The 72089-nt window shown below is 43.0% G+C and overlaps 2 protein-coding genes across 5 annotated transcripts in view; one reads left to right on the forward strand and one right to left on the reverse strand.

The window, feature by feature from the left end:
* Positions 1 to 3061, forward strand: part of BLOC1S4 (biogenesis of lysosomal organelles complex 1 subunit 4) — a 26378-nt gene extending 23317 nt beyond the window's left edge. Inside the window, exon 5 of the mRNA XM_073678876.1 lies at positions 2801 to 3061. Coding sequence (XP_073534977.1) covers positions 2801 to 2890 — 90 coding nt within the window. The 3' untranslated portion in view covers positions 2891 to 3061. The remainder of the gene's footprint in view (positions 1 to 2800) is intronic.
* Positions 3062 to 18466: 15405 nt separating this feature from the next.
* Positions 18467 to 45198, reverse strand: ADNP2 (ADNP homeobox 2). 4 transcript variants are annotated; one of them, XM_073678879.1, is made up of 4 exons: positions 45117 to 45198; positions 33667 to 33784; positions 26307 to 26396; positions 18467 to 22949 (listed from the first exon to the last, which is right to left on the reverse strand). In XM_073678879.1, exons 2-4 carry the CDS (start codon positions 33772 to 33774, stop codon positions 20196 to 20198), a joined length of 2952 nt encoding a protein of 983 aa, XP_073534980.1. In that variant the 5' UTR covers positions 33775 to 33784; positions 45117 to 45198; the 3' UTR covers positions 18467 to 20195. The 4 variants fall into 4 exon arrangements, with proteins under 4 accessions (XP_073534980.1, XP_073534979.1, XP_073534981.1 ...); XM_073678878.1 differs by lacking the exon at positions 45117 to 45198 and adding an exon at positions 44707 to 45099; XM_073678880.1 differs by lacking the exon at positions 45117 to 45198 and adding an exon at positions 44505 to 44651.
* Between the last annotated feature and the right edge of the window lie 26891 nt (positions 45199 to 72089).

Here is a 72089-nt window from a genome sequence, read left to right on the forward strand (position 1 = left end):
ATTTACACTTCCAGAGCACGGTTGTGAATTAATACCAGATATAATGTTATTATCCCGCATTGGAGAAAATGGGGATACGGTGGCTGGAACTGGGACAGTTAGGGAATCTACACCGCTGTTGGATATAGTAACATCAGTGGTATTTATCAGAGATCTCAAGTTTTTTTCCTAATTTATAAAAATTCTGACTGACCAGTAACTATAAAAAGGCCAGTTTTTGTAGAATGGCCTGATGGATGAAACAGATTCTGATGATTCTTCCCCTTCAGACTCCTGTCAGCGTGGTGTTGTCATAAGGACAGCGGGCCTCCTTTATCAAATCTGTCTACTATAAAAAATGATCTTCTTGCCCAAAGTTTAATTTCCTGAACTGCTCCATGATTGGCTGCCTTTGGCAGTAAGGAAACTTTGCATAACTGTGGCTCATTGTATAGAAACCACCAGTCACTGCAACTGAAACAAATCAGAACCAGAAGTGTCTGAACACCGGTCAGTTTTGCAAGAAGACATACAGTGAAGGAAATAAGTATTTGATCCCTTGCTGTTTTTGTACGTTTGCCCACTGACATAGACATGAACAGTCTATAATTTTAAGGGTAGGTTAATTTTAACATTGAGAGATAGAATATCAAGAAAATCACAATGTATAAATTAGATACATTTATTTGCATTTTGCAGTGAGAAATAAGTATTTGATCCCTCTGGAAACAACACTTAATACTTGGTGGCAAAACCCTTGTTGGCAAGCACAACAGTCAGATGTTTTTTGTAGTTGTTGATGAAGGTTGCGCACATGTCGAGGAATTTTGGTCCACTCCTCTTTGCAGATAATCTCTAAATCATTAAGATTTTGAGGCTGTCGCTTGGCAACTCGGAGCTTCAACTCCCTCCATAAGTTTTCTATGGGATTAAGGTCTGGAAACTGGCTAGGTCATTCCATGACCATTTTGTGCTTCTTTTTGAGCCACTCCTTTGTTGCCTTGGCTCTATGTTTTGGGTCATTGTCTTGCTGGAAGATCCAGCCACGACCCATCTTCAATGCTGTTATTGAGGGAAGGAGGTTGTTGGCCAAAATCTCGCAATACATGACCCCATCCATCTTCCCTTCAGTACTGTGCAGTCGTCATGTCCCCTTTGCAGAAAAGCACCCGCAAAGTATAATGTTTCCCCTACCATGCTTCACGGTTGGGACGATCTTCTTAGGGTTGTACTCCTCCTTCTTCCTCCAAACACGGCGAGTTGAGTTAATTGAGTTAAAAGAGCTCAATTTTTTGTCTCATCTGACCACAGTACCTTCTCCCAATAACTCACAGAATCATCCAGGTGTTCATTAGCAAACTTCAGACGGGCCTGCACATGTGCCTTCTTGAGCAGGGGGACCTTGTGGGCACTGCAGGATTTTAAACCTTTAAGGCGTAATGTGTTACCAATGGTTTTCTTGGTGACTGTGGTCCCAACTGCCTTGAGATCATTAACAAGTTCCCTCCGTGTAGTTTTAGGCTGATCTCTCACCTTCCTCATGATCAAGGATACCCCACGAGGTGAGATTTTTCATGGTGCTCCAGATCGATGTCGATTGACAGTCATTTTGTATTTCTTCCATTTTCTTACTATTGCACCAACAGTTGTCTCCTTCTCACCCAGCGTCTTACTTATGGTTTTGTAGCCCATTCCAGCCTTTGTGCAGGTCTATGATCTTGTCCCTGACATCCTTAGAAAGCTCTTCGGTCTTGCCTATGTTGTAGAGGTTAGAGTCTGACTGACTAATTGTGTCTGTGGACAGGAGTCTTTTATACAGGTGACTATGTACTGTCTTTAATGCAGGGAACAAGTTGATTAGGAGCGTCTAACTGGTCTGTAGGAGCCAGAACTCATAATGGTTTGTAGGGGATCAAATACTTATTTCTCCCTGCAAAATGCAAAAAAATGTATCTAATTTATACAATGTAATTTTCTTGATTTTTTTTTTTTGGATATTCCATCTCTCAATATTAAAATTAACTTACCCTTACAATTATAGACTGTTCATGTCTTTGTCAGTGGGCAAACTTACAAAAACAGCAAGGGATCAAATACTTATTTCCCCCACTCTATCTTCAGCTAACAGGGAGATAACGTCAAGAAACAAGTTAACATACATTAAAGTGAGTATATTACCTCCATACACAAATTAAGCTAAGCACACAGTCATATAGGGGACTTAGCCACTATAAAAATATACATTTAGCTTATTAAACCTTGCCTTTAATGTCCAGAAAACGCTGTTTGATTGCTCTACAAATTCCAGTGCTTGGTGCCCCCCTAGCGTGGTCCAGATTTCCAGGCACACTCCAACCCCCCCCCCCACACACACACACACACACACACACACACACACACACACACACACACACACACACACTCCGAATTAGCATAACCAAATCTTGATTGACCTCACTGGCTTGCCTAGGGCAAGCAATGCCAGAACCAAATTCTCCTGTATACGCATGCACACACTGAGAATTCAGGAGGTGGTGCATGCACACAGCTCTTTGATGTGGCTGCTCCCTTCAGCCATGCACTCAGAAGAATAGCGAGCGATCACAGCAGAGAAGCCTATGTGCACATGCTGTAGCTCATGAACTGAGCATACAGGAGTATTCTGTTCATGCAAGCGAGCATCGTTGGTCAGGATACACAGATGCTAATTTAAGGGGCAGAACCATGCACTCCTTTTTGATAACACAATTTTTTGTTAGGTCTCCTTTTTAAAAATCATATTTACTGGATTGTTACAAATTTTATGTTTGTGTTTTAATAGAAAGCGACATCTTCTCCGAGAAGTCAGCAAGCAAGATACGAGCCTCCCACAGTGTTCAGTACTGATGACTACTTCCCAAGCAGCAGCTGAGCAGAAGTGTCAGCTCAGATTCAGGGCATTGCCACAGACAATACAGCATTGCACTTTATACATCACAGACTGATCACTGCTACACACGATAGTCTTCCAGATTGAAAAGAAAAATCTTAATTTTGTATATACTGTAATACCGAAGTCTTCCATTAAAAATCAGTATTAGTAGTGGTTGTGGTTCATGTAGGTCATTACAACTTCAATATATGAAAACTGGGTTATTTTTAAACTAGGCGTTTGACACTGGGAGTATTTTTAAAACTCCATAGATTGTGTAATTAAATATATTTTTTAGTCAGATAACTTGCATACTTTATACATATCTGTTTGTTATAGTTAAGTACACATTGCGGTTGATAATTACCAAACGTGTGCATTGTATATGTGTACTGTTATGGCCAAAAGTGTTGCTAACCTTGATATGGTTCCAGATAATGAAGTATTTCTCCCAGAAAATTATTACAATTACACAAGTATTGTTATATACATATTTATTTCCTGTGTGTGTATTGGAACTACACAAAAAAAGAGAGACAAAGAAGGCAAATTAGACATATTTGGTTGCACACCTTTTGGAATAAATAACTGCACTAAATTGCTTCCTATAACAATCAACACCTCAACTGGGATTTTGGACCACAATTCTTCAGCAAACTTCTCCCAGGTCTTTTATATTTGAAGGTCTCCTTTACCCAACAGCAATTTTAAGATCTCTCCACAGGTGTTCAATGGGATTTAGAGCTGTACTCATTGCTGGCTACTTCAGAACTCTCCAGCTCTTTTGTTTCCATCCATTTCTGGGTGCTTCTTGAAGTATGTTTGCGGTCATTGTCCTGCTGGAAGACCCATGACCTAGGATGCAAACCCTGCTTTCTGACACTGGGCACTACATTGTGACCCAAAATCCTTTGGTAATCTTCAAATTTCATGAAGCCTTGCACACATTCAAGACACCCAGTGCCAGAGGCAGCATAACAACCCCTAAAACATTTTTGAACCTCCATTATATTTGACTGTAGGTACTGTTCTTTTCTTTGTAGGCCTCATTCCATTTTTGGTAAACAACAGAATGATGTGCTTTACCAAAAAGCTCTATCTTGGTCTCATCTGTCTACAAGATGCTTTTCCAGATTTATTTTGGCTTACTTGCATACATTTTGGCAAACTGTAGTCTACCTTTTTTATGTCTGTGTCAGCAGTGGGGTCCTCCTGGGTCTCCTGCCATAGCGTTTCATTTAGTTTAAATGTCGATGTTGAATTTGCGCTGACACTGCACCCTGAGCCTGCAGGATAGCTTGAATTTTTTTCGAACTTGATTGGAGCTGCCTTCCACTTCCAGGGAGATTAGCTGCAGTGCTATGGCTTGTAAACTTCTTGTGGACAAATATCAACAATCTCAAGGTTACAAGTCCTCACAGTTTTCTTCTCCTTTCTCTTCTTCTGCAAAGATTGAGTCACCGTCTCCCCTTTTTATCTGGTTTCAGGTGTGATCTTTATATTGCCCACACCTGTTAGTTTGATCGAGCATCACATGCTTGAAACAAATGTGTGTGTGCCAACAATTTTGTCCGGCCCATTTTTGGTGTTTTGTGTGAAATTATTAACAAATAAAGTAGCACTCTGCAACGCTAAGTATGTAAATATGAAGTATGAAATATGAATAGCATTACTGCTGTAGAAAATAGAAATAAATGAAAACATTCTCCTGACATTGAGAAACGCCTTATCGCGGCTGTCAGGTACACATGAATTGGCCAATTTATGCGCTAAGATTTCTAATTTATTTCTATTTTCTACAGCAGTAATGCTACTCATATTTCATACTTCATATTCACATACTTAGCGTTGCAGAGTGCTACTTTATTTGCTAATTGTACATGGAGGTAGCTTGTAGTAAGCACTTGTTCACACCTATTTCTTGTATTGGAAGTGCCGTCAGTTTTTTCTGTTTTTGTGTGAAATTATGTCCAATTTGCCTATTGTTTTCTCTTGTTCATGTTTCAGTACACACAAAGGAAAAAAATGTGTATAACAAAACATGTGTAATTGCAATGATTTTCTGGGAGAAATACTTCATTTTCTGGAACAATATCAAGGGTGCCATGACTGTATATGTATAATAAATTGTATGTATATGTACATATATATATATATTATACATACATATAAAATTATATATTCTAAAATTTCAAGCTATGCTCACATCTTTGACTGCATTGTACCATTTTAGTCAGTTTATTGGGTAATACATACTAATTGGATGATTTTTAGTAACTAATCTCCTGTGTTAAATTTCTTAATTTGTCCCTTATTGTTTCAACGATGGAACAATAATACCAAAAACTCTAATATCAATAATACGAAGCAACAATTTTCTGCTGACTTCTTCACTTTGAATGAGACACCATTACAAAAAATTAAACCACACAGATAAAATGCTGACTTTTCGTTTCTAATTCTTCAGAAAATGCAAAGTGCACAGATGAAAATTGAGACAATTCTTTGTATGCTAAAACACAATTCAAACAGAGGATAAAATGTAAACTCTTAGGCTATGTGCCCACGATACAGAAATGCTCCGGATTTTTCCTGAGCGTTTCGGCATCTCCCTGGCAGAAAAAAACACGTGCGGATTGTACATGCGGATTGTACATGCGTTTTCCTGCCAGGGACAAGCGGATGTGAAGCGTTCTTCACATGCATTTCCGCATGCGGGTGTCAAGCCCTTTCCAAGCGATTTTAGCATCACTTGGAAAGTGCTTGACAACTTGGTCACACTATATAATCCATGCAAACAGCATGGATTTATATAGTGTGACCCGAGAGAATGTCAAAAAATAAAGAATAAACCTATACTTACCTTCTGATGGCCCCCGCAGTCTTGCTGCGCTCCTGTGCTGGCTGCCGGCAGATCGCGGTACGCTGTACTGAAAGACCTGCCGTCACATGACTTTGACGTCACCGCAGGTCCTTCAGTCCTGCGCGATCTGTAGGCAAGCACAGGGAAGGAGTCATGGGGCCGTCGGAAGGTGAATATAATCTTTATTTATTTTATTCTTTTTTTTTTTTACAGCTTTTAGTGTACCTGGGTGTGGAGAAGAGTCTCCTGTCCTCCACACCCGGGTACCATCCGCACATTAGAACGCGCCAATTACGCAAATACAGATGCAGTCTTGCAGAATTGGCGCGTTCCAATGCAAGTCAATGGCGGCGAAAACGCAGCACTTCCGCAAAATAATTGGTAGTGCTGCGTTTTTTTCCGCAATGATAATCCGCAGCGGAAATTTCCGCAGCATGTGCGCAGCACATGCGGATTGTCATTGGGGGACATGGCAGGCCTTCTACCATGCGTTTTTTTAAGCGTTTCTGCAGCGTTTTTGCCGCTGCGGAAGCGCTTAAAAAACGCATCGTGAGCACACAGCCTTAGGCCCATAGTCATAATAGTTTTTGCACCTTTTTCTGGAGTAAATACTGTTCCAATGGTTACATTTTTATTTGTGCTTTTTTTTTTTTCTGGGCTCAAGGAGGGCTAGTAAAGAACAGTTTTATTTAAAGATAAAAAAAAAAACTAACTACATGGGGATGGATTTTCTTAAACCAGAAAACTTCTTTAGGCCCCCTAATACTGGTACCGGAAAAAAACAGTTCCGGTGTAATCAGTGTGCCCTACATCTTTTTCTGGTATGGCGTAAGACCAAACAATTCCAAAGCTTCTATACTTTGCAGTGTTAAACACATACAGTTCATGGACCCATAGACTTGTATTCGCCCTTGTCATTCGTGCTGCTGATTAAAACAGAGATGTTTCCGTGTGGTTTGCATGGACGCACGGTCCGTGCAAACACACGGACCTGTGTACAGCACCATAGGATATAATGGGTACTGGTGGTATCCGTGAAAAAAAATGGATGCCATACGTACCGGAATCTAAAGGGTAACATTTCTCCTTGTGGAGAGCGACATGTTAAGCATGTCACAGTGAGGAGACTCTTAAAGCCGCAATCCTCCTCTATGAAGTCAGCACGAGAAACTCAATTTGTTTCTAAGAACCATGCAGATTTACCGCATTCAGTACATTCTAGTGGTCAAATTTCTGTTGCGGAGACTAGCAACTCCGCAAGAGAATTTGACATGCTGCGGTCTTGTAAGACACGCCGCATGTCAGTTTCCACAGGTGATCCTCAGCCTCAAATGCACGCATAGTGGACAGGGGATTTCTAGAAATCCCATCCATTATGCTGTAACATCTGGACGCTGCAGGTTTGATGCTCCATAAATCCTGGGCAAGTACCCAAACTCACCCGCAGCATGTCAATTTCTGTTGCGGACACGTTAGTCTTCACTGCAGATTTTGATAGATTAAAATGTCATTATATGCGGTGAATCTGCATGTATTGACAACAAAAATGCATCTGGTTGCTGATCGTGGGGATGTAGCAGCTAAACAAACAGCTGAGAGCTGTTAATAGCCAGGGAACATGTTTGCCTAATGGCACCTTCCCAGGCTAAAAATAGCAGCTCTCAGCTGCCCCAGAAATTACATGAATGGGGATGCTAATGACATTGGGTTTATGGGATTAGCTGACACCTAACCCTTTTGTTTGGTGATGAAAAGTTGTCAATCAGACCCTTTCATTACTAAACCTAAAGTAAAGAGATAAACACACACACAGAGTAAAACACTCTATTTGAAATAAAACAGATGCGTTCTTTAATCATTTAAATTTACCTTCAGACCTAGGGTGAGTATATTGGTTATCCAAGGGTTAAAGCGATCTCCCATGTTTTTTTTTTCAAATATCTTTATTTAGCTCCAAAAAGCATTCATTGATGTACAAAAATGCATCAAAAAACGCATCAAAATTGTGGCAAAACACGTTTTTTCTGCAGTGGTTTTCCTGCCAAGAGATGCAGAAACCTTAAGGAATTTTCAGAATTCAAATCCTGAACGTGCGCACATAGCCTTAGCCCACTTTTTAAAGCCACAAACTGGAGCACACCTTTGTCATACACACTTTGTACCATATTTTTAGTAAATCTGTCCCATATTACTCAGATCAAGGACCAAATTTACTAAGACTGGGGGGAATTTATTGTCCCCTATACGTAGCAAAAATGTTGGCATTTTGCATCTACCGCCTCGCGACAAATTTACTATAATGTATGTCAGTAAACTGGTGTACATTGCTGTTTAATTGTACGCCCAGGGCAGGGCTAACATAGATTTAATTTCCTGGTGACAGTGCTATCAGAGGTGGAGATTTGATAGAACTGTTTTGCAATATGACACAGCTATATTCATCTGTTCAGCCCTTCCTCCCACACTGACTGCTGGGGTCTTGTCTGAACAGTGTTCTTCATCTGTGCTCTACTCCCTGCACTTCCTAATAATACAGTCGGTTAGACCAGGAAAGCAGGGCTGTCTGATATTATACATCTCATACACTTGGAAACATGCTCTAATCTATGATGGCATGTATTTTTATTTCTCCTGAGTGTTGCTGCTGGCTTATGATTCGGCACCATCATAAAGGGAAATAATACCTCCTTAGACTTAACGATAATTAACTCACTTACCAAATACTTTGATTGCTAACATCTCTGCAACAGAGAGGGAAAATACATTAAAACAACACTTATTCCACTAAGCAGCTATTACATTATGTGTCCAGTTCAACATGAAAAAAATAGTGAAAGGTTCTCTTTAAATCACACATCAGATCTTGAATTAAAAGTTCTAGTTATTCTTTATGGATATAAGTTATGCAGTTCATTATGAACAGTCAATGGAAACAAAAAAAAAAATCAACTCTGGGCTGGATTCCAAATTAGGCCACGGTCCCACTATCAGTATTTGGTCAGTATTTTTTCTCAGGAGTGGGAGCCAAAACCAGGAGTGGGTGATAAATGCAGAATTGGTGACTTGTTTCTATTCTACCTTCTCTCTGATTGTTCCTCACCTGGTTTTGGCTCCCACTCCTGAGAAAACATACTGACCAAATACTGATAGTGGGGCCGTGGCCTTGTCTCGTGTACAGAGCACAAGCACAAAGGCTCAGCACATATGCTACCAGCAAGTACAGTTGCACTGCACTGCCCGCCTCTCACCTTCAGGGGGAGACAGTGAGGCGTGTTCTTATTTCTGGCCCTGACCCTTCTACAAGATCAGTATTTTTTTTTTATCAGGAGTGGGAGCCAAAACCAGGAGTGGGTGATAAATGCTGAATTGGTGACTTGTTTCTATTATACCATTTCTCTCTGATTGTTCCTCACCTGGTTTTGTCTCCCACTCCTGAGAAAAAATACTGACCAAATACCGATAGTGGGGCCGTGGCCTTACACTGAAAATCAAAGTAAAAAGTTGAAATGACGGTCAGATCCAATTTGCATGAATTTCATCACAGTAACTGAATGTGACTCAGTAAGTTCGTGTCCCCACATGTTCGTTTGCACTTCAGATGTCTTCGCATGCTTCAGATGATACGTGGGCTGGAGTTCTGGGAATATCCTCTCAGACCATAATCAGGGCATCATCAAGGTTCTGGACGATATATAACACTTGGTGGTGTTAGAAGCGCTGATAAATGATATCCCAGAGATTCTCAGTTGGATTCATATCTGGGGAACGTGAAGGCCAGTTAAATTACTGCAATGCCTTTATCATGCAGAAACTGCCTACACACTCTTGCCACTTGACACCAGGCATTGACCTACATTAATTTACCAGCGTAAGGTTAGACAATTGCGCCGAGAATTTCATCCTGTTGATTGCAGTCAAGGTACAATTTGTCATCACCTTGAGTCCTGTGCAACCAGGATTAAACCTCGCTAGATCATCAGTGATCCACCATCAAACAGAACATGCTGGACAACTTTGCCAGCAAAACAGTCACCATAGTGTGTCAAGACTCTCACATACTCAGTGTTAACCTGCTCTAACTATGAAGAGCATAACAAGAGCGCCAATTCTGGTATTCTCTGGCAAATGCTAATCAATCTGCACAGTCCTGGGCAGTTCAGCACAGATTCCCCTATTGTACATCAGGTTTTCATGCCACCCGTATGGAGCCCGACAGTTCATCTAACAGTTGTTTTAGAAACATGCACTCCATTAGCCCACTACAGGTCATTTTTGTAAGACTAGCAGGGCTGAACTTGTTTCTCCTCACACAAAAGGAGCAGATATCAGTCCTCCTACTGGATTGCCGCCTTTCTAATGGTGTCTCATGTAATTGCATAAGTTCTGGTATTTGCTCCATGCTCTTGAGACTATGCTGAGAGACACAACTTACATGGCATTTTGAAGAATCTGGACTACCTGTGCAACATCAAGGAGCTTCAAGGACCACCTCATGCTAATAAGGACACTAGCAAAATGCAAAACAACAAAATAATCCCAAATTGATGGCGGAATTCCATACATACAGTGGTCCGTTTAATTTTAAAATTAACTTCTGTAAATATGAAGTTCTGAATATTAACACTTCTCTCTCTATTTCAGTACCTCTGAATGCGGCCTTCAGCTTTAAATGGGCTAATGTGGCTATAACATATTTAGGGAAATTGTTACAAAGAGACATTAGCTTGACATTCTCTTAACTTCCTTAAACTTCTACAATCCGTACAGGAGAACTGCTTAAGATGGGCGAGAAATGCTTTTACATGGTTTGGTAGAGGCGCAATCTTTAAAATAAACATCTTCCCACGGATTCTGTATGTCATTCAGGCTCTTCCGATTGGGTTTCCCTCGTCCTTCTTCAGGAGACTTGCTATGGTTCAAATCAAGTTCGTATGGATTGGTAAATCTTCCCGTATCAGGAGAAATCCATTATATCGTTGTAAGGGGGTATAGCCTTGCCCGATTTCATATCCTGTTATAGCTTCTCACCACTTTAAAATTCTGGATTGGTATAGGAATGGAAGTGAGAAAGCCTTGGCTGAGATCGAGCAAGGCATTACCAATATTCCCTTGACTGTTATTCCTTGGTTGGACTTGCCTTTTGGGAAATCCCTTAAATCTCATCCCACGATCGGAGCCACACTTCCTTGCTGTACTCTTCCTGCGGTTCCTTCTCATATTTTACCATTAATTTCCTCCATGTTCCCTATTTTGGGCAATCCACCCCCAAGTCTTTCATGATTGGCTAAAAGGGGCTGCTTCAGAGTGTCCCAATTTGGGGATGGTCGTACCTGGCTGTCAAAAGGAATGCCTTCTTAGCCTCTCTACTCCCTCTCCCCTAGAAGGCTGGAGAGTTGGTCAGCTTTCCTATTTACTTCCTCCTAGACCTTTTTTGATGACAACAGGACTCTTTTTAAGGTTGCGTGCTCGGATATAGGACCATTAAGACACACTTTATCCTTCTCATACTTCCTGGTGATCGAACCCCCAGGCCAACCTAACACCAATTTTCAAACCAAATGGAAACGACAATTGGGCCTCTCACGAAAGATCAGTGGAAACATTTTCACCATAACGCATAAATAATTTATCTGCTCCCGTTTTCATGAGACCGGGTATAAATTACTCTCCAGGTGGTAAACAGTACGGGCTCGCCAGTACTTTATCTTTTCAGAGGCGAGTCCTCTGTGTTGGAAATGTGGACTTCCTTTTGGGGGAAGGTGCAATAGGTGATATGTAAAATCACTCATTTGAGTTCAGACCTGGACCCGGCGCTTGTCCTTCTCCATCACGGTGACATTCCCTTAAAAACCTACAGGAATTCAATATTAAGACATCTTATCGTGACTGCATTCCCCTGCTTTGGAAGATACAAGTGCTTCTCACTAAATTAGAATATCATCAAAAAGTTTATTTATTTCAGTTCTTCAATACAAAAAGTGAAACTCATTATATAGAGTCATTACAAACAGAGTGATCTATTTCAAGTGTTTATTTCTGGTAATGTTGATGATTATGGCTTACAGCCAATGAAAACACAAAAGTCACTATCTCAGTAAATTAGAATACTTTATAACAACAGCTTGAAAAATGTTTTTAAAATCCGAAATGTTCAGTTCAGTAAATGCACTCAATACTTTGTCGGGGCTCCTTTTGCATCAATTACTGCATCAATGCAGCGTGGCATGGAGGCGATCAGCCTGTGGCACTGCTGAGGTGGTATGGAAGCCCAGGTTGTTTTGATAGCAGCCATCAGCTCGTCTGCATTGTTGGGTGTCATAGAAATATTGAAAATTTCTCCCTCTCTCTTTTCCTCCAAACCGCTCTTCCCTCTTCCCCTATCTACCATTTGCCAGAGTAGAAGAGATGTCAATCTAAGGAGCTGTCTATGCAAATTAGCACACACAGAAGTGGCTGATAGGCAAATGCTAGTACAAAGGGAGCTACTAACCCAATTAACATACGAGTGTATTTTCTAGGGATGCCGGCCTGTGACAAATATACACCTAGGTGAGAAGGATGTAGTTTCTGGCGTCAAAAGAATTCTCTCTCAGCCCCAGGGCATCCCCCATTTACTCAACAGAAATCTGCTGTCTCGCCGGCATTGATATAAAATATGGAAAATCGGAAGTTTTATACTTCCGATAATAATGTGACACATTTTTAGCGGCAGGGTCAGCTAAGGAACAATATGCATAGTTTTCCGTAGCCGTGAGCCCCTCGGTTAGGGGTGTCGCAAAAGTACCAGAATAACGGACCGCAGCTATGCCATGTGTACTCTCTTAGGAAAGGTAAATTCATAACAAAGAATATGGCGTCACTTGCAAGCTTCTGCAATCAACCAGCGAAAAGTTATCGCAGAAGTTAGATATTAAAAAAAATATGAAGGCTGGAGCCCAGCCCACTTGATGTCATCCCAGGGGATGTGTGGGCAGGTCCCCACTTCGACATAAAAGACCCAGCCGGGAGTATATATTTCATATGGCACAGGTCACATTCGATAACAGTCAATTGGAGAGCCTTCCCTCCAGCCAAACGGAATCGTCTCTGCGATCTATTTAGTAAGTTCTTCTTTAATCCTATTTTATTTGTGTAACTCTGTATTCTGTATTGTAATGTCTCCCTTTGTAAAACCTTTTGTATATTTTTCATAAACACTGCCTCCCTTTTGGATTAAATATAAAATTTAATAGTCCTGTTTCTTTTGTCCTGTAATCATTCCTCTCTCGAAGCTATATACGCTACCAGAAAGCAGGCATCTGATCAGGCCTGTATAATATTTTAAAATTGAACGGTGGTGGCAGCGAAAAATATTAAGTGGGTTATCAGTGATAGTACGAAGGCATATAAACTGCTCAAAAAAATAAAGGGAACACTCAACTAACACATCCTAGATCTGAATGAATGAAATATTCTCATTGAATACTTTGTTCTGTGCAAAGTTGAATGTGCTGACAACAAAATCACACAAAAATCATCAATGGAAATCAAATTTATTAACCAATGGAGGCCTGGATTTGGAGTCACCCCCAAAATTAAAGTGGAAAAACACCCTACAGGCTGATCCAACTTTGATGTAATATCCTTAAAACAAGTCAAAATGAGGCTCAGTATTGTGTGGCCTCCACGTGCCTGTATGATCTCCATACAACGTCTGGGCATGCTCCTGATGAGGTTGCACATGGTCTCTTGTGGAATCTCCTCCCAGACCTGGACTAAAGCATCCGCCAACTCCTGGACAGTCTGTGGTGCAACGTGACCTTGGTGGATGGAGCGAGACATGATGTCCCAGATGTGCTCAATCTGATTCAGGTCTGGGGAATGGGCCGGCCAGTCCATAGCTTCAATGCCTTCACCTTGCAGGAACTGCTGACATACTCCAGCCACATGAGGTCCGGCATTGTCCTGCATTAGGAGGAACCCAGGGCCAACCGCACCAGTATATGGTCTCACAAGGGGTCTGAGGATCTCATCTCGGTACCTAATGGCAGTCAGGCTACCTCTGGCGAGCACATGGAGGGCTGTGCGGCCCTCCAAAGAAATGCCACCCCACACCATTACTGACCCACTGCCAAACCGGTCATGCTGAAGGATGTTGCAGGCAGCAGATCGCTCTCCACAGCATCTCCAGACTCTGTCATGTCTGTCACATGTGCTCAGTGTGAACCTGCTTTCATCTGTGAAGAGCACAGGGCACCAGTGGCGACTTTGCCAATCCTGGTGTTCTGTGGCAAATGCCAAGCGTCCTGCACAGTGTTGGGCTGTGAGCACAACACTGTGGACGTCGGGCCCTCATACCACCCTCATGGAGTCGGTTTCTAACCGTTTGTGCAGACACATGCACATTTGTGGCCTGCTGGAGGTCATTTTGCAGGGCTCTGGCAGTGCTCCTCCTTTCACAAAGGTGGAGGTAGTGGTCCTGCTGCTGGGTTGTTGTCCTCCTACGGCCCCCTCCACGTCTCCTGGTGTCCTGGCCTGTCTCCTGGTAGCGCCTCCAGCCTCTGGACACTACGCTGACAGACACAGCAAACCTTCTTGCCACAGCTCGCATTGATGTGCCCTCCAGGATGAGCTGCACTACCAGAGCAACTTCTGTGGGTTGTAGAGTCCGTCTCATGCTACCACGAGTGTGAAAGCACAACCAACATTCAAAAGTGACCAAAACATCTGCCAGAAAGCATTGGTACTGAGATGTGGTCTGTGGTCCCCACCTGCAGAACCACTCCTTTATTGAGGGTGTCTTGAGAACTGCCAATAATTTCCATCTATTGTCTATTCTATTTTCACAACAGCATGTGAAATTGATTGTCAATCAGTGTTGCTTCCTAAGTGGACAGTTTGATTTCATAGAAGTTTGATTTACTTGGAGTTTTATTCTGTTGTTTAAGTGTTCCCTTTATTTTTTTGAGCAGGGTACATATATTCCATGCGTTGGAAGGTGGTGTGTATGCCGTACGCTCACTGCTAGCTTGCTGAGAAGTACTTAGTGAGAACAGCCTGCAGCCTCCTATATCGATAGTTGGCCCCAATCGTGCAATTGTCCGGACGATAGGGGGCAGCAGAGAGTTGTTTGCTCAAGAGATCACAGTTGGTGGTCTCTGTGACCGTGTGAATCCCTGACATTGGGTCTGGTGTCTCTCATCTTCCTCTTGACAATACCCCATGGATTCTCTATGGGGTAAAGGTCAGACGAATTTTCTGGCCAATCAAGCACAGTGATACTGTTGTTTTTAAACCAGGTATTGGTACTTTTGGTAGTGTGGACAGGTGCCAAGTCCTGCTGGAGAATGAAACTTCCATCTACAAAAAGCTTGTCGGCAGAGGGAAGCATGAAATGCTCTAACATTTCCTGGTAGACGGCTGCGCTGACTTTGGTCTTGATAAAACACAGTGGACCTACACCAGGAGATGACATGGCTCCCCAAACCATCACTGATTGTGGAAACGTCACACTAGACCTCCAGCAGCTTGGATTGTGTGCCTCTCCACTCTTCCTCCAGACTCTGGGACCTTGATTTCCAAGTGAAATGCCAAATTTACTTTAATCTGAAAACAACACCTTGAACCACTGAGCAACAGTCCAGGTCTTTTTCTCCTAGGCTCAGGTAAGACGCTTCTGGCGTTGTCTATTAGTTATGAGTGGCTTGACACAAGGAATGTGACACTTGTAGCCCATGTCCTGGATACGTCTGTGTGTGGTGGTTCTTGATGCAATGACCGCAGCAGCAGTCCACTCCTTGTGAATCTCCCCCAAATTTTTGAATGGCTTTTTTTTAATAATCCATTCAAGGCTGCGGTTATCTCCATTACTTGTGCACCCTTTTCTACCCTCACAGAGGATTCTCTCGGTGATTTAAAATATTTCCCTGCCTGTTTTTAAACAATATTTTACCTCACAAAATGAATCCTCTGCGATCCCCTGCTGTAATGTCTGTATTGTCTTTTGCCCCCCCCCCCTGCCCTGGAGCTGTGGTATGTTCCGTACACAGTCAGAAGCAGCCAATTTTTAAAATGAACTTTTGTTTGTGGGAGAACCCCTTTAAGCATTTTTTGCTATTTTTCCATACCCTGCTCTTTAATGCCCAAATTATGTTTTTAGTGACACAGCCATGTCAGGTGCAAGGCATTTAGAAGTAATTCAACACACTTTAAACAGCATTTTGTCACACAAACACACACAATGCCATATATAAAATTAGCAACAGCTCTTCTACAAAGCAGAAGGGACTAGGGACTATTTTCCCCAAGGTAGGCCTAGGTAGGATTTACCATAGTCCATCATTGAGAGGACTAGGAAAGAAAGGAGAGGAAGAATTTCAAAAAAAAAAAAAAAAAAAAAGGCAAAAACGCCTAGTGTCCGTACTGGACTCAGAGGTTCTGTCCATTTTTTTTTATGTAGGCCTCAGATTGGGAAGCATTAACTTAAATATAGGATTCCCTTTCAGCACCAGACCAGGAATGAGGACTTTACAGCTTGTTACACAAAAACCGTTTGTATATGTACAGTGCAGACCAAAAGTTTGGACACACCTTCTCATTTAAAGATTTTTCTGTATTTTCATGACTACGAAAATTGTACATTCACACTGAAGGCATCAAAACTATGAATTAACACATGTGGAATTATATACTTAACAAAAAAGTGTGAAACAACTGAAAATATGTCTTATATCCTAGGTTCTTCAAAGTAGCCACCTTTTGCTTTGATGACTGCTTTGCACATTCTTGCCATTCTCTTGATGAGCTTCAAGAGGTAGTCACCGGAAATGGTCTTCACTTCACAGGTGTGCCCCGTCAGGTTTAATAAGTGGGATTTCTTGCCTTATAAATGGGGTTGGGACCATCAGTTGTGTTGTGCAGAAGTCTGGTGGATACACAGCTGATAGTCCTACTGAATAGACTGTTAGAATTTGTATTATGGCAAGAAAAAAGCCGCTAAGTAAAGAAAAACGAGTGGCCATCATTACTTTAAGAAATTAAGGTCAGTCAGTCCGAAAAATTGGGCAAACTTTGAAAGTGTCCCCAAGTGCAGTTGCAAAAACCATTAAGCGCTACAAAAACTGGCTCACATGAGGACCGCCCCAGGAAAGGAAGACCAAGAGTCACCTCTGCTTCTGAGGATAAGTTTATCCGAGTCACCAGCCTCAGAAATCGCAGGTTAACAGCAGCTCAGATTAGAGACCAGGTCAATGCAACACAGAGTTCTAGCAGCAGACACATCTCTACAACAACTGTTAAGAGACTTTGTGCAGCAGGCCTTCATGGTAAAATAGCTGCTAGGAAACCACTGCTAAGGACAGGCAACAAGCAGAAGATACTTGTTTGGGCTAAAGAACACAAGGAATGGACATTAGACCAGTGGAAATCTGTGCTTTGGTCTGATGAGTCCAAATTGGAGATCTTTGGTTTCAACCACCGTGTCTTTGTGCGATGCAGAAAAGGTGAATGGATGGACTCTACATGCCTGGTTCCCACCGTGAAGCATGGAGGAGGAGGTGTGATGGTGTGGGGGTGCATTCCTGGCGACACTGTTGGGGATTTATTCAAAATTGAAGGCATACTGAACCAGCATGGCTACCACAGCATCTTGTAACGGCATGCCATTCCATCCGGTTTGCATTTAGTTGGACCATCATTTATTTTTCAACAGGACAATGACCCCAAACACACCTCCAGGCTGTGTAAGGGCTATTTGACCAAGAAGGAGAGTGATGGGGTGGTACGCCAGATGACCTGGCCTCCACAGTCACCAGACCTGAACCCAATCGAGATGGTTTGAGGTGAGCTGGACTGCAGAGTGAAGGCAAAAGGGCCAACAAGTGCTACGCATCTCTGGGAATTCCTTCAAGATTGTTGGAAGACCATTTCCAGTGACTACCTCTTGAAGCTCATCAAGAGAATGCCAAGAGTGTGCAAAGCAGTCATCAAAGCAAAAGGTGGCTACTTTGAAGAACTTAGAATATAAGACATATTTTCAGTTGTTTCACACTTTTTTTGTTAAGTATATAATTCCACATGTGTTAATTCATAGTTTTGATGCCTTCAGTGTGAATGTACAATTTTCATAGTCAAGAAAATACAGAAAAATCTTTAAATGAGAAGGTGTGTCCAAACTTTTGGTCTGTACTGTATGTTCTGATCCTGCAAGTTACAATTCACCAGAACGTACCGTAAATCTAAATTAATTTTGCATTAAGGGTTAAAAGGTGCATGTTCTAGTTTTGGTTTATTAACCTTTTTTTTGTTTTGTTCTCAAAAACCTAAACTTTTTCTTACTATTAAAAAAAAAAAATTATATATTATATATAATTTTTTTTTAGTATTATTATTATTATTACTATTTTTTTTTTACTGCAAAGACCACATGAAGAAAAAGTTTCATAAATATCCATCTTTCCAATACATTCACTAGAAGCATTTCTGGCTATTGCAGCATGTCTAAAGCGAAGGCGAAGGAGACTCATAGCACTATATTGTAAGTCTGCAACAGGAAGGAAGTTGTGGTTTTGAGTGACAAGGGACAGGCTTCTCAGAAATCCATGTAGAAAAAGGGTGTGTTAATCTTGCTAGACTGCAGTTTCTAGTATCGCCTACTAGTGCAAACTAAGTTATCAGTGAGAATTGTGCATAATTTATGAAAAAAGTAGTGTGCAATGAAATATCAAACTCGTGCAAAAGGTTTTTAAAGGTTTATTTTAAACAAAGGCAAATCCAAATTGGCCAAAGTAACATTTTCCTTGTACTACACATGATACAGAATAGTAGAAATGAGGGAGCCCAACTGGCACCATAGATGCATATCCTACAACTAGGGGTTCCTGATTTCCCAGTTCCTAATAAATTATATAATATTTATATATGTATATAAAAGTGTCCTATATCACAGATTAAAAACTAAAATTGCAGAAATCGGAATTAGAGTTTCCATACTGGAAAAAAAAATGGTCTCATTAAGTACACCCAAAATGATGCAGAAAATCATGCTCCACCCAGTATGTAGATGAATTTACTTATGATTCTAATGCCATTTATAGAGATGTTACAAGGCTTAGTCCAGGACATGTTCAACCAGCTAGTAATAATGTATATTCACAGGCAGAGGATGAGAGGAGAGGAGGGAGAAACACCACACAGCAGCACACTGAAATCTCTTAACATTGCTTCTATATCCAAACTGTCAGTTTCGTGCACAAGAAACTTAAAGGGCTGATCCAGCCAAAAAAAAAAGAAAATAGGACCATACTCACTTTATCAATCACCTACCACTTCGGTTCTTACACTTCTCTGCAGCGAATACCTGCCATCTATAGCAACTTGAACACTGTGGGGAAGTGTTGAAGTCTTATTTTTTTTTTATAACATTAAGTGGTTTTAAAAAAAAAAATCCATGGCAGGTCAACACCTATAAGCAATCACTGTGTGAAAAAGCCATGGACACACATGCTGCACTCCAGACTATTAATATGTGCTGTAGGCACTATATAGTATCCCAGTGATACTGCTTCTTTACCCTGAAATACCTACAATAGACATGTGCGGATCACGTGACTTACAGCACCTTACATCACTGTATAGCAAAAACCACTGAAGGTGTACACCAGAAGTCCCCAACCTGTGGCTTGAGAGCCATATGTGGCTCGCAGGATCATGATGGGTTGCTCACAACTGTCTGTCAGCTGGGTACATTAGCACCAGGTCTAGCAAACAGCTTTGAAGAAAAGGTTTCCATATGACTTGTGAGTAGCCCTGCACAGAAGAGCAGATCTGGATATCGCACATACTGGTGTAGATCAAGGATGGTAAGCTGTAGATGGGAGGCTTCTGCCAATTAATGAGGCGAGTGTGCTTGATGTGAGACTATTGATGGGGGGGGTGGAGTAAAGTATACTATCTACTAGGGAGGGTGGACAAGGTGCTTTCTGTGGGAAAAGGTGATTAGGCACTCTGCGTTTCACTATGGTGGGGTGGCTCTCAAGGTAAGAAAGGTTGGGGACCACTGGTGTACACCATGCATTTTAGCCATCATCTGGTCTCGGTTGTGTAGACATTGTGACAACTGTCAAAACAAGGTTTTATTCCAAACTTCACTTGATAAAAAATATGAAAAAAATATTCTTAAAATCAGAATGTACTGAAATGCACAAAATGGGAAACTAAAATATCCAGAGTATGGAACTTTCCTACAGACACTTACTTGTATAGTGGTCAACTAGAAAGTGCAAACCCAAAAGGGCTGATAAATGGGAGCACCAGAACAGGGGGAAAACAAATAGAAAACTGACAACAAAAGCCTCAACATAGAAACGGCTAGACTTCCCTCAAACTTTTTATGTGAAGTTATAAAAGACATAGGAATGCTAACCAGGTGTATGCCACTGCCATCTGTGTCAACTAATAGTGCCTTTAATAGTCTTCCTGCAATTCTACATCATGTTGCACTTGCTTGAGATCAGCCATTTTAAATCCGAGCAATACTCTCTGTTTGTGATTTCGGAGAAATTTTAGGCATATATAACGCTTTGAACCAAAAAACGAGGCCACATCACTTTTCCACATTTCAAGTAAAACAGCCAGCAGCTCGATTTCTTTCTTGCTGGGGTATGGCTTCTTGTGGAAATACTTTGACAAAAACGCTTTCTTCGATTCATGAGACGCCGTCGCGTTAGCGTCTGGAGTCAACTCAAGCATATCGAGAGATAACAAAGCTTCTAGAGACTCTGAAGGATCAGGTTTAATATCTTGCCTCCTCCTCTTAAAAGGCACCATGTCTTTCGAAGCGTTGGGACCAGTCTTGTAATGGATCCGATACTCGTTTGAGGCTCTTGAAGTATCACCTGTAGTACTGAATTTCGTTTTTGCATACTCGCTTCCCTTCTGCTTAGGCCCACCATTAGCTTCAGGAACCAACTCTGCTCCAGATGTACTATCTTTTGGTGCATTGCGACAACGCTGAAGATGAACAGAAATGGCCGACAGAGTCATAGTGCCAGTGTAAACACCACAGCAATGGATGCACTTATAAGCTGGAGTCTTTAGTATGGTATGCACGGTGGGCATTATATGATGCTTTTCTTTCAGATGGGTCTCATATACCTCAGACTTTGACAACGCACTGTTGCAGAATGAACATTTTGATTCTTTCTGACCTTCTGTGCCACTCTCTGGTTTACATTGAATTTTCATATAAAGTGGAGTAGCTGTGTTGGCGTTGGCTCCAGTAACCACAGCAAGGTGCATGTCTCGGTCACCAAGCTGTTCTTTAGATACATTAAAGGTAAAGTCAAAATGAGTAAACAGTACGTCATTGTTAGCGTCACGTGATATGTCGATACCTTTCTTGAGAAAATCATTATGCACTTTCTTTTTGTTTACATGTAAAATTTTCATATGATAGATGAAGTTTCTTAGTTCGTAGAAAATGGCCTTGCAGAACAGGCATACCATGCCATGCATAAGTAAGTGTTTTAACACCTCGTCTTCTTGAGCAAATGTCTTGCAGGTAACACATCTAATTGAATTGTCTTTCAGGACTTTCAAAAATGAGGCGTGAGCAGCTATGACTACAGGTACCTTTGCCTCATTTTCTGACACTATTTGTTGGTTGGTTGGTTTAGTTTCTGGTTTTATATGCGCGATCTGCATGTGCACCTCATACACATTAGAAGGAAAGAGTTCATTGCAAACAGGGCACGTCTTCCACTGTTTAGCCTCCTTGCCTAAAGCATTTGAGGCAACTGGCCTTTTTCCAACAGGCTTGGCAGGCTTCTGGGTTTTAGTTTGTGCAGGCTGCACAACAGGAGGAGATGGCGCACTAGCTGGAGAACTTGAAACCGGCATCACTTTATCAGGCTGAGACAATTGAACTGGCACTTTTGGTGGAGGAACGGTAGGCATAGCACAAGGAGCAACTGGTAGTGTTACCGAGATGGGAGCAAGTGTGTATGTTGGTATGCCATTTACTTGCTTTCCTGTTGGAATCAGCTGTCTAAGTAAGGGGGCAGTAAGGATTTGCGGAATGCCAGGTGGACTGCCTACAACATTGTTAGGCGTTACTGACTGATTATAGACTGTAGGACTCACACCTGGATTCATATTCAACAGAGCTGACTGCAAAGTCTGTGGACAGGTTAAAGCCAAAGTTTGGTTAATTGGCAGAACAGCATTTCTCACACCAGGCTGAGTACCCGTGATTACCTGACCACTTGAAGGAAGGACTGTAGCAGTAACTTGCTGGTTCAAAGGAAATCTTGGAGACAGGAAGACTGATTGAGGAAGGGATGCTTGAAGGGTAATGCTCTGGTTTTGTGGAAATTGAGCATTAACAAAACCAACCTGAGCAGAGGGAGCAACTGCAGTAGATATTTTCTGGCTCAAACCCCCAGCAGGATCAGAGACAGTAGTTACTGGTACAACTTTCTGGACGACGGGATTGGGTGTCCCCAATAAAGGCGGATTAGGACCATTTTGGGGAAGGGAAATTGCCTTTACACTTTGAGTGACTGGAGGGGTTACAGGTGTGGTATTTGGCACCTTCACTTGTGGTTTAGGGGAACGAGCTATGGAGGAACTTAGATACTTTTTGTATGGTCGTCTAGCATGTGGTCGGCTAACATCACAAATGTCAGTTCTAAGCTTAAGTTCCAGATCTCTGTGCTTATCAGATGTTAAAATGTGGTACATCAAAGCATCACGATTACCATTAACGCAAGTGCATTTTTTGCAATAGTATCTACTATCGGGACTGATCTTGAATGTAGAAGAGTGTTTGAGTTCTTCTTCAGACTTCTCCCCAAAATAATTTTGAAGTTCATCTTGATAATGGGTCAAAAGAACATGCTTTTTCAGACTATAATACAGCATGTCAGTATAGTTACATTTTCTACACGAAAACCTGACTGAACTTGTTATATTTGGACTTATTAGATTTGAACTCTCTTTCGCACCAGCAGACTGGACCTTACGAACACTAGAGTGAAATATTCGCATGTGCTTTAAAACGTTCTTTGTCTGTGACGTGAATGGGCAGCTTGGACAGGCAGACATAAGTTCCTGGTCCTTCTCATCTTCATGATAGCGCTGTAGATGACTTTTGAACGAAGAGACCAGTCTAGTCGAGAATTTGCAGAGACTACAGCAGAACGGCTTTGATCTGTAACCCTTAAAAGAAACAGAATAAAAACTGTTCAAATGGGCAAATAATGTTCCGGCATTTTATACTACTACATAATAAGAAACACTGAATTTGCATTATATGAAAAGCAATATATAAGTAATTACACCCCATGTGCCGATCTTGAGTTACAGCATGTCATGTATCATCAGCTACATTCACAAATCCTGAGAAATCCCATTAGTGTTTTTTCTGCTTGTTCAGAGTCTGCTGAATACATTGACTTTTAGTTGGACTGTGAATGCGGCACTAAGATATACCACACACCATAACTCAGGAAATGTAGAAGGTAATTGGAGCAAAATACGTGCAATGTTTTATACACAATAGTTTGCATAGTATAGGCAAATATACTTCGGGCTAAAGTCAGTGTGTTTTAGGTTCAAAACTCTTCTCATCCATGATTAAGGATTTTTATTTAGTCTTAAACGCATAGGAAACTACATCATGCTTGGATTTATTGTGAGCGCCAATTTTAATGACATGGAATAAAAGTTTTAGAAATATTTTAATCAAGAATCAGCTGGAAAATCTTCTATTTGTTGTGGCCAAAGACTGTATAAGGGGCAGGAATAGCATGTCAGTGCTGTGAATGAGCTGGACTACACCTGTTGGCATTCGTCACTCTGCTAACACACATGAACAATGAATTTCATGTTTTACACCACAAGGGCCGGCTGGTACACAATACAGCCTTCTTACATCTCCACTGTTGGGTAGCTTAGGTTATACTATTTTCTTATGTACTGTGCCCAAACATACGTTATACTGGAATTAACAAATGATGCTCTTCTATAATATAGAAAATCAGTTATACTGATCTTGCATTGTTCTTATATTCATTTATCTAGATTGTCCATAGTGCATCACACACTGCACATCACCCACATCCATAAGGTAAAATATATACACAGTAAATGTGGCCATACACATTAGACTAATGTCTAAACATACCTGCCAATTTCAGCAAAACTGGCCTACCATCTAATGTGCATTAGTCAATGCTTGCTCAGGAGTAGAGGGGAGGGATTGGGCATGTTGAATATGAACATGTCCAATCTCTTTCTCTTATAGGAGATGAGCTGCCATGCCATCAGGTGTCTTTCAGTGACTTATCCTCTGCTCCACATTGAGAACACTTATTTGGAGGGTGAGGAGAATGGGAAAGAATAGCAATCAGAGGAACAAACCAACAGCTATTTAAACATGTATGGCAACTAGTGTTGAGTTAACGTGCTCTGATAACACTCGAGCATGCTCGGATAGCCCGTTATCAGAGTATCTTCAGCATGCTCTGCTAATATGTTTGTCTCCCTGCCCGCTTTGCGGAGGTAGACAGATGCAACACATGCGGGAATTGCCTGTTCGTTAGGTAATCCCCACATGTGTTGCGTCTGTCTACCTCCACCAAACATGCAGCCGCAGGGAGACAAACATTAGCAGAGCATGCCGAAGATACTCTGCTAACACTCGAGCATGCTCGAATAACACATTATCTGAGCACTTTCGCTCAACACTAATGGCCACCTTGAAGGGAACCTGTCAGGTTCGCTGTGCCCCCAGAACCACCAGCAGTTGTGTCTACATATCTAAATACTCCACCTAACAGTTAAGTTTATCACATTAAAGCACAAACAGATCTTTAGAAAATGTATTTCTAATGTCCGTCTAGGATATGTAAATGAGGGCTTTGACTAGTAGATGGGACGTTAGTGTTTCCAGACTATACTATATATAGCCAGCGCTATACAAACTTTGCTCATGGCTTCTTTCCCTCACTACACTAAAGCCGGGTGTATGCATATACAGAAGACTTAGTCATGCGCAGTGCGCCTCTCTGAAGCCGGGATACTTACACCCAGCTTCAGAGGCTCAATGTAGTGAGGGAAAGAAGCCGCACACATGCGATGACGGCGACGCTTGTAAGTCATGTCATCATGCCCACAGGAGCCTGATAAGCTAAGTGGGCCAACGAGTCTGGGGACACCAACACCCCATCGTCTAGTCAAAGGCTTCATTTATATATCATAAATGGACTTTTTAAATACTTTTCCTAAAGATCTGTTTGTGTTTAGTGTAATGCATGGACTGTTAGGCTGGTGGCTCTGGTGGCACAGGGGATCTTACAGGCTCCCTTTAACAATTGTAACCACTAACTTATTTCTTATTGGGTGCTAATAAAGAGTGCCAGAACTAGATAATCCAATCCCCCATTTTCTGTAATCTGTGAAAGTAAGGGAGAACAGGGAAGCAATGGCTGCTTGTGTGTGTATTAAAGGGGTTGTCCGGTACTTTTAAAAAAATTCCAGTGTGTTTTAATGATGAATACAACCTTCTTTCTTGTTACCTTGCGCTGCTGATACTTCTTGTGAGCGGAGCCATTGGTGGCCGCTCACAGGCAGCACGTGATCCCCGGCTGCAGCAGTCTCTGACATCCACTGACGTCACAAGTTGCGGCTGCAGCAGGGGGTCTCTCTTCCGCGTTCCACCGGTAGCTGCTGGGTTGTGGGCGGGGTTATTCCTCTGCGTCACACCCGGCATCCACCGCGCACTCTCCCTGTCCTCATTCACTGGGAAAGCACGCGGTGGATGCTGGGTGTGACGCAGGGGAATAACCCCGCCCACAACCCAGCAGCCACCGCGGGGACCCCAGCGCTGAGTCACGCCTCACTTGTGACGTCAGCGAAAGGTCACGTGCTGCCTGTGAGCCGCCACCGATAGCGCTGCTCACAGGCAGTATCAGCAGCACAAGGTAATTAGAAAGAAGCTTCTATTTATCATTAAAACACACTGGCATTTTTTTTTTTTTTTTAAAGTACCAGACAACCCCTTTAAAAGACTAAGGCAGTTCCAGAAGGACATGCAACTGAAGCCAGAGAATGGATTAATGTATACAAAATTTGCTTTAATAAAGTCTTTCATTAAGATTAAGAAAAACAGAATAAGAGCAAATGTATTAAAGCTACACAAGGCAGTGACATCAAGGGAGGATACTAATCAAGATTTTTAGAAAAATTGCAATTTCAAGGTTTCCTTTTAAATGAAGCGTAAAGTACTAGTAATATACAGCTTGCATATGGAAGACCTTCTTAAAGGCAACATTACTGCTGCAATTATGACACAAAACAGACACTACCTTATACACAAATAGGATTTTTTTTTATGAAAATGTATGCTGTGTAACAGGTTTAAAAAAAAAAAATTATGCGCAGAAACCTTGCAGAAAATGAGAATATAGTCACAATTCTACCTCCAGCTAATCCTTATCTGTGCATACGAGACAGACCAGAATACTGATAGAAACCTGTTCTACTCTACTTTCCAACAGCTAATGTTAGACATACATTTCTGCGTCCAATAGCTTCCCAAAGCGAGACATCCTCCCATGATGTACTGGAAAAATGTGTGTCTCCTGGATTATAAGTGTTGATTTCCTAAAAAACAAACAAAAGAATATATGTTTTGATACTTAATGTATTGCAAGCGTTACTGCGGCTCCAGATAAATAACTCATGCACTTCTGGAAGAAGCCCACACAGCTAAGTAGTCATTTCTGCACAATCTTTCAGCCTTAGCCTTGCGTGTCCTTAGTGTTTCATGCTACATCAGGCACTTCTATGGTGGGCACCAGTACTAACCTAGTCTGTGATTCCACAGACTTAAAATGATAAAAAAAAACACTGTAGTGGTGCTTTTAAATTTATCTCATCCAAGTCCCCAGCCTCCGGTCTAATACTCACCTTCCGGTGTTTTCATCCGTTTTCGCCAATGATCCGGTCCGTCTCCTGCAGTTTGAGACTTGCTGGCTGCTCCAGTGTTTCATGGAGCGAGCCAGTCACTAATCAGTGTAAGTCTATGAAAGCCAGAATGAGGCTCTCATAACTTGCATTGAGAGCGTGTGATGTAGCACCTGACTTCCGGCCAGTCAGAAGCGGTGCTCACAAGATGGCACTGCCGAACTGGAGTGGTGAAGACACTAGACAGTGGAGTATATGACTGGACCAGGGGGTTTACTCTTAAGAGCACCACTCCAGGGCTGAAAGATTTTTTAAAAAAAACGCCCGCTAGAGTGGTGCTTTATGTAGAGTATATTTTAGGTGACTCAGCACATGGCACTTAGTATTGCAAGTTACAAGCCGAGCTACAAAACGTGTGGTAGAGTTAGTACAATACACGTGACAATAAGAAACTTTGTAATATATCTCATCAGGTAATCTGCTTTTTTTCCTCAGCCTGGATGGATCAAAATTCTCAGTTCACAAGTAAAATCTGTATTCATTGAAGACAAATTCTAACATTACTGAGATAGGAGATGGCAGTTGGTGCTGCTGAGATTTTATGTAGATGTGATGGAGGAGGAGCTCTGCCTCTAGCTCCTCACCCTTCCCCTCCACATAGAATCTCATCCATAGTAACTGCCATCTCCTCTCTCAGTAATGTAACATTCTGTCTTCATTGAATACAGAATTTTGATAATAAAGGATCAGTCCTGGTGGAAAAAGAAGCAGCTGTCTCCGATATGATATAGTACAACATTTCTTATTTTCATGTGTACTATTCATTTTGAAAATAAAAATTAGAACAATGGTTACTCATTAATCATTCAGTCACTATTGGGTTTTTGTTTAGATGGGTGCTTGACTGACGGTTTGAACCAGCAATATCTCTCCGATGCTACAGAGGCTGCTATTCCACCGGAGTTTCAGAGGAGCCAAATCCAACCAGCTTCAGAGCAACGCTTACAAGAGCTATTGGAAAGAGCTTGTAAGCACCGCTTGCCTTGCCTAGGTGACAGGTCACCACTGATGAACCACTGAAGTGGCGGGTAACCCAGGCAACAAGCAGTAAACTATCAAATCAAAAATCTAAGTGACATCACTGGAATCAGGGCCTCTTAAATACCGCACCTGCCGATAGATGCTACTGCACATGCTGGGGTCAAATTTTAGTTTTTTAAAGACCATGATATTAACTGCGCAGGAGCCGTATTTAAAATAGGAGGCAGGTCACTGAAGGTTCAGTGACATGTCATTTAAGACCAGAATGACGACGATGAGGCCAGAGCACCAAAAAAAAAAAAAAAAAGCCCCATCCATAGGCCCGCTCCTTATGCCGAGCATCTCATTAACGCAAAACTGCAAACACAGATTAACCAACAACCACAAGACAGATTTCTTCAACCCAGGTATCATTTTAAATCAGTGTAACAGCACCAACCTAACAATACCTGTAGTTTACTTAACAAAATCCTGATGACAGGTTTCCTTTAATACAGGATATAAAAATGTCAAAGCCTCTACTTTTTTATCATAGTCTTCGACCAGAACAGGACCGCCATGCCCTTTATGGTATCCTAAACTTTTCTATACAAAGGCCATTTGAGGCCGCCTAATGAAGAGATAACACAAAACATGTGCAGGGATACTGACAGCATAAGAACCTGAACAGGGGACCCTTGGGGCCTCCACCACAGACTCATTTTACTTCACACCAACATCGGCTACCAGCCGACACCAGATACCTTAGTGACCGCCCTATCAATTACCTCCAAGGGCCAGCATTGTTGGGATGTCTGTAAGTCAATTTACTTGCATACACTAGTATTCACACAACATCACAGGTCAGCATCATCTCTCAAAACAATTTTTCCCCAACAGGTACTAATTATTACCCAGCCACCACATACTCCTCTTTACCCTCTCCACTAACTCTTCAGGAGAATCCATGAATCTAACTACTCTTGGGTTCAGGTAATTAATTCTAAGCACTACAAATTGGACTTCATATACCACTCTTATATCAATATTGAATAGTTTGTCTTCTAAAACAGCTATTCCAGTTGCTCAGCCTTACAAAGCTGGAACACTTCACTATACCTACTTTGACCTACATGCGAAATTGAGGTACTGGAAACCAGCTCCAAAACATTACCTCCTTAATTACACATCCTAACCTAGTAATCCTACCCCTTCTCTTCTTCTCTTTAGGGGATACCTGTCACCTAACTCAAACTTGGATACTGTGCATTATTACACAAACAGTGTAACCCTCAAGCAGGACCTCGACTCCCAATATCAGGACCATATTTATTCTACCTGTTCCAACAGGACTTTTTGATTCTTATTTTAATCAAGTGTTTACCTCACCTTTCAGTCTAAATAAAATTATATATTTTTAATTTATTTCCTATTTTATTTATTTTGGCTTTTAGCCCAGCGCAAATTAGTATATCTTTTACCAGCATTTATTATTTGGTCAAAATTACCTGGCAGTATGATTATTTAGGTTAGGCCACAGCCCCACGATCAGTATTTAGGGAGTATCCGGTCAGTATTTTTTCTCAGGAGTGGGAGCTAAAACCAGGAGTGGGTGATAAATGCAGAATTGGTGACTTGTTTCTATTCTACCTTTTCTCTGATTGTTCCTCACCTGGTTTTGTCTCCCACTCCTGAGAAAAAATACTGACCAAATACCAATAGTGGGGCTGTGGCCTTGGTAGAAGTATGGTGACATCAAACTTAAGTTTTTTTGTTTTATATTTTAGTGTTAAAAAAAAAAAAAAAAAAAAAAAAAAAAAGGCCGGGAAATGTTTTGCCTCACAAAAATAATCAGCCGCAATCCCCTGCTGTGATGTCTGGATACTCTTTTGCTTCCTCCCCTGCCCAGGAGCTGTGGTATGATCACAGTACACAGCAGGGGCACATTTATAAGTATCTCTGCACACAAACATATTTTTTTTTCAAAAATTGTGGAACTTATTTTAATTCTGAGATCTATAATTTAAAATGTACTTTGTTTGTGGGAAAACCTCTTTCATCTACTGGTTGGGTCATGCCGTTTGTATTGACCCCACAGAAGTTAGCAAGGAGCGGAAATGCTCTCCTGATGCTGATGGCAGGGGTTATTCCATGCTTGTGACTTTACTGCTCCCTGCCTGTTCCTTTCATCGGAGTAGCCATCCTATAGTGCTTTCGCAAAGGACCTTTGAGCTCATCTCAATAAAGCACTCTGGTACAGTACAATGATCTCCCATTTTAAAGGGAACCTGCCATATTGAAAACGGTATCTGATCTGCAGGCAGGATTTTAGAATACAGAAGGAGAGGAACAGATCGATAAACATTTTTGTGGAAAAGTTTCAGTAAAATTTGTATTTTATTCATTCATTGAAATCCCAGGGGGTTTATATGCAAGAGTCCACTAGGAGATCCTATTCAGTAATTGACAGTCTTCCCCATATGATTGTGAATGCAGTGATAGCTGTCAATTACTAGTAGGACCGCTCACTGGACTCATACACATACAAACACAAGGGCTTTCAATGAATAAAATACAAATCATACTGAATCTTTTACATTAATAGTTAAAGGTGATATCCAGGACTTAAAAAAATAACCTGTTGTACCCGGCGCCGGTCATTGACCACTCCTGCCAGAGATTCAGCTGCTCCCTGTCAGAGCAGCAGTTTATTTTCCTGTTGACAGGATGGGACTACTGGTGTCATGCTGATTAGGCAGCAGAGAGATGGCGGTCAATTGGGTGAAAAATTTAACTTTTACAAGGGTAACAGGAGAAAATATGTGGGAGAAAACTACTGTTTGGGCGCACAGCAGGGCTCGGAAGGGATGACGCACCTTTTGACTTTTTCAACGCAAGAATGAGCGGATGCCATGTTGCGTTTGGAGAGCACCTGACGTGCCTAAACAATGGAAAGTTCCCCGCAAGTGACTCCATTTCAAAACCTACACCCCCTCAAGTATTACATCCGGGGAGGGAGGAGGAGGGGGAGGGGGGGGGGGGGGGGGGGGTCAGTGGCGCTGGTTCTCACGCTACTCCGTGTTCCGCCAGCCATGGTGAGAGGCAACTTTACGGATGTTACCGCTCAACACAACCTCCGGCTGTAGCAGAGTCCGGCACCGTCGTGAGACCTCCATATGGACTTCGGCGGACCACTGTGGATTATTATTTTTGGCAACCGGGTAAAAGAGGAAATAGGTCGGGGAGGGCTTTTTACAAATAAAGGACGTTTGTGTGTGTTTTTCTTTTGACTACGGGGTAAGTAATAGGGGTGTCTGACAGGCGCCTCTCCATTACTAACCCCTGGGCTTGATGTCAGCTGACAACCTCAAAACCATTACCCCTATTGCCACCGCACCAGGGAAATCAGGAAGAGCCGAGGCTAAGCGTCAGAATTGGAGCATCTAATGCATGCGCCATTTCTGGGGCGGCTGAGGGCTGGTCTTATTAGGCTGGGAAGGGGGCCAATATCCATGGACCTTCCCAGCCTATTAATATCAGCCCACAGTTGTCTACTTAGCCTTTGTTTTTTATTAAAAATAGAGATGACCCCACATCATTTTTTTAGGGCCCCCTATTTCTAATAACCCGTAAAGGCTAAGCAGACAGCAGTGAGCTGATATTAATAAGTTGGAAAGCTCCATGGTTATTGGCCCCTTCCCAGACTATTAAAGACCAGCTCATAGCTGTCTGCTTTCCCTTAGCTGGTTATTAAAAATAAGAGGGATTTTTTATTTATTTTTTTACCGAAATACATGTATAGTAAACTAAACACGCACTACACTAATTATATATCTCTTCTCTATCTCTACCTTTGCACATCTAACACAAACATCTGTCATTTCTATTCTGCATTCTATTCCAGTACATGGCACACTGATGGTGCACACGGACAGCACCGGTACTGTTTTTTCCAGTACTGGAAATATGAGGATGTGTGAAAGAGGCCTTATTGAAAGTCTCCTTCCCATTTGCCTTCTGTAGAGATCGAATCGACCTTGTGAGCAAAAAAGCATCTATGCAGATATCCCAGATGTGAGGCTCAACAAAACGAATAGCGTTTAAGATGAATGTACACAACTTGCAATAGACCCTTAAAATTGATGGCCTTCAACCCAAAATAATTTTTCAGATACTTTTGTATTTAAGGACCTACACAAAGCGTGAGCATATAGTATGCACTACTTTCATTGGTGTTATAGTAGTCAAACTATATCAATTGGATCCAGCACATTAGTACTTGATTGTTATAAATACCATGCCTACTTCACAACCAAACAAGCTACACCGCGTTCAAAATTAAAGTGTCATAAAAATGTAATTTTTTATTTTTCAAATAAACTCATGGATGGTATTGTCTCTCAGGGCATTTTGGATCACTGAAATCAATCTCAACCACCTGTGATAATTAATTTGCTAGGTGAGCCCAATTAAAGGAAAACTAATTAAGAAGGATGTTCCACATTATTAAGCAGGCCACGAGTTTAAAGTAATATGCAAACGAAAAGAATCTTTCTGCAGCTGAAAAGCGTCAAATAGTGCAATGACTTGGACAAGGTAGGAAAACATTAGATATTTCACAAAAACTTAAGCATGATCATCTTACTGTGAAGAGATTTGTGGCGGATACAGAGCACAGCTAGGTGTTTGCAGATAAAGGCATAACGAAGAAGGTTTCTGCCAGACAAATTCATCTGATTAAGATAGCAGTTGCTGAAATACCATTACAAAGCAGTTAACAGGTATTTGAAGCTGCTGGTGCCTCTGGAGTCACGCAAACCTCAAGGTGTATGATCATCCAGAGGCTTGCAGTTGTGCATAAACCTAATATTTGGCCAACCCTAAACAATGCTCCCAAGCAGAAATGATGATTGCAGTGGGTCCAGCCATACATGAAGACTAATTTTAAAACAGTCTTGTTTACTGATAGTGCCGTGAAACCCTGGATGGTCCAAGTGGATGGAGTAGTGGATGGTTTATGGCCACCATGTTCCAACAAGGCTGTGATATCAGCAAGTAGGTGGGAGTTGAGGTGTCATATTTTGGGCAGGAAACATGGAAAGAAAGCTTGAAGGACCCTTTAAGGTCCCTGAAGGTGTGAAAATGACCTCAGTAAAGTATATAGAGTTTCTGACTGACCAATCCCATCCATGGTACAAAAACAACAGTGACATTCGTAGCAAAATCAATGACAATGCACCATCTCATTGGCAGCTATGGGCATAAATGGTGAGAAATTCATTTTGTGGGCACCATCCTCCCCTGACCTCAACCCTACTGAGAACCTCTGGAGTGTATTCAAGCAAAAAAAAAAAGAAAAAAAAAACACAGCGAGGTTGGGAGGCAGTTCACATCAATAACGCAGCTCTGGGAGGCTATTCTGACATCCTGCAAAGAAATTCAAGCATAAACTATCCAAAAGCTCACAAGTTCAATGGATGCAAGAATTGTGATGAGGATATCAAAGAAGGGGGTCCTATGTTAACATGTAACTTGGCCTGTTAAGATGTTTTGGATTTCAGCAAATGTGACCTCTTAATGCTGCAAATTCAACAAATGACCATTTTTAGTTCTTTACAGCCTATAAAATGTTTGGAAACTCTGCTGAGCATAATAGTTTGGAACAGTGCAATTTGAAGGGTTATTTTTTTAGTTAACGGTTGAGGATTTGAGCATTGTTTTGACTCATTGGCCATTTAGAAAAATCTGAGAAATATAGCATTTTCATAATTTGGAATGCGGTGTAGTTATCTAAATGGACTTTTTTGAACTTTCAAATTAGGATATGAAATGAACACGTCACACTCGGTTCCAAAAAGTCCATTCTTGGGAGGCCTACATTTATAATTTCTGGAAGGGGAGCAGAGCTAGGTTCAGCAACCACATACATAAATGCTAGATTCCTTACCTCGAAAGCATCTCTGCAAGTTTCTAAACCAATCTGTAGCAACAACTGCTTCACCCTTTTTCGTGCCTTTCTTATTTTCTCAAAATTAGTGACAGGTGTTTGGAACATTTTGGCAGCACTAAACAGAGAAGGAAAAAAAAAATCATAAATTTAAAATTATGTAATACACTATGCATAATCATAGAACTTCCTTGTTACTTCACATCCCTCATGTTGCTCCTCGCTGTCATAGGCCTAGTTCCCATCTTGGTTCCAATTATGCATCTGGTCACCTTTTCCCATCGCAAAAGCTCCATCCCTCCCACATCTTCCCGTCCCCATTTTATCTTATTTTCTGTTTTGACCTATTTTCTTCACTGCAACAGTAGTAAAACCATCAACGTTAAATTTGAGGTCATTAGTATTGAAAAAAGGATAGATCAGATAGGAAAATATTTTTAAACCAGCTTAGGCCCCCCTTCACAAATCAGTAGAATACAGGTGTCATCCATTTTTTTCCTGGTATGGCGTAAAAAAAAAATCTATTTCAAACCTTCTCCGATATTTTGCAATGTTAAACACGTAAATAGCACAGACAGAACATGGATGACACAGATGCCATCCGTGTGCTGTACATGTTTTACACGGACCCATAAACTTGTATTGGCCTTTGTCATCAGTGCTGCTGGTAAAAAACAGACACGTCTCCATGTGGTTTACAGACACACTGTGTGTGCAACACCATATATCATAATGGGTACGCGTGGTATCAGTGATAAAAAAAAAAGGTTGCCAAACGTACCTGAAACACAAAAATGTGACGGGGACCTTAAAGTGATCTAAAACAATAGAAGCATACACTCTTTACCGATTCCGCCAAGCTCTGAGTATTATTGGCTGCCGTGGGTCACAAGTTCTTGTTGGGGTCATAATTGATGAAGAAGGAAGAGAAGACTATCAGGGCACTTGGGAAGTCATAGAACTGGAGGAGCAGGTATCAGTATGAGTTATTTTATGGATTGCGACCACTCAGAGGTTTTAAAAATATAACCATCTTTTACAATGTATTAAAGGAATTGTCCACTACCTATCTTGTGCTGTTATGCATTATAGATGACTGACATAAGCACTTATGTAAATACCTTTTATTTTGAAATGTGAGCGGCAAGATCACTCCCCATCATGTAGCACTGGTGCCGAGACGGTTATCACATCCTGTGGTGTCACGTCAATTTGAGCCGTTTCTTACATCAGAAACACGTGACCCAGTCTTACTCTAACCACATCACCTTGATTGATTTAGCTGTAGGTGGTGTTTCACCACACGTCACAGCCAGGTAGCGTGCATGTGCAAGAAAAGCCTAGTCTTTTGCGTGCCCTCTTTGATTAGCAGCGCCTCAGCAAATGTCACCCTAACTACAAATCATGAGTGGCACAGGCATAACGATTGTACGTTTGCGTGGTTTTCCTCCGGGTTCTCCGGTTTCCTCCCACACTCCAAAGATATACTGATAGGGAATTTACCGTATTTTTCGGACCATAAGACGCACTCCCCCCCCCCCCCCCCCCCCCAAATTTGGGAGGAAAATGGGGGGGGGGGGGTCTTATGGTCGGAACATAGCATACCTGCGGTGATGGTGGAGCGGGATCGCGCGGCCTCCCTCCTTCAAGCACCCGGCGGTGGTGGTGGCAGCAGCAAAGGAGGAGGTGAGATGCTGCGGGTGTCTGGCTACGGGCTGGTGAGCGGCGCAGGTTTCCGGTGTGCGCGGCCATCTTCCTGAAGCTGTGATCCACAGGAAAATGGTCGTCCGAGCCGGCGCATGCGCTGACTTGTAGGTCGGGCGGCCATTTTCCTGTAGATCACAGCTTCACCGGCCCGCAGCCAGACACTGCCCGCATCCAGTCCAACCCAGGCCAGCCTCCAGCCAGACACCTGCAGCATCTCACCTCCTCCTCCTTTGCTGCTGCTGCCACCACCACCACCGGTCCCCAGACGGGCCTCAACGGCACACAGCTAGACCCCAGTCCCGGCCCCCAGCCATGCACCAGGCCCCTAGCCAGGGCCCCGGCCCTCCCTTCTGCTGAGGCCAGGTTCCTGAGGGAGGGAACGGAGGGTCCTGCAATCCTGCTCCACCGCAACTCCCCGCTGCTGGAGAACCGGATTCCTGAAGGACACTGCCTCTTGTGACCCTCGCACCACTGCCCCCCAGGTAAGATACTGTACCAATCAAGACTAAGAAGCACCCCAATATTCTAAAAAAAAAAAAATTTCTATATTCCACCCCAAAATTTGGAGTTAGTCTTATAGTCTGAAAAATACTATAGATTGTGAGCCCCAATGGGGACAGTGCCCATAATGTCTGTAAAGCACTGTGGAATTAATGGCGCTACATAAATGAGTAAAATAAATGAAAAAAAAAGCTGGGCTCATATGGCTTGGAGGGGGAAATCACCCAGCACTTTCAGTGAAAAAAGGGCTGCACTGTTCATGCACTTGCAATAGAAAACGGCCAGGGCTGTGGAGTCGGAATCTGAGTCTGTATAAAATGGACCGACTCCTAAAATATATAATAAATTGGGTACAGTAGTTCAATGCAATTTATGGGGGAATATCTTTTTCATAAGAATTTGGTAAAGTTATGAAATGTCATAAATTTCTGTCCTATTCCTGATCTAAGGGTCTAGACCAGTGGTTCTCAACTCCAGTCCTCAAGACCTACCAACAGATCATGTTTTCAGGATTTCCATAGTATTGCACAGGTGATGGAATTATATTAACTGTGCAATACTAAGGAAATCCTGAAAACATGATCTGTTGGTGGGTCTTGAGGACTGGAGTTGAGAACCACTGGTCTAGACTTTTAGCTGAAATGAATCTGTGCTACAGTAAATGTATCACTTAAATAAGAGCCACGTATGAGGGAGTCGGAGTCGTTGAGTCGGTGTCATGGAAATTGAGGAGTCGGAGGTTTGGCTTACCGACTCCACAGCCATGGAAGCGGCCTGGCAGTGCTGCACTCCACACCCTCTGAACTCAGTATCTGACTGTAAGGCCACGGATCCACTATCAGTATTTGGTCAGTATTTTTTCCTCAGGAGTGGGAGCTAAAACCAGGTGAGGAACAAATCAGAGAAAAGGTATAATAGAAACAAGTGCACCAATTCTGCATTTATCACCCACTCGAGAAAAAAATACTGACTGAATACGGATAGTGGGGCCGTGGCCTTACATCACAGAAAGTCAATGTATACAGCATAAATCAAGTACATATACAAGTGTTAGGCAAAAGTGTGCCATCTCCAAGCCCTGCAGCCTTTGCATGTACCCTCTGGGTCCGAGCTCAGGGTCAGTGAGCTTATTTATGGCTTTGTGATGCTGCTGTGGACAGCAAGATAGATTACTCAAAAGCACAGCTGTCTGCCTTCAGTAATATACCAAAGCTTGATGTCAATCCACTGAGCAGGAAGACTTTGGTACCCACTATTTGGTTATTAATTTGTTTCGCTCTCTGTCTCTCAAAATTATAGAGAAATGTCAGAAAAAAGGAAAATAAAAAGCTTTATTACCATGATTGAGTGTACAGTGCTTGGTGCTGTACTGTTTGAGCTTGTGACACTTATAAGATCTCTCACTCTCCTCATCAGAAGTAAGACTATCCGCATCTGCAGATCCAGTGATGCGGATTACATGCGTTCCGATGTAAGTCAATGGCGGCGAAAACACCGCAATTCCACAAAATAATTAGTAGTGCTGCGCATTGTTCCGCAATGATAATAAGCAGCAGAAATTTCCGCAGCATGTGCACAGCACATGTGGATTATCATTGGGGAACATGGCAGGCCTTCTACCAAGCGTTTAAGTGTTTCTGCAGCGGAATTGCCTAAAAAACGCATAGTGAGCACAAAGCCCGAGTCACAATAAGATGCTGCAGACTTAAGAGGAGAGAAGTTAGGTGGCGTTTTGAGTGGGTGTGTTAATTCCTGGCTTAAAGGCCACTGCAATGCATGATGGAACTTGTAGTAATAGAACACAGGAAGCCAGGGGAGAGGAAGTAAATAATTAAATTTATATAGCGCCAACATATTCCGCAGCAGTTTACAATAAGGCCAAGTGCCCACGTTGCGGAACTGAAGCATATTTTTTACGCTTCTTCCTGGCGGGAAAATCGCATGCAGATTTTACATGCGTTTTTCCCGCCAGGTAGAAGCGTTTGTGAGGCGTCTTTGCATGCATTTCCGCATGCGGGTTATCAAGCACTTCTCCAAGTGATTTAAGCATCACTTGGAAAAGTGCTTGACAACTTGTTCACACTATATAAATCCATGCAACCGGCATGGATTTATATAGTGTGACCAAGTAATAGTTAAAAAAAAAGAATCAGAATGGTAAAAAATAAAGTTTATACTCACCTACCGATGCATTCTCTGCCCCGTCCAGAGTCTTGAGCGGCTCACGCTGTTGTGTGCAGGACCTGCGGTGAAGTCATTGAGTCATGTGATGGGTCACATGACTCAATGACGTGGCAGGTCCTTCACACAACAGCGCGACGGAGGGAAAACATCAGAAGATAAGTATAAACTTTTATTCTTTTTTTTACAGGTTCTTTGGTACCCAGGTCTGGATGAGAGTCTCCTCTCATCCAGACTTGGGTACCATCCGCACATTGATTCCGCTGCGCTTCCGCAAAATTAATGAACATGCTGCGGATTTTTGACCGCAGCATATACGCTGCGGAAAAATCCGCGGCATGGGCATTGACATTGCGGAATGTCATTGGGGACCATGGGGTGCGGATATACATGCGTTTTACAAGCGTTTACGCTGCGGAAATTCCGCAGCATATACTCTTGTAATACGCAACGTGGGCACGCAGCCTTAGTATCGCTGTACCCATCAGAGCTGCAGCCATCAATGAGGAACAGCTGCTAAAACATGATAAAAGGTAAATATTGCTAAAATAACTTTATTTATACATCAAGAGGCATATAATAGCAAGATTTATTAAAAAAACAACAAAAACACAACATTTTGCCTAGCCGGCTAACCGCTTTAAAAACTGTACCTTTGTAGCTCAGTCACACGTTAATCCATATTTTGGAAAAATGTTTTCTTATCTAGCTTCAGATGTCTAAGTCTTCTCTTAACCCCTTCACCCTCAGGCCATTTTCCATTTTTTTTTGGTCAATATGGCCATATGAGGGCTTATTTTTTGCAGGACAAGTTGTAATTTTGAACGTCACCATTGGTTTTACTATATAGTGTACTGGAAAACGGGGAAAAAATTTCAAGTGCGGTGAAATTGCAAAAAAAAGTGCAATTCCACAGTGTGTGTTTTTTTTGTTTTTTTTTTTTTACCATGTTTACTAAATGCTAGAACTGACCCGCCATTATGATTCTCCAGGTCAGTACGAGTTCGTAGATACAGGTGCATCTCACTAAATTAGAATATCATCAAAAAGTTAATTTATTTCAGTTTTTCAATACAAAAAGTGAAACTCCTATATTATAGAATCATTACAAACAGAGTGATTTATTTCAAGTGTTTATTTCTGTTAATGTTGATGATTATGGCTTACAGCCAATGAAAACACAAAAGTCATTATCTCAGTAAATTGGATTAACAAAAAACACCAGCAAAGGCTTCCTAAGCGTTTAAAAAGGTCCCTTAGTCTGTTTCAGTAGACTCTATAATCATGGGGAAGACTGCTGACTCGACAGATGTCCAGAAGGCAGTCATTGACACACTCCACAAGGTCCTAGAGTGCCAATTTTCATTTGGAAATCAAGGTCCCAGAGTCTGGAGGAAGAGTGGAGAGGCACACAATCCAAGCTGCTTGAGGTCTAGTGTGAAGTTTCTACAATCAGTGATGGTTTGGGGAGCAATGTCATCTGCTGGTGTAGGTCCACTGTGATTCATCAAGACCAAAGTCAGTGCAGCCGTCTACCAGGACATTTTACAGCACTTCATGCTGCCCTCTGCTGACAAGCTTTTTAGAGATGGAAATTTCATTCTCCAGCAGGACTTGGCACCTGTCCACACTGCCAAAAGTACCAGTACCTGGTTTAAAAACAACAGTATCACTGTGCTTGATTGGCCAGCAAACTCGCCTGACCTTAACCGCATAGAGAATATATGGGGTATTGTCAAGAAGATGAGAGACGCCAGACCCAACAATGCAGATGAGCTGAAGGCTGCCATCAAAGCAACCTGGGCTTCCATAACACCTCAGCAGTGCCACAGGCTGATTGCCTCCATGCCACGCCTTATTGATGCAGTAATTGATGCAAAAGGAGCCCCGACCAAGTATTGAGTGCATTTACTGAACATACATTTCAGTAGGCCAACATTTTGGATTTTAAAAACATTTTTCAAGCTGTTGTTATGAAGTATTCTAATTTACTGAGATAGTGACTTTTGTGTTTTCATTGGCTGTAAGCCATAATCATCAACATTAACGGAAATAAACATTTGAAATAGATCACTCTGTTTGTAATGACTCTATATAATATATGAGTTTCACTTTTTGTATTGAAGAACTGAAATAAATTAACTTTTTGATGATATTCTAATTTAGTGAGATGCACTTGTATCAAACATGTATAGTTTTTTTGTTTTTTTTTATTTAAGCCTGTGTGTAGACTTACTATTAGTGCCGACCGCTGGGTGGCGCTCATAGCATCCTGGCAATGACAACCGCAGGGGTCTACTGTAGACCCCGGGTTGTCATGCCAACCCAGCAGCGACCCGCGATCATGTGACACGGGCGCCAATGGGCGGCACTAGTGACATCCTTCCGCTGCGGCCATGTTAAATGCCCCTGTTAGAGATTGACAGCGGCATTTAACATGGTAACAGTCGCGAGTGGATCACGATTGCACCCGCAGCTGTTCGGGGCACATGACAGCTTATCAGATCAGCTGTCATGTCCCCAGAAAGGTGTGGGAGCCTGCGCCAAAAGGGAGAGACACCATGTGCCATACATATAAGGCACATGTTGCTAAGAGGTTAAAGGGGTATTCCCATCTCCAAGACCCTATCCCAATATGTAGTAGGTGTAATCATAATATCAAATACCTCCAATTAGAAATTAGAACAGCATTTAGAGATATGCTTTACTGCAGCCAATGAATCATAGGAAACTGTAGACTGGGGATGAATCATCGACTTCTATGGGAAAGTGATCTGAGCATACTCTTATCTGTGCACAGAGGTCCTTGTGCAGGGAGAATGCAAGCTTTTATCAATTATTGTGAATAAGTGGATTTCGTGTTATCTGTTTCCAGCTTTATAATAAAAGGTATTACTCGTGCAAGTAATCATAAGGTCACTACAGAACAGAAGTATTATTACTGTGAAACTGACCAGTAAGAAAACTACATGGCTTAAAAAGCAGATTCCGCCTGACTAACATTCATGGCATATTAATTTGATAAGCCACAAATGCCCAATCAATTAACCTCAGTCCCCACATTTTACAAGTAACATGTTTATATATTCCTCGTCCATGAATGCAGAACATCAGATCTGTTAATAAGTTACAATTATGGCCTATTCTTTTAACAAATCAAATGTAGGCAACACTCTACTGCCAATGCCCTCACATGAGAGATGGGAGACTGCTATACTCGCAGCTGCTTTGCAGATAGACTGTGCTGGAAGGAGAGGCAGAGCAATAGTGCGGCCACTCCTACTTGTGCAGAGGCCCCACCTGCCATATCTAATTAGGTGCTCTGTGCATTACAGCCTCATTCACTCCCATTCAGGCCAGGGATTATTCTACTGCCTGCACTGAATAGTCCATTATTGTAGATACTGTGCAGGATGAAGTGATGAGAGACCCGATGAGGCTACAAGTTTTGCTCTAGTGACTGTAGAGACATTACACATACTTTATATAGCTGATGAAACTATTTCAAGTAAAGAATCAACCTCTAATCAGCTGAGTGCAGTTTTTACTATAGTACATTACCATACATTTCTGGATGGATAGGTAGGAATCTACAACAATATTTCAATACAAGGCTGCCTTTCTCAATAAAGAAATATGACAAGACATGTTGAGCAGACATACAGTGGGTACGGAAAGTATTCAGACCCCTTTAAATTTTTCACTCTGTTTCATTGCAGCCATTTGGTAAATTCTAAGTTCATTTTTTTCTCATTGAAGTACACTCTGCACCCCATCTTGACTGAAAAAAAAAAAACAAATGTAGAAATTTTTGCAAATGTATTAAAAAAAAAATGAAATATCACATGGTCATAAGTATTCAGACCCTTTCCTCAGTATTGAATAGAAGCACCCTTTTCAGCTAGTGCAGCCATGAGTCTGATTGGACATGATGCAACAAGTTTTTCACACCTGGATTTGGGGATGGTATTGGGCAAGTGATGAGCAGTGCCTGGTTTTCTACTACACATACCGCTTAGAAATTTTTGTTCATAATTCTATCTTCCTTTCATCAGACCACAGACTCTTATTACTCATAGGATGGGAGTTCTTCATGTGTTTTTGAGCAAACTCTATGCGGGCTTTCATATGTCTTGCACTGAGGAGAGGCTTCCGTTGGGCCACTCTGCCATAAAGGCCCGACTGGTGGAGGGCTGCAGTGATAGTTGACTTTGTGGAACTTTCTCCCATCTCCCTACTGCATCTCTGGAGCTCAGCCACAGTGATCTTGGGGGTTCTTCTTTACCTCTCTCACGATTGCTCAGTTTGGCTGGACAGCCAGGTCTAGGAAGACTTCTGGTGGTCCCAAACTTCTTCTATTTAAGGATTATGGAGGCCACCTGTGCTCTTAGGAACCTTGAGTAATGCAGAATTTATTTTGTAACCTTGGCCAGATCTGTGCCTTGCCACAATTCTGTCTCTGAGCTCCTTGGGCAGTTCCTTTGAGCTCATGATTCTCATTTGGTCTGACACTGTGAGCTGTGAGGTCTTACATAGACAGGTGTGTGCCTTTCCAAATCAAGTCCTATCAGTTTAATTAAACACAGCTGGACTCCAATGAAGGAGTAGAACCATCTCAAGGAGGATCACAAGTAAATGGACAGCATTTGACTTAAATATGAATGTCTGAGCAAAGGGTCTGAATACTTATGACCATGTGATATTTCAGTTTTTCTTTTTTAATACATTAGCAAAAACTTCTACATTTCAGGGTTTTTTTTTCAGTCCGGATGGGGTGCAGAGTGTACTTTAATGAGAACAAAAAAAATGAACTTTTTAGAATTTACCATATGGCTGCAATGAAACAGAGTGGAAAATTTAAAGGGGTCTGAATACTTTCCATACCCACTGTACATTGCTCAGCTACTAATCCTGCAGAAATTGTGATTAGTGTAGACGAGATCCTGAAACCTCCTCCCCCCACAAATTGTTAAAGGACTATGGCGCACACATGCACTTTGCTGCAACAGTCAAAGGACTGATCAGACGTTCCAGTATGTGGTGGAATATACAGTGCACCAGCTTTTCCCAGTGTTTACTGTAATGTCGCCATAAACCCCATTCACCAGACAAAGGCCAAGTTTGCTTTCGGCCTCCATATTGTTTGTTTCACTGTATAGGAAACCACAGACTGTGCTTTCCGATACAGAGGACCTCTGCCTGGACACCGTCAGAAGTTGTGGCCTACAGTGAAGAGGCCGGAGATGCGGCACACAATGGCGTAAAGAGGAGGCCCGGATGGTGAGCAACGAGCAGCTAGAGAGGGAAGCAAAGTGCATATTAGGTTGTTTTTTTTTTTTGCTGGCCCAGTTTCAAATTTGGGTAGAAGCAAACTTACAGAACCCATCTAGTCGGTAACCTGGAGACTGCCTGTATTTTATGTTTCTACAATGGGCAACTATGGTGAACAGATGCCTGGATATCTAACCAGAGTGATATGGCCACTTCTGGGCACTATCCTCCAGTGAGCCACCAAACTGGTAGGGGATTTACCAATTGGGAAGTCATTTTACAATGGTTCTCGCTTTTAAGCAATCCAAGTACACACCGTAAACGTGTATTCCTGTCACACACCGTACACTATACATACAGCAGTGAGGGCACTGCCCGCGTACACTATATATCTACACAGCAGTGAGGGCACTGCCCACGTACACTATATATATATAGCAGTGAGGGCACTGCCCGCGTACACTATATATATAGCAGTGAGGGCACTGCCCGCGTACACTATATATATATAGCAGAGAGGGCACTGCCCGCGTACACTATATATATATAGCAGAGAGGGCACTGCCCGCGTACACTATATATATATATAGCAGAGAGGGCACTGCCCGCGTACACTATATATATATAGCAGTGAGGGCACTGCCCGCGTACACTATATATATAGCAGTGAGGGCACTGCCCGCGTACACTATATATATATATATATATATATATATATATATATATATATATATATATATATATATATATATATATATAGCAGTGAGGGCACTGCCCGCGTACACTATATATATATAGCAGAGAGGGCACTGCCCGCGTACACTATATATATATAGCAGTGAGGGCACTGCCCGCGTACACTATATATATAGCAGTGAGGGCACTGCCCGCGTACACTATATATATATAGCAGTGAGGGCACTGCTCGCGTACACTATATATATATATATATATATATATATATATATATATATATATATATATATATATATATATATATAGCAGTGAGGGCACTGCCCGCGTACACTATATATATAGCAGTGAGGGCACTGCCCGCGTACACTATATATATAGCAGTGAGGGCAGTAGCCGCGTATTATAGCACATGACCCAGGCACGGCCCATAGTACAGGCGCACATAGGCGGCCGTCTCCCTCACACGTAGGTCCCCAGCCTACCTAGTACTCGGCACAACCCCCTAGGGGGCTGCGGGTCCTCCGTGTAGCTTATTAGCCCCGGCAGCCACCGACAAACATGGCGCTCCGGTCGGGGGTGGAGTCAGCGGCAGAGCCGTGCACGGAGAGGCCCGCGCTCCCCGCCTTGTTATTGGGTGTAATGCCCGGGCGCCGCGCACACAATGGCCGCACGTGTTGCACTTACCTGCAGGGCTCCTCCGAGTATTACCGCCCCGGCCGGGGTTCCGCCTATCGCCGCCGCTCTGCCCTCCCCCTGGATAGAGCCGGTATCAGTCACCGTGTGGGTGGGTGTGCTGTCCAGGAAACTGCGTCCGCTCCTCTCCCGCCACCGGTGCGCCGTCCCCCCACCTGTCTCACCGCCAGAAAATGGCGGCCGGGTATATGGGTGGGAAGTGACGTCAGAGACCCTAGAATTTGCATGCACTTAGTGCCCAAAAAGCCACGCCCCTTTACATTTGAAAATTTAGGGTTCCCCTCTAGTTACTCTTTTAGGGTGTAATGGAACAATGAGGGGGTTCACAAACTTTGGGGGGCTCCATAAGACTCCAATGTGCCCCCCTAAATCACCATCACCCACCCCTCTATTGTGCTTACCCACAAAACTCTCGCGTTACTTCCTCAAACCTAGGGACGTCAGGTGGGCGGGGCTTAACGACATCAGTGTGACGATGGCAAGTCATGTGACTTACATCCATACCCGCCTTTTTTATGCAAATTTAATGGGTGGTGTGATCTAACTCCGCCCACAGCCATTCAGCCAATAGGAATATGCTTCTATAGATAGTGTGGGTGGGATTTTTTCTAATTGGAGGGAACCACTCTGGATTGTTGGCAAATCCCAGTAGCCAATAGAAATGAAGTTCTCATGAGGAGCAGGATGTGTGCCATATGTGTGACTGATGGCTCAGTATGAGTAGTAGCCACTGCTCAGTAAGAGACAAACACTGCACTTAGTCACTAACTTCAGTGTAAGAGGATAATTTACCACAGAAAATTATTTAAAAATTGTAATTTTTTTCAAAAGTATTACCTCATGATAGAGCTGACAGAAATAAGTAGTAAAGTGGCACAACAGCCCCAATACCTCACCTTGGCTCAGGCTCCATATGACGCCCCAATATCTGATAGCATGGCGTATTTTACTATTAATGGGCTGTCACCAGAGTCCTTGTATCCAGCCCCTCTGCCTCCAATCTCTGGCGGCCATCCTCCCAGCGCACACAAGTCCCCTGTCCTCTCAGACTCGCTCCAGACATTTCTTTGCTCCACCCTTTCTGAGGACGCAAAGTGACCACCATTATAAAAGGAAACCGAAGCAAAATTGTGACGGCCATCTTCTTGGATGTTACCCAGCTTTCCCAGAAACAGACACCAATCAGTCATAACGTTAAAACCACTGAGTGGTGATATGAATAGCCCTGATGTCCTGGGGTCCTGGGGGGGGATAATGTTATGGAGCGAGTGGACAGCCAGTTCTTCATCTTGGAAGCTGGAGAAATGGGCAAGTGTAATGTGGCAAGAGTTAAATTGTAAAGGCTAGGTGACTGGCTCAGAGCATCTGTAAATGGCGCAGCTTGTGGGATCGTCTTCCTGTACACCGTGGTCAGCGCCTACCAAAAGTGCTCAAAGAAAAGGCAACTGACCTTGAGTGGCCACCATGGAGGAACCACCTCACAAGTTACAGGACTAGAAGGATCCACTGCAAATATCCCACAGATCCCACAGGACACCACTATAGATCTTGCGGAGTCCATGCATTGACAACACAGCGCTGGTTAGGCAACACAATGGGACAGGCAGTTTTAATGTTAAGGCCGATCAGTGTCTACTAAGACATGGCCGATATGTAACAGCTTGACACAAAAGTATGATGCCTTTCTGTGTTATCATTACCTGCTGTTATACATTTCCTCTCCTGGGAAACTGGCTTAAAGTAAAAAATTTAATTTTGATAAATTTTGAAGGAAAATGTGTTGAAATTCATGTACATTTTTTTCCGCAATCTTATACCGTGATTCGGAAATTCCACCAAAATCATTTTCTCCTCATTTAATCTGCACTGAAGAGAACGTCTATTCATAATCCAAATCAAAATGACTTCCAGGATTCAGTCTCTGTCCTACATGCCAAGACGTGTGAGGAACATTAGTTGTAATCTTTAGTTTTTGCTTCCAACTTTTCTGCCAGTCTATGGGAATGGGGCAGTAGGGGAGGAGGGAGCCATGATGTACCTAATGTATAACTTCCTTGGTATTATTTATAACGAGCCTCCGCCATGATGGAAGATTTGCTCCTCAGTTTGTGGCTAATGTGAGACGTCACCTAGCCATACACTGTGTTCCAAATTATTATGCAAATAATATTTTCTCAGATTTTCCCAAATTACCTATATGAATTGCAGTCATTGTAATTTTCCAGTCAAATAACTATTAGAGTACAATTGAAAGGTTTTTGTACAAACTGCCTATGATAACAGTATATTTTAAAAAAAATTAAAAACTCAAACTGCACTCAAAATGCATGTTCCAAATTATTATGCACAGCAGAGTTTTCAACCTTTTCATTTGAGTAAAGAACAAAAAAATTGACATTTTTTAAATTATAAACATTAGCAGGTTATTACAAACTGAAATCAAACAGTTTTCAACTCAAAACTTTATTCTAGGTGTTGTTACATTTGCACATAGGACCGCTTGTTCGACAGGAGCTTCTGAACTCTCTCGTCCATTGAATTTGTCAGGTTTTGGATGGTTTCTGCTTCAATTGTTTTGCATGAGGACAGAATACCCTCCCAGAGCTTTTGCTTAGATGTGAACTGCCTCCCGCCATCATAGACACTCCTTTTGATGATGCTCCAAAGGTTCTCAATGGGGTTGAGGTCAGGGGAGCATGGGTGCCACACCATAAGTTTGTCCCCTTTTATGCCCATAGCAGCCAGAGATGCAGATGTGTTATGTGCAGCATGAGACGGGGCATTATCATGCATGAAATGATCTCGATGGTCCAGATGGGTGGAGTGGAGGATGGCTGGTTGATGGACACTCCATGCAAACACAGCTGCGGCACTAACAAGGAGGAGGTGGAGTAATGTTTTGGGCTGGAATCAATGGGACATAGATTGTCGGCCCTTTTAGGATCCCTGAAGGGGTAAAGATGAACTCCATAATGTATGTTGAGTTTTTCAAACAGCACTTCCTTCCATGGTTCAAGAAGAAGAACTGTGCATTCCGCAGCAAGATCATTTTCATGCATGATAATGCCCCTTCACATGCTGCACATAACACATCTGCATCTCTGGCTGCTATGGGCATTAAAGGGGACAAACTTATGGTGTGGCACCCATGCTCCCCTGACCTCAACCCCATTGAGAACCTCTAGAGCATCATCAAAAGGAGTGTCTATGATGGCGGGAGGCAGTTCACATCTAAGCAACAGCTCTGGGAGGGTATTCTGTCCTCATGCAAAACAATTGAAGCAGAAACCATCCAAAACCTGACAAATTCAATGAATGAGAGAGTTCAGAAGCTCCTTTCGAACAAGGGGTCCTATGTGCAAATGTAACATCACCTAGAATAAAGTTTTGAGTTGAAAACTGTTTGATTTCAGTTTGTAATAACCTGCTAATGCTTATAATTTCAAGAATGACCATTTTTTTGTTCTTTATTCAAATGAAAAGGTTGAAACTCTGCTGTGCATAATAATTTGGAACATGCATTTTGAGTGCAGTTTGAGTTTTTTATTTTTTAAAAAATATACGGTTATCATAGGCAGTTTGTACAAAAACCTTTCAATTGTACTCTAATAGTTATTTGACTGGAAAATTACAATGACTGCAATTCATATAGGTAATTTTGGGAAAATCTGAGAAAATATTATTTGCATAATAATTTGGAACACAGTGTATAGACACATTTTATTGTACATGAAATATTATTGCATTTCTGATTAATCAAAATTGTAGAGGGATCAGGTCTCTATTGTTGGTTTCTATTAGGATTAGAGGACCTGGTGGATTTCTATCAGCCTGTATGCAGACAATGTTTTCTGAGGTGTTAAAAAATGATAAGTGTTTCAAGCAGAAACCGCTTTATGTAATGCTCCTTTTTTCTACAGTTTTTGGTGGGGTTTCTCGTTTCCTGATGAGTGTCCTGAAGCAGTTTTGAAGAGTTTTGGAAGACTCTTTTTCCTGAAGCATTGCTTGCAGCCTTTTACATCAACAGCGCCTAGTTTGGATTGGTTTCAAAGATGTAACGTGCTTTCTTACTTCCACCATGTATTTTTGTAAACCCTCTACAGATAAAAAAAAAAGCTAAAAAAACTCCTCATATGAACAGCAAAAGTGAATTTAACCATAGAATTGTATGGATAGAGTTCTCCAAGAGTATTTAAAGCATTTTTTTAAGAATATATTGATGAAGATGTACTCCCCCCCAAAAAAAAAAAATTCACAAAAAACTATGTGTGCCCATTTGTTGAGGGGATGGACCTGGTGACTGATTCTTACATCTTTATCTTTATTTGCTTTAGCAATACATGAAGCTGGTCCTCTGGACAAAATTAGTGACTTTCTGACATTCCACATTGATTGTGAGCTCTTGTAAACAGAGACTCCTGTCATTCTGCTCTACCACTCGTTCATTTAATTTGATTACTTGTCATTTTACAAGTCTTACTTTCTAATGTGCAGCGGAATATAATGAGCAGTGCATTATTAATTTTATGTTCTCCTTAAAAAAGAACAGAAACCTCGAAGCTAATACAAAAAGTGAGTTGTTTATGTTACATTATGCCACCAACGCATTGCTTTCTACATTTGTTTCTGAAAGATTATTATGGGTGGCACTGGTAGCATCACGACTGCCACTAGTCTATTTCAATATGTTTAATATCTAAGGGGTAACATTTCTCCTTGCTGAGAGCGAAATGTTAAGCATGTCAGAGTGAGGAGACTTTTAAAGCCGCAATGCTCCTCTGGGAAATATGCAAATTGTCTCTTCAGAGAGGAAGAGGACCAGAACTCTAGTTCCACCTACAGGACTTAGGATATAAGCCAGAAACTCAATTTGCAGACACTGTGTTTCGGGGTACTGCCCCTCGTCAATGCAAAGTGTGTGTTCTGGTTTGGCTGGGTGAGAGGTGTCAGACCGGTATCTAAAGGGTAACATTTCTCCTTGCGGAGAATGACATGTTAAGCATGTCACAGTGAGGAGACTTTTAAAGCCGCATTGCTCCTCTGAGAAATATGCAAATTGTCTCTTCAGAGAGGAATAGGACCTGAACTCTAGTGCCACCTACAGGAGAAATGTTACCCCTTAGATACCGATCTGACGCCTTTCACCCAGCCAAACCAGAACTCACACTTTGCACTAACGAGGGGCAGTACCCAAAAACACAGTGTCTGCAAATTGAGTTTCTGGTTCTCGCTTATATCTTAAGTCATGTGATAAGGCTTGTTAAAGGGTCACTATTGACTTTTAGGATTGCTACTTCCTGTAGGTGGCACTAGAGTTCTGGTCCTCTTCCTCTCTGAAGAGACAATTTGCAATATGTTTAATGAAACAGCTATGACTAAGACCTTCTATCTGAAATATGTCAGTGGTATCTGATGTGAGCTAGCTTTTTATTCCTGCTTTTATTTTCACAATCAATTTTACTCATTACAGGGAAAAAATGTTGTGAAGAACTTTTTCTATATTATTGCTTAAAGGAGTTTTCCGCGCTGAGAAGACAAATCTGCAGTCACTCATTGTTGTGACTGTGTACATATCATATTCAACAGGATATGCCATAAATGTCTGATAGGTATGGTTGGCTATATTCTACTACATTTATAGGAGTGCTAGATGGGGTTCCATTCTCTTAAGTAGGTGAGGTTTTTGGGTGGGACCCATAGCTATTACACTTTTATGGGGCAAACAGTGAAGTTCTCTGTATTCATGTGCCGCATGTTTACCCTGTCCACCCCAGCTTTCTCCCAATGCGCAGTAATAGAGAACAAGCAGTCAATCAGTGATGTGAGGGCATAACTAGCCACAGGTCATGACTTCTGCGGCAGCACAGCATTTGAAAAGGTGTAAGTTTCTCCAAAACTACAGGGCACAGAGATGCAACAGATGGAACACTAAATACCAACATTTCTGCCGCTACCTTCTGCTTTCCTCTATGTGTGACAATCATCCTTTAAATCTTTTTAGAACTTGTGCTGGTGCTTTGCAATCTAGTTTGTTTTCTTTACACCAAGCAATGTGAAAAGGCTTTCCTGTCTGCTTGCTTTATACAATTTCAACTGTCACTGCTGTGAATGTCCACATACTTGTTGTTCACAACAAATTTAAAGAATTGTAAATAAGTACCGTAATATCATTAATTTACAAAGATTATATACTTTACATGTTTTTATTTTTAACTTTTCTTAAAAATCAGAAAGCGACCCATGAATTAGGTTTTGATGTTAAATGTGTTTTTATTTCTTTATTTTTTTCAATTTTCCCTATCACTCTCTGTATGAAAAAATAATCAGAAAAATCTTGTGTTTTGTGAATTTCGAAAGAAACCCCATTGTAGTCCTTAGTGGGGAGCACTTTATGTGTGTACAAAGCCCGTAGATAAAAAATGGTGTTCAAGGATGAGCATAATAAACAAGTTTCTTGTAAATTAAGATTCACAATCTTCCCCTTGTATCTAAATAACTAATCTTTTTTATTATTAGCACTGATAAGTAAATATATTCATCTACAGTAGTGTTCAAAATAATAACAGTGTGTTCAAAAACATGAGTTAAGCACAAAATCTTTATACTAGTTTTTATTTCCATGTTTCCATGCATTGGGAACATTACACACTGTTTTCTAATTCAAAACATGAAGATAAATGTATATTATTTTTAACTACTTTACAGAAAATAACAAAAAATGAACATTGACCTGTTCTAAAAAATAACAGTGTCTGCATTTGTCTTTACAAACTCACAATATGTACTATGGTTTTTTTTGAGGATTTAGTATTCCTGTGAATCACTAACCTAATATTTAGTTGTATACCTACAGTTTTTTAGAACTGCTTTACATCTATGTTGCATAGAGTCAACCAACTTCTGACACCTGTCAGCTGTTATTCCAGCCCAGGATGCTTTGACTACATCCCACAATTTTTTGGCATTTGTTGGCTTTGCATAAGAAACGGCATTTTTGATGTCACCCTACAAGTGTTCTATCAGATTAAGGTCGGGGGATTTGGCTGGCCACTCCATAACCTCAATTTTGTTGGACTGGAACCAAGATTTTGCTCATTTACTGGTGTGTTTAGGGTCGTTGTCTTGTTGAAAAACCAATTTGAATGGCATATCCTCTTCAGCGTAAGGCAACATGACCTCTTAAAGTATTTTAATATATGCAAACTTGTCCCTGGTATGCAGTAAATAGGTCTGGCACCAAAGTAAGAGAAACTTGCCCATATCATGATGCTTGCACCACTATGCTTCATGTCTTCAGAGTGTACTGTGGCTTGAATGCAGAGTTTGGGGGTCGTCTGACGAACTGTCTGCGGCCCTTAAACTCAAAAAGAACAATTTTACTTTCATCAGTTCACAAAATGTTTCTCCATTTATCTGTAGGCCTGTTGATGTGTTCTTTGGCAAATTGTATCCGCTTCAGTACATGTCTTTTTTTTAACAGTGGGACTTTGTGGGGACTTCTTGCTAAGAGATTAGCTTCACACAGGCGTCTTCTAACTGTCACAGTACTCACAGTTAACTTGAGACTGTCTTTGATCATCCTGCAGCTGATCATTGGCTGAGCCTTTGCCATTCTGGCTATTCTTTGCTCCATTTGAATGGTAGTCTTCTGTTTTCTTCCACGTCTCTCTGGTTTTGCTTTCCATTTTAAAGCATTGGGAGATCATTTTAGCTGAACAGCCTATCATTGTCTACACTTCATTATATGTTCTCGAACGACTCATATTTCTCAGGCTTTCAAGCAGAAATGCATGTTCTGGCTTCACCCTTAAATAAGGGCCACCTTATTCACACTTGTTTCTCCACAGAATGATTGACCTCACTAATTGAACTCCACACTGCTATTATTTTAAATACACCCCCTTTCAATTAGTTATTCAAATACACAGACTCAAAAACATGCAGATCATGAATGCTGAGTGTTGGTTTTCTTAGAATCTACTGCAAATACAAAAAGCAAAGCCGCAATAAGAAGAATTAAAATTCCCCAAAAATTCAAGAAAAAAACACAGCAAAATAATCAGCAGTATTTACCTGCTCAAATCTTCATACCAAAATGCACTACCAGGGTGCAGCAGACCCAAATAAAGATGGTGGCTACACAGGTGCAAAATACTGATGAGACCACCACTCTCAACCTACCATTTCATGGAGGGGGTGACTGCTTAGCATTTGAATTGCACATAAAAAGGCTTGTATAGGGAGCTGTTCACACTTGGGTAGTGCACAGTATCCGGCTTACAGCCTATTAGTTACGCCCATACTATTAGATTAGGCGGGCTGCCCGGTACTATCCAAGTGCACCCCATGGGAACAGGCACCCCAGTTTACAATGCCAGCGCTGATGGGCCCGGCTTCACCCCGGAATAAAAAAGTGCAAAAATGAATATATATAATATATGAGATATTAGTCGATATTTTGGCCAAAATACGTAAGCTCATAACCCGCGTCAAGAGTCCACATGCTTACAAGTCCCTACACTAAATACAAAAAGCAAAGCCACAATAAGAAGAATTAAAATTCCCCAAAAATTCAAGAAAAAAACACAGCAAAATAATCAGCAGTATTTACCTGCTCAAATCTTCAGACCAAAATGCACTACCAGTGTGCAGCAGGCCCAAATAAAGATGGCGGCTACACAGGTGCAAAATACTGATGAAACAATCACTCACAACCTACCATTTCATGGAGTGGGTGACTGCTTAACATTTGAATTGCACATAAAAAGGCTTGTATAGGGTGCTGTTCACACTTGGGTAGTGCATAGTATCCAGCTTACAGCCTATTAGTTACGCCCATACTATTAGATTAGGAGGGCTGCCCGGTACTATCCAAGTGCTCCCCATGGGAACTGACACCACAGTTTACAATGCCAGCGCTGATGGGCCCGGCTGCACCCCGGAATAAAAAAGTGCAAAAATGCATATATACTATCCAAGTGCACCCCATGGGAACTAGAATCTATTGCACCAACTGGTAAATTGTTTGACATGTGGTAATATAATTTATATATGCAAATTAGTGTATGGATTCAGTAATACTTCTAGAAATCATTGTGAGTACAATTTACCGTGCAATCCACAAATGCAAGTGAAATTTCTATCATGCAAAGAAGCCATATATCAAAATATATCCCAAAAAATGTGCCATGGGGATGGAGTAAGCAAATATTTGGACTACATTATAGGTAGGGGCGAGATCAAGCCCCAAGTTAACAAGATGGAAGCGATACAGAGCAGGACACGCCCCCTCATGGAAAAAAGAAAACAGGTCAGAGCATTCCTGGGAATTTTGGGCTATTACAGGAGGTTTGTCCCTAATTTTGTCATAATAACGTCTCTACCCGATCTCCTAAAGGGCACAAAATCATTTAAGAGTAAGCGGTCTCCAGAGCCTGGGAGGGCATTTCAGGAGTTAAAACTGGCCCTCTGTAGACAACCAGTGTTTGTAGTTTAGAACTTCTTCAAAGCATTCATAGTCCAGACGAATGCGTTGTATGTTGGTGTAGGGGCTGTCAAGAAAAGGCGGAGCAATGGCCTAAGGCAGTGGGGCGGAAGCCGCCATAATGGGAATGCGGCATAGGTGGGAACAGGTATAGGGAGGGGTGGGGGCTGCTTATAAGGTCACTGGAGGAGTGGACTGGTCTCTTTCACCATTTTCAGGGGACAACACAAGATCCCTCCGCTCCCTGGACACAGATAAGATTGCCTCTTCTCTTCTCTCTTCCCTCGCCTCTCCCTGCTCCTGCCTCTCAGCCCCACCATCGCAGAAGCCTTTGTGCCCCTCTGTCTCTGATGTGGCTACATGCTCCATTCCCGACCCATATACACTCTTTACTATATGAGAGTAATCGGTATACAAGTTCCATCTCTGTGATGTATATTTATGTGTACAGAGCCAGTATATCAAGGGTATTGTCACTATCAAGGGTATTATCACGGTACACTATACTGTATGCTTATGGATACAGAGCCAGTATATCAAGGGCATTATCACTGTATACTATATGTGTAATATATACCATGTGTAATATGGGGACAGGCTCCATTCCTGTGCTGTATGCTTATGGATACAGAGCCAGTATATCAAGGGCATTATCACTATATACTATATGTGCAATATATACCATGTGTAATATGGGAGGCTCCATTCCAGGGCAGTATACGTATCATGTTTACAGATCCGGTGAATCCAGTTTGTCACTTCTCACTATATAGGTGGCATATTTTGTGTATACAGATCCGATGGTACAGGTTATTTTCCTTTATATATAATCTGTTTCTGTATGTTGCCCCCCGCACAGGTTGGCAGGAGCGGTGTATACCCACAAAGGGATTATTTTACATTATCTAGGGTTGTAGTGAGCACAAGACTGAGTGGATTACCTGGAGCCTTGTCATAAGTGTTTTCTCATATAGGCATAATTAAATATTTTGGTAATAACCCTGAACATGGTTTTTCTGTGATCTGGGTTGTTGTGGACCGGTTTAGTAAAATGTGTAATCTGGTTCCGTTCAACAAGTTACCTTGCACCAAGACTCTTGCTAAGGCTTTTGTGAAGGAGATTGTCAGGCTCCATGGTGTTCCCACAGACATTGTTTCCGATAGAGGACTACAGTTTGTATCTCGCTTTTGACGTGCTTTTTGTGACAGATTGAAAATTCATTTGTCAATCTCGTTGGGGTATCATCCAGAGTCCAATGGACAGACTGAAAGGAAGAACCAGGATGTCGAGCAGTTTTTGAGATGTTTTGTGGCAGACAATCAGGAAATGTGGTCAGAATTTCTACCACTTGCAGAGTTTGCCCTTAATAATCATACTTTTTCCTTGGCTGGTTGTTCTCCTTTTTTTTGTTGTACTGGCAGGTATCCATCTTTTGGTCCATTTTCCAAAGTTGGGGCTGCTGTACCGGAGGAGGACAATTTTTCTGGTGATTTGGAGAGGGTTTGGACCAGTGTACGCCTGAATCTTAAAGAGGCTAACAGGAGATCAAAAAGGTATTTTGACAAAAAAAGAAAGGAGTCCTTGTTTGCTGTTGGGGATATGGTTTGGTTGTCCTCTAGGAATCTTCGTTTGAAAATTCCTTCTAAAAAACTGGGGCCTAAATTTGTGGGTCCTTTCAGAGTGGTTCAGATTGTCAACTTGGCAGCTGTGAGGTTGGGCATTCCCTCGTCCTGGAGGATTAATTCTATATTTCATGTGTCTTTACTTAAGAAGGCTCACACTCCTGATAAGCAGGCGAAGCCTACTGTTCCTCCTGTTGATGAGGACGGTGAATTTGAGATTTCTCGCATTTTGGATTCCAGGTGGCATAGAGGAAGATTACAGTATCTTGTGTCCTGAAGAGGTTTCGGCCCCGAGGATAATTCCTGGGTGAAGGCCCAAGGACGTCTCGGCCTCAAGGCTAATTAAGGCTTTTCACAGGAGATTACCTGGTAAGGCTCAGCCTAGAGGATGTGGAGGATCCTCGTAAAAGGGGAGGTACTGTTAGAATCTATGTTGTTTTACTATCGGCCATCTTGTTGTGGTTTGCTTGCTTCTAGTCTTTACCTCTGCTGCTGCGTTTCTTTGTCACGTGATCTCTGCACTCTTTATTACCCAGCACCTGGCCCCCATTCCCTGCTGGACATCAATGTTGTAATGCTCGTGCTCTGGCTAAGTAGCCTTGTTTAGTTCTTCTTGCTTTGGACTAGTATTATCCTGGGACTTCTTGTTCCACCAGTTTTGTTTCCTTTAATTTTTGTTTCTGCAACTAGCTTTTCTGTTAGGAGGTCTCCTGCTTTTGCTCCCAGTCCTTAGATCTTTTAGGGACCCCTTTTCCCCTTCCTACATTTCTTCGTTTGAGTTCAGTGCAGGAGTTTCGGTGGGGCTATTCATAAGGAATAGGACACCCACTCCAGTGTAAGGTAAAGCTGAGTCTCAGTGCAGGGACAGCTTTTCCCTCCTATTCATTAGTTCTAAGTTGCAGAACATAACAGAAGGGGGCAATGAGTTCGGCCATGTAGGGAATAATTAAAGACGTCAGGCACAACTTTTCAAGGCTTTGGGCTTGTTTTCCGGAGATGGTAATGTGGTGCCCCTGAGGGTTCGGTCGCCACAGAGGTGTTGCATCTCAGCCAGAGATGTGGCATCTCACTCTCAGGTAAGGAAGGAGTACAGCTCAGGACCCTAACACCTGAATCCAACACACACCACTCCAGGCCAGCAGGAGGGGCAAGATGCCTCCCACGTACTTGCTGAGCCCCTTTCTTGGCTGGAGTGGGAGGAACGCAAAGAGGGGGGAACCATGTAGTGGGTGTGGGTGGAGGAAGTAGCTTAGGGGAGCACATGAGAGAAGATATAAAATGGGAAGCTATCTTAGATCAGTTAGATTAGTCAGAGGAGGAAAGTGAAAGGAGCAGAGGCTCTGCAGGAGCTCTGCTCCAGAGGCGGGCCTAGCCAGTGAGGCCCAAGTCTGAGAGGAAGGAGAGAAGAGAGGAGAGGGAGCAGAGAGGCTCCCGGAACAGAAGAAAGGATTCTAGGGGTACGAGCCGTGCAGAAGGCCACCCGTACGCCCGCATCTGCCCGGTGGTGGAGGGGTCAGGCCATCTAAGGGGAACCGGTCCCTCAACTAGTAGACTTATAGACCCTCATCCAAAAAGATCCGTTAAGGACATAATGTTTGGCGGTTGGAACAAAAAAAATGGAGATCATTCCCTCTTAATGAAAAAATTCAAGCTCTGATTAAGAGGGAATGGAAAAGACGGGAGAGGAAGGGTCTACTGTCTCCAAAGAGAAAGTATCCCTTCGCCGACCCGGTATGTTTCTTTTGGGAGAAAGCGCCAAAACTAGACGTAGTTATAGCTAAAGCTTCCAAGAAATTTTCTCTTCCATTTGATAACTTGGGGGTGTTGAAGTTATCCACGGACGCGGTACATCGATGACATATTCCTGATCTGGCAGGGGTCACGTGAACATCTAGAGATGTTTATTCGTGACCTAAATGTGAATGTCCTAAATATACGACTCATATCCAACTGTGATCGAGATCGAGTTGAATTCCTTGATGTATGTTTAACTCGGGGTCCGGATAATGCCATCCAAACAAATATCTTCAGAAAACCCACCTCATCCAATACTTTGCTACATGCCTCCTCTTCCCATCCATCGCACATTATTCGGTCTGTTCCGGTGGGGCAGTTCCTGTGGCTTCGCAGGATTTGCTCCAGCGATTATGATTTTGAATTACAATCCCAGGAACTGAGTGAGCGCTTTTATGCACGTGGGTACAGTCATAGAAGTGTCAAGAAAGCGTATAATCACGCTAGACATTCTTCTCGCCATGAACTCCTGTATAAATCTAGTACTAGGATAGAAAATGACGTTGTGAGGTTCATTACCACCTTCCACACACAAATACCAGCAGTTAGGAAGGCCTTAAGTAAAGCCTGGCCAGTACTTAGAGCTGATCCTGTGTTAGCGAAATACATTACGATCAAACCCACTATTGTATTCCGCCGTAGCAAAAATCTTCGCGACCATCTAGTTCGGAGTCACCATGAAGGAGGAAGGGTTGGTACCTTTCTTGACAATTTTAATAGTCGTCTTGGATGTACCTCATGTGGTCGGTGTGTGGCCTGTCCCAACATAGTGAGAAGTACTAATTTTGTAGACTCTACGGGGAGATATTCATATGAGATTAAAAAACGTATAACATGTAATTCCCGGAACGTGATATATTATGCTACATGTCCTTGCAACCTCATCTATGTTGGGATGACCACACGCTGCCTAAAAGCACGAGTGAGGGAACATGTTCTGGGTATAATAGCGGCTTCCGAACAGAATGAAATATCTACCTTAAAGACACTCCCAAGACACTTTAAAAGATACCACAATTGCAATCCCAAACTTTTAGAGGTAAAAGGGATTGATATGGTAGAGGTGGGTACACTTGGTGGTCCTATTGCACAAAGACTTGCCCATATTGACAAAGGCAGGAGCGCCGAAACCCGCGTCGGGGAGCCACACAGCATGCAGCTTCTATGTTTACACAAGGTGAATCATGTTTTCTCTTTTTTTGATGTGTTCTGTGAGTTATTTACATCTATGGCGGGTGGATTTTAGGTTTAGGACCATAAGTGAGGCTCTATTTGTGGCCATGTATATCTTGTTATGATACCTCCTTCCAGCCCCCATGTATATGAATATACATACAATTCTCACAGTGTTCCCTTGTGCGATATAAATGCAATTGAATATAATGATGGATGTGATATCTGCACCTTGTGGCGACACCTGGTGTCTGTTCTTAATTATGTTTTAATTATCTATGTGTAATTTCTTTTTGACATATGTTATGCCACCGAAGTCCCGTATGACATTAATGATCTTTTTAAATAAGTTTTTCTCAATAAAGTGATTTTCTATTTTTCCAATATATTGGCCATACATTCGTAGTATTTCTTGCTTCGGCACCTCGGTGTATAACTAGTAGAAGATAGCAAGTCTCAGCTAGAAACCGGAGGCTGCAGTACTTTATGTCCTGTAGCCACAAGTCCACACCAGTCTCACCGAGAAGGTAGCCATATAGGACCCAGGGGACGGAACAGACTTCGCCCGCCAAGGCCCGCCGGTACCGGATTGGAGATACTAGGTGTGAGGTGCAGGGAAAAGGCCAGGGAGAGGACACAGCAGGGGGTCCTGCTAAGTACTCCGGAGCTATCTGGGGGTGGACTGAACCCCTCACTGAGTAAGCACAGCACGACGAGGGAGATTACTTTGGCGCCTGTAATCTGGACTGCAATAACTGTGAGTAAAGACCCTGGGACTGCACTTCCTTGTCTCTGTGTTTCTTGTTGCGCCATCAACCCCTGCACTACAGCACCCAGCACAACCTGCAACATCATCTATACTGCCCTGGAGCTAGCTCTTCCTGTCGAGAGCCACACCATCCCTGCTGCAGTAGCATCAGCTTCAGAGGACTGCTCCGCAGCGGCGGCTCCCTTTAGCCGCATTTCACAGGTGGCGTCACAAACTATAAAAATTCTATAAATTCCCTATACATAACCCCTGTTCTTGACCGCCCTGGGTCACGGACCGGGTCACAGCCACTGTGACATTCCCCCAGCATCTACCGGGCCGGCACCGGGTACCCCACGGCCCAGGGGGCGCGTCAGTAACAGTCTGGTCAGAGATTGTTCCCCGCAAGAGTTGGCAAAACGCCAGGTCAGTAGAGAGTCTGAATAGAGCTCGGAGGAAGGTGAACAAGGCAGTTTCGACATTTGTTTCCGCGACCGGGGTTCAATTAGACATTTTGGCTTGAAAAATAGCTTGGATGATTTTTGGGTGAGTGACGGAGTTTATTTGAACAATGGCAGAATTGACATATGGTCATCAGCCTTGCGGAGGGGCATCGACCAGGCGAATTTTATGAGAGGAAGGGGGGTCTCGAGTACTTAAGGTGTCAAGTACTCTCGTGGTAGCGTGCTTAGGGTCCTTGAAGCTGGTTATAAGTTGGTATGGGAGTGTCTACAGGACATGGATCCCTCTGTTATATATGTGGTATTTGGGTCTGGTGATTTGTGGGACTCACGGCAAAGGAATGTCGAGTCCCAAGTGTGGCAGCTTGAGACCGCTTTTGAACCCCCCATTAGAGGGGTTCGTGGTTCTCCCAAGCTTGAGGTGTGCGGCTGGGAGTTAGTGGCGGTGTGTTATTGGGATCACCAGACCCTTCTTAGCTTCAAGGACCTTAACGCATCTTTATGGATATATAAAAATACAACACGTTTTTTATTATTGCGCTAATAAAAGGCCACTGTGGCCAATTACATCCAAGCCATGGTGTCTGTCGCTTTTGGGGGATAGAGTTAAGAGGGGGCGGGGCCCAACCCACCTTGAATTGACGATACCAATGTCAAGAAAAGGCTAGAGCAACGACCTAAGGCAGTGGAGCGGAAGCCGGCATGACGGGGGTGTGGCTTAGGTGAGGACAGGTATAGGGAGGGATGGGGTCAGAAGTATGGGAGTGTCCACAGGACATGGATCCCTCGGTTATATATGTGGTATTTGGGTCTGGTGATTTGTGGGACTTACGGCAAAGGAATGTCGAGACCCGGGTGTGGCAGCTTGAGACTGCTTTTGAACCCCCATTAGAAGGGTTCGTGGTGCTCCCGTGCTTGAGGTGTGCAGCTGGGAGTCCAAGCCATGGTGTCTGTCGTCTTTTTTGGGGGATAGAGTTAAGGGGGGGCCCAACCCACCTTGAATTGACAATACCAACCCCAACCCACCTTGAATTGACGATACCAATGTCATGTTCCAGGAGATCAATGAGGAGGAATGCACGACATCTACTTCAATAGAAAGCTTTCCACATGAGAGAAAAATTACTCTATTGTAGAAAACGAGTGTGTGGCCATCAAATGGACATTGGACTTTTTGAGATATTACCTGTTGGGCCGAAAATTTAAGCTGGTGTCAGATCATACCCCGCTAAGGCGGATGCGGGAGAAAAAGGGGAACAATGCCAGTGTAATCCCCTGTTTTTTGGCTCTACAGGATTTCAGTTTTCATGTAAAGCATAGACCTGGTAAGCTACATGGAATGTGGATGCTCCGTCAAGGGTACAGTGTTTATTGGCAGAAGGTGCCCAGCCTCCTGTCTTTGGGCAGAGGGGGAGGGGGTATGTAAGAAAGCAGGAGGTAATGTCCTGGATGGCAGGTATGTGTCATCAAGCTGGCTGGCCTCGGAGATGTAAGTCCTGGGAGAAGTGTGGCAGTAAATAGGTTATTTTGACTGGATTTGACAATATTTGGGCCATCATACAGTGTGGGGACTACGGTAGGGGCCATCACACAGTGTGGAGACTACTGTGGGGCATCATACGGTGTGCGGGGAATTACATTGTATATAGAAAGCTATGGAAGGGCATTATACTGTGTATGGGAGATCTGTGGGCCCATCATAATGCGTATAGGGGAGCAGTTGGCCCTTTATATTGTATATAGGGGAGCTGTAGGCACATCATACAATGTATAGCCATGGGATCATCATCCTGTGTATAGGGGTGGTGTGTGACCATCACACTGTGTATAAGGCAGCTGTAGGGACATCATCCTGTGTATACGAGAACTTTGGGCACATTATTCTGTCTATAGGGGAGCTGTAGATAGGGGGACTTGGGACATTATTACTGTACGTGGGGGGATTCAGGGGACATTATTAAATGTTAAGTGGGCCCTTCAGAAGCATTATTGTTATAGGGGCACTCAAGGTATTGTGACCGTCAAAGGTGCACACGGGCAATATTACTTTTCTAGGGGGCAAAATGTGGGCACTGTTTTTAAGTGCATTTGCACAAGGCATTAATTTTTTCTAGGGGGAAATTTACCATCTAGAGGGCACAAAGGACACAATTTACTTTGTAAGGGGCGCAGTGGTAGGCATTATTATGTGGAGCACTAAGAGGAGCACTATTTTGTGTCACACAGCAAGTCTAGTAACAAGGACAAGCATGGCAAGAGCAGGCTCAGCATTGGGGTGACAGTAGCATAAGGAGTTTGTTCAGTTTGAGACTTGATGGGGGACGGAGCTGGAAATGTAAAAAATAAAATGTGAGTTTGTTGTAAACTCTGCAGGTGAATCATGGCTGGAAGAAATTGTTGTGTCAGTCTTGACTAAATGGAACATAAGAGAAAAGTGAAAGACTCCATCAGAAAGAACGTCAGCTGTAAGTCACTATCTGTAACTACTGTTATCTCTTTTTATTTTGCAAAAAAAAAGTACAAATAGTATATTACATCAAAACAAAAAAAAAACAAACTTACCCCACTAGGAGAAAGGAAAAGAAAAAAAAGGAGAAGGGGGCTCAACTGATAATACTGGCCAAAATTTGCAACTCTTTCAATTTCGATGAATTATACAATCTCTTTGTAACTTTCTTCCAAAGATAAACACTGTTTATAAGTATTTGTCAAACTTGAAATGTGAAATTTCTGTAATTGCTTATTACTGACAACTGCAACTCTTGCTAGGAGAAAGAGACTAACATAAAGGGGTTCTTCTCAGTAGCAGATAGGTGGTGGTCCGACACCCAACACTCTCAGTTATTAGCTGTTATTTTCTCCAGCAACGGCCACAAGTAAACATCTCGAACGGAGCTGCAAAGCGTAACTCCTGTAGGGATTCACATTCTGAAGTAGGTAGCGTTCACACAGGCACTGGATATCTGTGTCAAAACAATGTGATGTTTATTTCAACTGGTTGCACAGTACCAAAACAATACCATAAACATAAATTCCTAGCCTTGTCCAGGCTCTAAGGCTGTGTGCCCACGTAGCGTTTTTCAAGCGTTTATGCTGTGGAATTTCCGCAGCATAAACGCTTGTGAAACGCTAGGTAATCCGCACCCCATGGTCCCCAAGGGGATTCCGCATGTTCTATACACATGCTGCGGATTTTTCCGCAGCGTTTATGCTGCGTACAAAAATCCGCAGCATGTCATTTAATTTTGTGGTAGCGCAGCGGAACTCCCGCCATTGACTTGCATTGAAACGCATTGAAACAAGCGGCTTCTATGCGTTTCTATGTGCGGATGGTACCCAGTTCTGGAGGAGAGGAGACTCTCCTCCAGACCTGGGTACCATTGTACCTGTAAAAAAAGAATAAAATAACAAATAAAGTTATATTCACCTGTCCGGCGGCTTCTCTCTGAATGCCGGCATCGCTTGAGGACCTGCGGTGACGTCACAGTCATGTGACCGCAGGCCCTTCACCGCTCTGTCTCGCGATATGCCGGCAGCCGGGAACCAGACAGGAACGAGCGCTGCAGCCACGCCGGGGCCTCGGGGGTGAGTATAGCTTTATTTGTTTTAATTTTTACGGTTCACACTGTATAAATCCATGCCGTTTGCATGGATTTATACAGTGTGACCTAGTTGTCAAGCACTTTCCAAGTGATGCTATCGCCTGGAAAGCGCTTGTCAATCTGCATGCGGAAATGCATGTGAATCCGCATGTGGATCCGCATGTATTCTGCAGGAAAAACGCATGCACAATCTGCATGCGTTTTTTCTGCCAGGGAGATGCAGAAATGCTGCAGAAATTTTCTGCTTCATTTCTGCATCGTGGGCACATAGCCTTACTAAACAATATAGACCCTGGCTACATCAAACATCTCTGAGCTAGTCCCAGTTCGGTCCCACAAAACAGCTATCGTTTATATCAACCAGTGATACTCGAAGTTTGGTGCACACAGTCTGTGCAGTCTATTCTCAGACAGAGACTCTGGCTTGACTCCATCACAATTCACTCTGTTCAGCTTCCCCCAGCAGAGTGACTAAGCCTGGTTATATGCCGAGCTTGCCATGCGCACCTAATTCGAACCTGTAGTGCTAGGATTTAACCCTATCCTTCCCAGCTTTCCTACATATTCCCCTTCTGCCCAAAGCCAGGGGCACCGACTGCTAACCCATAGTGTCTATAGGGGCTAGGTTTTTTTTTGTTTGTTTTTTTAGTGAGAGGGCATGGCCAAATCTGTATTGCCTCTCCCACCTTTTCTCTCACCTTATAGGGTCCCTGCCACTGGGCAAGGAACTTGCTCTCCACTGTGGGCACTAACACAAGTACCCGATCCCCAGGCCTAAATTGTTTCACTTAAGCCAACTGATTATACCACCTGGATTTTACCTCTGGGGCCTTAAGGAGACACTCTATGACCTTACCCTTCACTATGGTTCCCTTGACCTAACAGACTATTATGCCTAGCCAAATGTGAAAAACACCAGCTCCCTGCTCCTTGGGAACAACATTTGTGGCACCCCTGCGGGGGATTACCACAGGACACATAGGTGCAGGGAGAGATGTACACTTGGGCACACACAACACCTTCCACCCCAGGTCTGAGGGGAGGAGTCAGTTTCAAGGGAGACAGCAAAGCGGCAGTTAGTCTTGAGAGACGGGTGAAGGAGGAGAGAGACAGAGAGCTGTTGGCTGGGACCAATTAAGGCCCCGTCACACTTAGCGACGCTGCAACGATCCCGACAATGATACGACCTGTCAGGGATCGTTGCTGCGTCGCTATGTGGTCGCTGGTGAGCTGTCATACAGGCAGGCTCACCAACGATCAGGGGAGCAGCGACATCGTGGAAAGAATCTTTCCACGATGTCCTGCTCTGGTTACCAGCCTGCTGAAGCAGGAGCAGGCTGGTAACTATGGTAAACATCGGGTTACTAGGGGCACACACGCACCTAGTAACCAGTTGTTTATCATGGTTACCACTCTGCTACGGTGAGCGGGAGGTTACCGCTCACTTTAGCAGGCTCGTAACCATGATAAACATCGGGTTACTAGGAGCGCGTGTGCCCCTAGTAACCCGATGTTTATCATGGTTACCAACCTGATCGCTGCTCCCGCTGGTCACACACAGCGATGTGTGCTGACCAGCAGGAGGGCAACGACCAAAAAATGGTCCAGGACACTTTGCAGCGATCAGCGACCTCACAGCAGGGGCCTGATCGCTGCAAAGTGTCACATATAGCGACATCGCTGGTGAGGTCGCTGTTGCGTCACCAAAACCGTGACACAGCAGCGATCTCGCTAGCGATCTCACTATGTGAGACGGGGGCTTTAAGCCCTGAACTAGGAAACTGGACTGAGTTGTGAAGCGCCCTAGAGAGAGGGACGGAGGTTAGAAGGAGAAAGAAAGAGATAAAACTATTATCCCTTTAGCTTATCCGGACACCAGAGTCCGAGATTGCTATTAATTCAGGAATAGCATAGAAAACCCGGACAGATCAGGAGGATCTACTCCCCCTGAAGAAGAAGGGGAAAGAGTTGCCAAACTTGACCAAGTATAGGACCAGGGGCTCAGAAAGAGAATTGGTAGCCCCAAGGAAAGGTCCTCATTGTCAGTTGTGGAGGAGGACCCCAAAGAAAGTAAAAGGTGGCAGGTTCAGCTTAAGGCAGGACTGACCCCAAACAACGCACACATTGTTAGAGGAGGCCTCACAAATCTCCAGAGTGAATATCTCTACCTGCACCGAAAACCTGGTTACCCTCCTGAACTGTACTTGTTACCGGACATCAGTAAAAGAAAGGTACTGAAACAAAGACTTAATGTGTGTGTGTGTGTGCATACTTTGACATTAATTCCTATAGCGTTCGTACAAGCCGTATGCCGATCACCTCAGCAACCATACACAGCGCTGGTAACTGATTTCACCAGTTACCACAGGAGGTGTCAGGACACAATACTCCCATCATCCTCACCCCCATCCCTTTACTGACGGTCCAGGGCACGGAACCGGGAACCGACCAACCATGATCCCAACAGAAGTAATCCATCCCGGTATCCGAGTACCCCTACCCCTGTCGACCGAATCAGTTTGGCGTCACGAACAGGATCCCGGGCCCGGTAGAACCGGGTACTGTGTGCTTAAATTGGACTTTATTGAAAGTTTGTGTACTGTAAAACGGGCGGTCATTACTGCGTCACAGAGAAATTAAACTGCGTCACAGAGCGGAGAGAGTCGCGGGGGCGCAGCTAAAGAAGTGTGAGGATAGTCCCGCCATTTTTTTTTAGAGTCACCGGGGACCGAAGGAGTTGATCGTAGCGGCTGGCAGCGGTTAACTAGGGGTGCACCGTCATGAGTGAAACAGATGATGTCCGAGACCTTGAGGGAGGGGATGCCCAAGACGCAGCAGCAGCTGGTTCCTCAGCTGGTGAGGGAGCCGCAGCATCTGGAGCGATGGCCCCGATAATGCCAATTGCCTTGCCATATGTATCGGGGGCCAAATGGTTACCGACGTACAGTACAGACCAAAAGTTTGGACACACCTTCTCATTTTAAGATTTTTCTGTATTTTCATGACTATGAATATTGTACATTCACACTGAAGGCATCAAAACTATGAATTAACACATGTGGAATTATATACTTAACAAAAAAGTGTGAAACAACTGAAAATATGTCTTATATTCTAGGTTCTTCAAAGTAGACACATTTTGCTTTGATGACTGCTTTGCACACTCTTGGCATTCTCTTGGTGAGCTTCAAGAGGTAGTCACCAGAAATGGTCTTCCAACAATCTTGAAAGAGTTCCCAGAGATGCTTAGCACTTGTTGGCCCTTTTGCCTTCACTCTTCGGTCCAGCTCACCCCCAAGGTCTGGTGACTGTGGAGGCCAGGTCATCTGGCGTAGCACCCCATCACTCTCCTTCTTGGTCAAAAAGCCCTTACACAGCCTGAAGGTGTGTTTGGGGGTCATTGTCCTGTTGAAAAATAAATGATGGTCCAACTAAATGCAAACCGGATGGAATAGCATGCCGCTGCAAGATGCTGTGGTAGCCATGCTGGTTCAGTATGCCTTCAATTTTGAATAAATCCCCAACAGTGTCACCAGCAAAGCACCCCCACACCATCACACCTCCTCCTCCATGCTTCATGGTGGGAACCAAGCATGTAGAGTCCATTCGTTCACCTTTTCTGCGTCGCACAAAGACACGGTGGTTGGAACCAAAGATCTCAAATTTGGACTCATCAGACCAAAGCACAGATTTCCACTGGTCTAATGTCCATTCCTTGTGTTCTTTAGCCCAAACAAGTCTCTTCTGCTTGTTGCCTGTCCTTGGCAGTGGTTTCCTAGAAGCTATTTTGCCATGAAGGCCTGCTGCACAAAGTCTCCTCTTAACAGTTGTTGAAGAGATGTGTCTTCTGCTAGAACTCTGTGTGGCATTGACCTGGTCTCTAATCTGAGCTGCTGTTAACCTGCGATTTCTGAGGCTGGTGACTCAGATAAACTTATCCTCAGAAGCAGAGGTGACTCTTGGTCTACCTTTCGTGGGGCGGTCCTCATGAGAGCCAGTTTCTTTGTAGCGCTTGATGGTTTTTGCAACTGCACTTGGGGACACTTTCAAAGTTTTCCCAATTTTTCGGTCTGACTGACCTTCATTTCTTAAAGTAATGATGTCCACTCGTTTTTCTTTACTTAGTTGTTTTTCTCTTGCCATAATTCAAATTCTAACAGTCTATTCAGTAGGACTATCAGCTGTGTGTCCACCTGACTTCAGCACAACATAACTGATGGTCCCAACCCCATTTATAAGGCAAGAAATCCGACTTATTAAACCTGACAGGGCACACCTGTGAAGTGAAAACCATTTCCAGTGACTACCTCTTGAAGCTCATCAAGAGAATGCCAAGAGTGTGCAAAGCAGTCATCAAAGCAAAAGGTGGCTACTTTGAAGAACCTAGAATATAAAACATATTTTCAGTTGTTTCTCACTTTTTTGTTAATTATATAATTCCACATGTGTTAATTCATAGTTTTGATGCCTTCAGTGTGAATGTACAATTTTCATAGTCATGAAAATACAGAAAAATCATTAAATGAGAAGGTGTGTCCAAACTTTTGGTCTGTACTGTATGAGGGTAAACCCGGTACCTTAGTAGCTTTCAAACGTGAAATGTGTGCGGTGCTGGACATGTATGCAATGACAGGAAAGCAGTGAGCCTCCGTTATGCAGGGACAATTAATAGGTGCAGCGGAGCTAGAAGCTGAGACTTGGAGCGATGCTGATGGAGACTCTATAGAAAATGTGTTTGATAAGCTCAAAGCTGCTTTGGAAAAACGCACACAATCTGAACTAAGGATGCTATTCTACCAATGCAGCAGAGACCGCAAGATACCATCAGAGACTTTGCCCTACGTTTACAAGCGGCACTCCAGTCCATAAAACAGGTAGATCCAGCAAGTGTGTAAGACGAAGATAAATTGCTTGCAGAACAGTTTATGAATGGGTTGAGATCAGACTTCCACCATCAGCAGGTGCACATGTGGGTCCTAGATCATCCAGATGTGGATTTTAATACCTTAAAGGACCGTGCTATAACTGTACTACGAGACCCATTACCTGCAAAACCTGCAATCCCATCCTGGCAGGTTAATACCTCTCACATGAACTTAGAGCCTACCCCTAAAGACTCTGTAAAAGCGGTAGGACAAGCTGTCGTACCCGAATCTGCTGATGACCTACGTAATCAAGTGTTACAACTAACCAAAAACATGGACTACGTGCTAAAACTCTTGCAAGCCAGACCAGAGGCACAACCACCAAGCAAAATCCAGTTAGCTGAATCCCCTGAGGATGTTCCGTGTATGAGGAGAAAGCTCATGTCGCCTGTGCAGGAGACCAATGCACCATTCCAAAGCAGAGCCATGTCGCTCGTGGAGGGGATCAACAAGTCGCCCGTTCAGGGGACCAACGCACCATTCCAACGCAGAGCCACCGACCACACGGATTCTTCAGGACAACCTGTTTGCAAGAGGATGTCATTTAAACCCGAGATTCCTGGGTCCGCGGGCCAATCCCCAGGAATAAAACGGCAGGGCCCATATAACTGGTGTAGTCGGTATGTGGGAGGCCGTCCGTACCTCAACATTACGCTAGAAGGAATTCCCACATCGGCCCTATTGGACACTGGGTCACAAGTCACCACCATCCCACATATCCTTTACAAGCAATTTTGGTCTGATGCTGATCTTAGCCCCCCAGACTCTAGTCTTGTCATTTTAGCAGCTAATGGTCGACCACTGAATCAGGTGGGTTGAGAGAAGTGACAATAAAGCTGGGGAGGGTGGAGTTGAGGGACCAAGGGTTATGTGTGGTAGAAGACGACCCCAATAACAAATGTCCTTACATGGTGCTTGGTACTAATGTGATTGAAAACTGCCTTGAAGAAGTGATGTTTTTACTCCAACATATTACAGAGACTGCTGGCATTGGGCGGAGGAGAGTCCTTCAAAGAGAAATCCGTGCCTTAATTCACAAGCAACAGTTAAATCTGTCTGGAGGGGAGATTGGCAGTGCGCGGGTAACGGACCCGTTTCCCATTGTATTACCACCAAACAGTGAAATGATGATATGGTGTCGAGCAGCTATGGGTATCAGAAGAAAGGAATACCAGGCAATTGTAGAACCGGTATATTCAGAGTATAGACCTACACTGCTGACAGCTAGAGGGGTGGTGGATGTACTCAGGGGAAGAGTACCAATCCGTGTGTTGAATTGTGGTGAGGAAGAAGTGAAACTACCCCGGTATGCTACTGTAGCAAAGCTGTACACTGTCAGTAATAACAACATACAGACATTAGAGCCCTTGCCCCCGTCAAGTCAGGCAGAGGACAACAACCCCAAGGGACAGCTGGAGGAGTGGTGTCAGCAGTTGCACATAGGAACTGATGCCACTCCCGACCACTAGAAGCAAGCAGTTTACCGGGTAGTACAAGAGTTTAGCCAAGTATTCAGTAAGCATCCATTAGATTTTGGGAGGATAAAAGGGGTACACCATCACATACCCACAGGAGATCATCCCCCGATTAAAGTGAGACATAGACCCATCCCACCAAACCACTACCAGTGTGCTAAAGAGATGCTGCAGGACATGAAGGAGGCCGGGGTTATAAGAGATAGCTGTAGTCCCTGGGCGGCCCCCTTAGTCTTAGTCAGAAAGAAGGATGGCACTATGAGAATGTGTGTGGATTACAGGGAGGTCAATAAGATCACTCACAAAGATGCTTACCCGTTACCCCGGATAGAGAAGTCTCTTGCTGCATTAAAGACGGGTAAGTATTTCTCCACATTAGATCTCACTAGTGGGTATTGGCAGGTCTCCGTTGCAGAAGAAGACCGGGAGAAAACTGCATTCACAACACCAATGGGCCTATGCGAATTCAATAGCATGCCATTTGGGTTATGCAATGCACCGGGGACGTTTCAGAGACTCATGGAGTGCTGCCTGGGCACCGGAATTTTGAGACGGTATTTTTATGCCTCGATGACGTCATAGTGTATTCCAAAACCTATGAAGAACATCTGGAACACCTGGTGGAGGTATTTACAGCTCTAACAAAGTATGGAATGAATCTCAAACCATCTAAATGTTACTTGCTGAAGCCAAAATTCCAATACCTAGGGCATGTGGTCAGCGCGGATGGCGTAGCACCAGATCCGGAAAAAGTGACAGCTATCCAGGACTGGCAGAGGCCGACCACCGTCAGAGAGGTACGTCAGTTCTTAGGTTTGGTTGGGTATTACAGAAGATTTATTAAGGGCTACACGAAGATGGCAGCGCCCCTACAAGATATTCTGGTAGGCCAAGCTAAGAAGAGAAGGTCTTCAGAGCCGCGGTTGGAATGGGGAAAGAAACAAGAAGACTCCTTCCAACAAATGAAACAGGGCCTGACCGGTGAGGAAATCTTGGCATACCCAGATTATAACCTACCATTTGTCCTCTACACGGATGCAAGTAATGTAGGCCTCGGAGCAGTACTGTCCCAAATACAAGAAGGCAAGGAAAGAGTAATTGCCTATGCCAGTAGAAGACTTCGACCTACCGAGAGGAACCCGGAAAATTACAGTTCCTTTAAGTTGGAGTTCCTGGCCTTGGTCTGGGCAGTCACGGAGAGGTTCAAGCATTACTTAGCAGCTTCAAAATTTACCACCTTTACGGACAATAATCTGCTAACACACTTGGATACTGCAAAGCTTTGTGCATTGGAGCAGCGCTGGATATCCCGGCTATCGAACTACGACTTTACCATCAAGTACCGAACAGGCCGTGGAAATGCAAATGCTGATGCCCTCTCCAGAGACCCTCAAGTACATTTGCAAGGGCTTGAAGAAGAAACAGATGACTTGGAGGAAATAGCACTTCCAGCTTTCCACAAAAGTAGAAAATGGAAAATGACAGAAACCCATATTTACCAGAACCGTCAGCGATCCGTCAGTGAGCCTAGTGAAGAGGCTGGTAACGCAACCGGATTCCAAAATTGAGAAGAATGCTCCCCCAGAGGCCCAATACCTGTGGAAAGAAAGAAGCAGGTTATTTATCTATAAAAACCAATTGTGCAGACGGTATATCAATCCAAGGACACATGAAATGGTATGGCAAGTTGTGGTTCCAAAGAGAGACGTCCAAATGGCATTGGAAGCATACCATAATGGAGCAGGACACTTTGGATGGAGAAAACTGGAAATACTGTTACGTGAGAGGTTTTATTGGATTGGCATGAGGTCTTCCATAGAAAAATGGCGTAAAAATTGTGGCCCATGCTCATTAAGAAGAGGAGATCAACCAGAAAGCACCACTCCAGCCTATCATAACCAAACAGCCCTTGGAAGTAGTAGCCTTGGATCATGTCAAACTCACACCCAGTAGATCAGGCTATACTAATGCTCTTACCATGGTGGACCACTATTCCAGATTCCTAGAGGTAGCTCCTGTGAAGGATTTGACAGCTCAGACAGCAGCAAGAACCTTTCAAGCTTATTTCTGCAGGCCGCATGGATATCCA

This window comes from Phyllobates terribilis, unplaced genomic scaffold (genome assembly GCF_046119375.1).
Source record: "Phyllobates terribilis strain yellow unplaced genomic scaffold, ASM4611937v1 Scaffold_4__5_contigs__length_816908805, whole genome shotgun sequence".
Lineage (NCBI taxonomy): Eukaryota > Metazoa > Chordata > Amphibia > Anura > Dendrobatidae > Phyllobates > Phyllobates terribilis.

Bases quoted from the DNA above. Each gene is read 5' to 3' on its own strand.
- ADNP2 (XM_073678879.1), bottom strand. From the start codon at position 33,774: ATGTTCCAAACACCTGTCACTAATTTTGAGAAAATAAGAAAGGCACGA. The intron at 26,397-33,666 runs GTAAGGAATCTA...TTTGTTTTTTAG, and splicing joins CTTGCAGAGATGCTTTCGAG to GAAATCAACACTTATAATCC. The intron at 22,950-26,306 runs GTATGTCTAACA...GTTTCTTTTAAG, and splicing joins AAGCTATTGGACGCAGAAAT to GGTTACAGATCAAAGCCGTT.